We start from the raw sequence: 66,424 nt of genomic DNA, 5'->3' as shown, positions 1-66,424 counted from the left end.
TGCCAGATAATATTTCACATAGTACATAAAAAATGCATTAGGCTTGGGGCAGCTTACTGCAACCCTGAGTAAAAAGCCTGCAGTGTCATTGCAACACAGTGTTAATACATGAAATTGAGACAAAACTGAAAATCAATAACTGTTTCCACTGCTGCAAAAATAATATTAATAGCAATGATAATGATCTGAAGGTGCATTCATTTTTATTCTGATGTTATGCCTTACAATTTTTAACACATGCAAAATTTCATAGTTTTCAGATAAAAATGTGGAACATTACCTCTTTTTGACATTTGATCGTCAGAGAGGTTATGTCTTATCCTTTTCCATTCTTTTCAGTTCTTTTATTTATTTTGTAAGTTTAACCAATCTCTATGCTGGGTCAAACCCATAACATAACCCAGTTCTGTTAAATCAACAAAGGTCCAGATTTGATTTCCCATATTGGGCGAGAAAAGGAAGCTGTAACAAAATTGATAGCACGCTTTTGTTTTTGCTACTGCACATTGCTCCTTGTTGTAGATAACCCTCTTGGGGATCAGATATACGATAGGAAAAGAAGTTCTCATATTTACAAGTTCCCGAAATAGGTCCGTCACCCAGCACTCTTAGTATATCAGTCGCCTCTCTGAAAGCAGGGCCCCCTGCAGAAGTTTCCCACAAGACACAGGCCAAAGTCACCACAAGAGAGCTGGGGAAGGGAGAAGAAGGTCAGGGAATTGGAAGGAGCGGCAGAGATTAGCTTTAAAGAGGAGCGAAAATAAATAATGAAGCCCTCATGCTGTACAGCTGTTGGGAGTTATGGCAAAAAGTTGATCGGGACTGGTTCGAATGGCAGTGGTGGGAAATGTAGAGCAGGAAAAGAGACACAGATGGACGGAAACACTTACAAGCTGGCTTGTAAGTGCAGAGTAAAGACGATAAACGTGAACAGAGTGTCTGTGAAACTGACCCTGAGGTCTCCTTGGTTCAAGTCAGACAACAGGGTCCTGCAAAACCTATGCTTGTCTATCATCTCCCATGTCTTACCTGTTTCAGGGTGTAGTTGTTTACCTGTTTGAAGCTGCATGCTGTACATCTTAACTTGTCAGAGTCATGAGCTCAGCTTTCAGAGCTGGCTTACAGAGACCATCCAAGGCATTTGGTTTTGATGTCAGATAGTAGATGGCATCTATGTCCCACATTTGCTAGACTGTCATAGTGCGAGACGTACAATTTAACTTCCTATGCCGGCACTGCTCCTCCTAGATGGCGTGAGATTTATGGAAAGAACAAATACACCATATTCAAAAATCCATAATTTTGTTATGAAATCTTCTAAGCCACACATTAGGAGTGGTTATTGTGTTATACATATCAAGATTTCATCTTTTTCTCCAAATATTTTTATTAGAAAGCCCAAGTTTACTGCGAATGAATTACATCTGCGCTGAGTGATTTTGGCCGCCTCGTTTGTAAACCTCATCAATCATCTGTCTCCGTTTGCAATCAGAGGAGGAACAAAAAATTTAAACGATTATAATTCTGTAAAGAGGATTTTTTTTTACCCTAAAGATAATGTATAGAGTTTTGTTTATTTTAGCACCGGTCCTTAGATGGTTCAACCAAAAACAAAACTTTTCTAAATCATAAGTAAACAAAAGCAGCTTGGCTCTTTGGTGCAGCCAGGCTGCTTGCAAATCAGTCATGACAGTAAGGTCGTTCGACATGGATTTTGATCAGATAGTAAGCTGTTAATGTTCTCTGTTTAAAAGCTGTTTACAGTGATAACAATCAAAATGGAAGGAGGTAAAGAGTTCATATAAAAGCGTTATGGACCAGTTGCTATTATCAAGGTTTGCCAACAATCCATAGATTTTCTACGGGGTTCAAGCCATGGGAGTTTGCTGGCCAATCATGAATAGGAACACCATAGTCAGTGAACCAGTTTTAGGGACGTTTAGCAGAGTGGACACCTTCTGGAAAATCAAAGTAGAGTGTCCATACAGCTCATCAGCAGAGGGAAGTGCTCTAGAATTTGCTGGTAGACAGCTCTATCGATTGTGGACTTTGGAAAACACAGTGGACCAACACCAGCAGATGACATGGCACCCCAAACCATCACTGACTGTGGAAGCTTCACTCTTCAGACAACATGGATTCTGTGTCTCTCCACTCTTCCTCCAGAACCAGGGACCTCGATTTTTCAAATGAAATGCAGAATTTATTTTTTCCTGAAAATAGGACATTGGATCTTGCGCAGCAGTCCAGTGTCTTTTCTGCTCAGCCCTCTGATGTTGTCTCTGGTTCAGAAGTGGCTTGACAAGTCGGATGCGACATTTGCCGCCCGTGTTTAGTAATCGTCTGACTATGGTTGCGCTTCTGGAATGAATTTGAGAGACAATCCTCTAAAGGTTGCAGTTTTCCCTGTTGCTTGCGGAACCTTTTCAGACCACACTTCTTCCTTCCAGTTTTACTTTTTGTTGAAAGACTTGCATACAGAACTCTGTGAACAAACAGCTTCTTCAGCAATTGCCTTTCATGGCTTACTCTCCTTGTGAAGGGTATTGATGACCGTCTTCTGGACATCTGTCAAGTCAGCAGTCACAGTCATGGGGAAGACTGCATTTTTTTTTTTTTTTTTGCAATATACAAATTTGGTGAGATGTAGTATTAATGCGGTAGTTATACGAGGAGGCCGATTTATGTTGCTCTAACTGGGAATGGATGGCAACTGTCTCCCTGGAGACGTAGACTGAAACTAACGTCCCTCAGTCTCTAATTACCAGGCGGGGAGTACACCTCAGCTGAGACCCTTTGCAGAGGAATAAACAATGGCTTTATTACATGGTGCTGCTTTGTTCTGAAATACTGTAGCTGGCTGAAGACAGATGCATACAAAGAGTTCCTGTGGTGGGGACAGCACGCCGAACAGCACTGTGCATCTGTCAGACTGAAATGACAGGTAGATTGTTGCAACAGAATTGCCATTTTGCTGAAAATAACTTATTCAGTAACAGATGCCAGTATGCAGTGACCGAGCTAGCGACATTACCTCCGCTCAGTAAATCTAACCGAGGTTTCCCCATTCAAACAGTGAGCTGACCTGTTCCCCTTCATTAAAGCACAAGCTCAAAGAGCTGCAGGCCTTCAAATTGTCCTTGACACACACACACACACAAAAACAGTAGGTTATTACTGGCCCGAGTAATGCAGCTCTGCTACAGGCCTGAATGTCTTTTTAATTCGAGTGACTCATGGACTTGGCGCTTTGGAAAAACAGACTTGACTTATAGCTCTCCAAAGTGATAGTTTGGATGTCCTTCTTGATGTACACTCTAGTAGAGGATGAAGTGCTGTGAGACGCTGAGTCCACTTTAGTGTGATCCTACATTTTTATGTTGGTTATCTACGTTGGGAGATGGTCTGTGATGTTTTCAAAAAGAAACAATTAATAGTTTGCCTTAAACCATAAGGTAAAAAATATAGATTCATCATTGTTCAAATTCAGAACCCTGCAAAAGTGTGCACAGCCCTTTGGATTATTTATTTTTTTCTTTAACAGCCCCAGAATTTTGAGAAACATTCCTGATGAAAATGTTGAGAGGACGGAAAAATCATAGCCAGCTTGTAAGTTGAAGATTAAAATGCAAAAAAATGAGAAACGAGCGCAAGCTGAAAAACAGTCTAGTTGTTATACTTTTTGTTCATCATCTGATCGTAACTTTAGGACCATTTGTCGAAAAACCGAAAACAGAAGTGAAAGTGTCAAAAAATAGATTCACGAGTGACTAATCCCAGCAGTATTGCTGACCCCTTCATATATTTGCTTGATGTGTCCTTTAGAACCATCCTGCATCTTAAATTTTGATGCAACATAGTCAATAAGTAAGATGAGTTTATAATTTTTTATAATTTTAATTTTGTTAATGTTTATAATTTTAAACAGAAGGAATGACAGACAAAACTTTCTTAAGGAAAGTTGTGGGCCTTCTATATAAAAATAGAAGGCCAGTGCAACACACCAAAGCAGCCTCACCGCCATAGCAAAACCACACTCCCCATCTAGTTGTCTGTAGTTACCAGCGGCCACACACCGCTGGTAACTAGACACACACTCTGGTAACTAGACTCACACCCCCATTTGACCACCTTCCAGAACTCAAAGCCCCAAAGGGACCTGTTAATGAAACATGGAGCTGAAATCTTAAAATCCCAATGACCCCTCAAAACCTGGAAAGACATCACCTTCAAACATCCCCAAAGACCTGGAGCCCATTCCGAACCCAGAACAGATAGTCCAGTCTTCCTCCAGGCCCCAACCCCGAATTTCAAATTGATAACTCCACCAACTATGTGGTGTTGATGCGTGTTGTTAAATAGTGCATTTAAAATGCAAGATGGGGTAGTGGCAGGCACATCAACCCCTTTGCCAGTCAGTAGGCAAAACCAGTTCATCCCCTGAGCCCTCACCCAAAATCTTAAATGTCTACACGCAACATTTGGGAATGGGCACAGGAACCAGAGGTGAGGATAGTCAAACATCTCACCACCTACATGCTTACATGCTACTAGGTGACCCCGCATGTGGTTGTCTTGAGTGTTTAAGTTGTTCATTAAGATTGGCCTCCTTGAGTCCACAGAGATGGAAAAAGCTCCCTGGACCTCAGTTACATACCGGCATGCCAACATGTCCAAACACACCTGTATCAACCTATTCCTGGATAAAAAATTGATTTTGTTCTTTACCTTCCAGCATCACAGAAAATTTCAGTGAAAAACACACTGACGTTTTTAAAAAAAAGAAGTGAAAAACATTTACATCTGGTCAGACTGCAACAGATGACCAACACATATCCAGTTTAAACTCTGTGGGAAATCTGGAGCCAATCAGCATGTGTTTTCTCCCAAACTGCAAAAAGATAAGCAAAGACAGCACAGCAATTTAGTTTGACAAGTTAGCAATAATTACAGGCAGGATACTATGGTCTGTCCAGCTGTCTCTGAGTGGAAAGAAAACAAGCCCTGGAAGGAAGTATTCTCTTATGCAATGTGGTACCTGGACTCCTCAGCTTTCCCTATATGGTCTTTCCTTTAGAGATGAGGTACAAGCCAAGCACATACAGACGAAAAGCATAGAGCAGAATAGCTGGCGGCTGCTGCTCTTGATCATCTTTCACTTTGTGGAAACTGCTGAATCTCACACAGACGCTTTGTCCAAGCATGAACGGGTGCTTAGATGTCTTTTTTAGCTTACAGTGATAGCACGGCATAATAATAGCCAAGGCATTTTGTGTCATAAACCTCTGTGACCTCAGTGGGTCATGAAAACGTTTGAAGTCAAGCTCTCTATCACCACACAACCTTGCGGTCTGTAAACATTTTGTTACCGCTAGCAACATGTACGTAATATTTAGCTTTGGAAAGGATCCAAACAAGGCTCTACTGTATGGATACCAGCCATGGGATTTGATAAAAGTCTAAAATAAAAAGCACAGTGGAGTAGAGTACAGTACAGTAGAAGACCAATATCTGCCACTTTTCAGGAACATTAACCTTGATAAATTGCTTCTTTAACTTTTGTGCAAAGTTATTTTGTGTAATAGACACATTAAAAAGACACAACACAAAAAACAGAATAAAAACGTGAAAGCCCATAACCAGATTTAATGTTAAGCACTTCCCCCAAAGCCAGTCGCATTTCTCTAATGAGTTTTTGGATGCTTTTCTGCTGAATATTTGAGAGTGAAGCAATTTGGAGGTTGCAAACTTTGAGAGCCCCAAGGCAAATTCTGACCAGCCTTAAATTGCTTGGGAAGTTACTTCCTTTTGAACAGTATCATAAATTCTAATGATGTTGACGAGCTTAATTGGGTTTTTCTTAACTATAGGTTTGTTGTTTAATACAGACCACAAAAATTCACTGCCTTCCTGCTGTACAGCCAGCGGGATTATTGTGAATATGGCACAGTAGGCCTTTACAACTCCAGCAAAGGACTGTGGTTGAGTAACATTTATCCTTTTTTATAATATTAATATGAAAACATAATTACATCCATTAGTCTCCTTCCATATTCACATATACCCATTGCTTAGGATAACACCCTTTTATAATTGTAAGCTTTACTTCTCTTTAAACAAATATTTCATGATCGATTAAGTGTGTAAAACTTAACTTCATACATTTTAATGCTAGGCCTATTTTTGTGGGCCAATATTTCTTTTTGCAGTGTTCCCAACAGCTGTTCTTGGTTTCAGTCTGGAGCTGTGTGTTTTGGTGGAACGTGACGAAGGTCTTGACTTGAGTTTCAAAACGGCTTCCTTCCAGCAGGAGATTCACTTTGTCCTTTAACTTTATCTGGTGCCAGTTCTTATAAACAGACTGGAGATTCTTCAAATGCTTTTTTTTTCAATTTCAGGTCCCAATAACAGAGAAGCTGGGCACATTTGCTGTAGTGCAGACTGAGGTATAAGGTTGTGAAAAGGCTTTGCGCCTTTACAGAGTTCTTCTGCTTCTGTGTTTTGCCACAACTAAGACATCCAGAATACCTTAGTATCAAAGATAACAAGAATAAATTCAATTTAAAAATCTTAATTCATTTAAGAATATATTGAATATCCAAACCATCTAAGTTAAAGCATGAATTAGCTGAAATTACTCCCATTTACTTTTTCTTTTAGAAAGCTGAGTCACATTTAATTGCATTACCCGTAGTATTCACAGATCACTTATGAGGTTATTATGAAAAAATGATATAATCTTATAATGTCGCTTCCTCACCAGAATAATAGCTGGTGTGTTGCTTTGATTCTTCCGTGCATGTTTGAGAAATCCTTGGATGTCTTGTGGAAACCAGAGTATTTGACCAAAAAATAATAGGAATAGAAAGAGGAAGGTGAGTGAAGAAATGCTATTTCACAGCATCGTACATGTGAGTCTTAGGACAGTAAAGAAAAGGATAAAAGTTGTCTGTGTTGTCTTGGGCCAAGACTACTTCCTGCATCTCCTTCGGTGGTGCATCCGCTCCTCAGCCCCCAGAACACTGAGACAATGGAACAGATGGAGGAAGAGTACCGTCCATGCATCTGGTTGGCTGCGTTGAACGGACATTTTTAGCTTGTCTCCTACCGACAAAGAGGCCTTAAAACAACACCCTAGTGAAGCCGTGAAATTTTCCACGTTTCTCTGTCAGATAGTGAGGATTTTATTCTGTATGGTTGGGCCATAAAATAATTTACCGACAGTTTTGTGTCTGCTCTCCCCCAGAGTCCCTCCTCTGTTTGGGTAGCAGGGATCATTTATATAAGGACTTGACATGTTACATAATTTCATACCTTAGGCTCTTTTGTTGGAAAAGCCTTCAAGAAATTTCTCCTCTGACAGGCAACATCCCTGTCTGTAAAAATGATTACCTTATAAGACACAGCATGGTTTCTTTTTATCAAAAAATTGCAACAGTTGCTCATTCTTTATTGGTGTGTTGCAGGCAGAATACATTTAAGAACCACGTTGAGCTGAAGCACCGAGGTTAAATTGCTTCCTGGTGGGAGTATGGGTGAGATAAAAATATGTATACTACAAAAAAAAATGTTGTTTCTAAGAGGTATTAATTGTTTTCAAAATTTCATATAATTTTCATCAGTAAACCCAAGCAATTTAAGGCTTTTGGCACTATATAATGTTATATTTGCAAATGAGGCCCATGTGGATAAAAAATGGATTGACTAATGAACCCTAGGTGTGATTACTCTTGGGTTTTGTAACAGTCCCATGTTATCTGCCTATATAGGTTTCATGCAGGTCAAACCAATTGATATACGGGGCCCAATTAGGATCTGATTGACCCAATACCAAATCGAGACCAATCGCTAAAACCCAAATTGTGTGCCACATTGGTTTTGCCAGTATGGGCTGTTTTTGGTCAACCCAAGTTGGTTCCATACAGGAGCTCTGTTGTGCAAAGGCCCAGATAATGCTACTCCAGCCAACACAAAACTGAAGCGGGTGCAGCCAACACGTGTTAGTTGGGATGCTTTACATGCATTACTGCAATACAATGTTTAACAGATCAGGAGCAACACACAGATGTTGACATTAAATGCCCCAGACAGTAACCCAAAGCAATCAGTTAAGGAGGTCGAGTCCCAGTACCTCCCGTAATCTCTGGGTAAATACTCACATATTTTTTGCAGTTTTTGTGAAAGGAGTCTTGAAGCTTTGAATTAAAAAAAAACCATGTTATTTCAATGATAAAACTTTAAATTCCAAATAAAAGACTGTCAGACTGACAGTGGAAAACAAAGCTTAAATTATCATGTTTTTATAGTAGCAGAAAGAAATGTCTTAGACAAGCACCATTTGTTTGATTTCTGTTTGGTCATTTGTTAAAGAAATTAGAAAATTATGAACACAGAAAATTGAAGCAGTGAACATGTCTCATGTATCTTTATTGCATGAGCTGGTGAATGAGAAGCAAGGTGAAGCACATCATCTTCTGCAGGCCTGTTTTGATTAAGCTAAATTGGATGATTTTGTTTTGCGCTACTTAGTGTTTCATTGTCAAAAAGTAAGAAGGCATAAGTTAGGTAATTTGAGAGTTACTGGTAAGAGGATAATTATACCCTGTGGAATTTTTGCATCGTATAACACTTGCAAACAGGAAATTTGGTCATTATTTTGGAGGAAATTTGTGGAATTCAATTCCTATTTTGACCACCTAACCTTGATTTTAGACTTTTTAGATTTTTTACAAGTTGTGTATACATATTCTGTTTAAAAAGAAGTTTTGATTGATGAGGGACTCAGAATCAATTAAAGGAACAGTAAACCAGATTTTCCCCTTTACAAAACTGCTAAAGGAGTCATGAAAGTCCGATTGTTCTGGATCTGGAGAAAACGTGCAACCGAGTCCCGAAAAGGATTTTGCGTGTACAAGTTCTTGTACAACCAATAACAGAACTCTGTCTATATTCTTGAGACTGCACAGTGGCGCAGTTGGTAGCACTGTTGCCTTGCAGCAAGAAGGTCCTGGGTTCGATTCCCGGCCAGGGTCTTTCTGCATGGAGTTTGCATGTTCTCCCTGTGCATGCGTGGGTTCTCTCCGGGTACTCCGGCTTCCTCCCACAGTCCAAAAACATGACTGTCAGGTAAATTGGTTTCTCTAAATTCTCCCTAGGTGTGAGTGTGTGTGTGTATGGTTGTTTGTCCTGTATGTCTCTGTGTTGCCCTGCGACAGACTGGCGACCTGTCCAGGGTGTACCCCGCCTCTCGCCTGGAACGTAGCTGGAGATAGGCACCAGCAACCCTCCCGACCCCATTAGGGACAAGGGTGAACAGAAAATGGATGGATGGATGGATAGGTTAATGTCATGAAGTACTGTAGTTGGTGAGGATTGAACGCGGCAGGACCCAGGTTATGGAGAATAAAAGATGGTTTAATGAAGAAATACAAACAATAATCCAGGCAGCACAGGTCAGTAGAGGCAAAGAGCTCAGACGCTGGTAGCAACTGGTACAATGAACAAAACATAAGACTAGAGGTCTAACAATGACACGACAGAAATGACAAGGACCTGACAGAGAACAAGACACACAGGTGGCTATAAATACACAGGGAAGGTAATGAAGGTAAACGAGGGACAGCTGGGAACAATCAGGGGCAGAGGAACTAAATTGACACACAGAAAAACTCAAATTGTCACAGTTAAGTTTTTTTTTCTAGAACAGGTTTGACCCACAGAGCTTCCTCTTGTATGTTTGTGGTCTTCATGGACATTAGTTCATGGTGTTATAGTGGAAAAGGGGAGATCTGGGTTGGGAGAGAAGGTCTTCCATTAGGGAAGACCTCTGTGCAAATCTGTTCCTGTTACCACGTATAAAAACATAACACAGTAACAATAGGGGTCAGTTGAGGCGCTCCGCATTATGGCCTCTGAAAAGACTAAAAAGATGAACAGAGAGAGCTAGAGAACTATTTGCCTTCCACTTTCATCTCATCTTTTTCTACTTATTGCATGACCTCAAACATGCGCTAAATAAAAGTTATAACAGTGGAGTACTGGAGCATAAACAACAAGCTGAAACACATTACCTACTACAGGCTTGTTTTGATTAAACATCGACCAGCTACGAGGCCTAAGGTTGGGTCATGTAGGAGTCACTGTACTGGTAAATGGAAGGTTGATCTTTTTTATTTTCTCCCAAGAAACTGTTGACTTGGGGATGAGCTGCATTTCATTTGACTTTCTACTTCTCTCTTTTACAGAAAAGCAGCACAAATAACTAAGTTCACATGCAAAATGGAGAAGTAAACAGATGATTTACAGTTTTACACACATGACTGGAGTTAAAGTTGAGGAACGAAAATTCTTTTTTATTTTTACCATAAAAACATTAAAACAGCCTTCAATAAAATCAACTTACTCACTTGTTTTGGGAATATTTAGAGAACTTCCATCCCTGGTGGTTAGGTTGTTAAACAAAATGACTTAATGATAACTGAGGAACCTAACTCACTGGGGCAGTTTGTGAGTTGTAAGTTTTAAAAGGTTGCTTTTATTCCATGTGATCTATTTTTTTTTTCTTCTGAGGCAAGAATTATTTCTATACGTCTTGATTTCCAAGAAAAATCATTCCATTCTGGGTTTTTTTTCAGCACAGCACAAACCCCCTATTGATACTTTAACCATAAAGCAAACATTGTAAAAAGCTTGCAGATTTGAGACGGACTACATTAGTGTGCACAGCTTATACCCTTGTCTGGGCTTTGTTTTTCCAATTTACACCCCTTGCCAGCGATTCACTACCTAGTGGTGTTTTTAATTTACTGAAATCTGAAATTGCACATGTGAAACCAAGCATGCATGCATTTTGTCTGCTCCAGACTACCACAGCCTTCGCTCTTATGATCTGAGGATTTTGTAAATTAGAACAATCTGTGAGGGCAATGAGCACATGCACATGGCAAGAACTCTACCTCCCAAAAAGGAGTCCAATTAAGCTCAAATACTGCAGATGCTTTGAAAAAATATGTTTTTTTTAAATATATATATAAAAATAATACATTGCTTCGTCATCCACATGAGAGACGCTTTTTTTTTCTTTTACTGACACAATGGCTTTGGCAGGGCTTGCACTCTTACTGTGTTTTTGAAAAGCAGGTGCTTGACTCAAAATGGGCTGTTAAGAGTCGACCTAATGAAAAGACAGGAGCCCATATTGAGAGCAGATGTGAACAAGCCAAAGTAGAGAAAAGTGCACGCACACGGAGAGGGTGACCAGAAAGCTGCAGCATGAATGTGGCTCATTGTGCTTGGCCTGTGCGCGCTTCGCGGAGATGGCTGTGTTCGCGTTGAAGGTGGGTATGACTCACTTCATCCATTAGATCAGTGGCTGAGGTTTGGACAGCAGCCCTTGCCTGATACTGAGACCACCACTCACAAACCTTCCCGGGCAGCCATCTGCTCAGCGTTTCTGCCTTTGACTTCTTACGGAGAGCTAAAATACTGCAAATGTTACACATTTCTCTCCAAGGATCAGTCACCGCGCTGCTTCTGCGAGGCAGCAGTCGCATCGCTGTGGGCCAACTTTCCTTGAGCAAACGGGACATATGCCCTCCTTTTCTGGAAATAACTTTAATCGCCGTAAGGGAGGGGCCTTGGAGGGACTGCTGCATTACAGATGCATGATGCCCTGAAGGGGGACAATGCATTATGTTTCGTGGCGGAGCATTAGACTGCTGTCTGCGTTTGCTTTATTTTGGAAGGCAGTGCGGCTTTTTACGCAGTTTTAAAGCAATATGTGAAAGATTAGCATTGCTTACGTCTTTCTGCTGCAGTGTAAAAAAATGTAAATGGATTCTTTGTTTTAAAAAAAACAACAAATGTGCTAACCCGCTGAAACTGCACTCCAGTCGTTGCAGTTTGTAAAAAAAATAAGAAAAACTTTCTACTGAGATGTGCTTTTATTCTTTCTGCGTATAAAGACAGAAAACGCATCACAAATTATGCATTATCAAGTAAAAGAAGCACAGCCATCCATCTAAATCATTTCTGTTATTTTTTTTTAAAGCCTGGGAAAATCTAGAGCTTCTGTCGATGATCCCTAATTGAGATCTGTGGCCGAGTAAAAAGAAAAAGCATTTGCCATTATAAACAAAGCAGCAGCTTCTCTTAAATTCCCCTGAAGAGTTTTGAATACATCTCAGTGTGAACGGATCCTCTTACCAGTCGCGTTATCTTTTAGCTTTTCTGTTGTGGACGTCTGCACATGACACAGTTAGCAATATTGTACTAATTAACATGTAACATTTTCATTTTATCACTTGGCATATACAATTTTTTTTGTTGACATCTATTTGTGCGTCTGTACAGATGGAATTATATAAAAAAACACCATGTCATGTTACACCTGCAAACATTAATTTTTGTCTTATTGGGATTTTATATGACATATCAAAAGAAACTGTTGCATAATTATGAAGTGGATAAAACATAATGCAAGTTAAGGTTCGAAAAGTGTTTTGTGTAATCATCCCCCCTAAAATAGTACTTTGTAGATCCCCTTTTTATCTTTCTACAAACTCTGTACGTTTACTTTTATTTTTTACCAATTTGATTGAACAAAATAGCTCAATCGCATTTAGATAAGATGGAGAGAATCTTTTGAATATCGTTTTAATTGTCAGTATTGCCACAGAAGTTCAATTAGATTTAGATGCGGTCTTGGACCAGGAAGCTGTTATGTTTTTGGAAAATCAACTAAAAACAATTTTGTAGCTAAAATTTCTCAGCCATTTCAGAGTCCTAATGTTGCATATTTTACATTTTTATTTTGCACAACATTTTGTGAATTATTCATTTAAAGCTAGAACTACAGTACAGACCAAAAGTTTGGACACACCTTTTAATTCAATGAGTTTCCCTTATTTTCATGACTATTGACATTGTAGATTCACACTGAAGGCATCAAAACTATGAATAACACATGTGGAAATATGCACTAAACAAAAAAGTGTAAAACAACTGAAAATAGCCCTTATATTCTAGTTTCTTCAAAGTAGCAACCTTTTGCTGTGATTACTGCTTTGCACACACTCTGCATTTTCTTGATGAGCTTCAAGAGGTAGTCACCTGAAATGGTTTTCACTTCATAGTTGTGCCCTGTCAGGTTAATAAGTGGGATTTATTGCCTTATAAATAGTCATGAAAATAAAAAAACCCATTGAATTAGAAGGTGTGTCCAAACTTTTTGTCTGTACTGTACATCCTATGCTTTCCATTGTCAGGAAATTCACCAAATCGAGTGTTAACACATTTAAAAATGTAGCATATCACTTTATAACTCAACCCCTCTTCACAGCTTTCTGCTTTGTTTTTTAATCACCGGTGTCTCTGCAATGTTCTTAATTCCTGCAGACATCTTGAAGGACCTCTAAATAACTGCTGAAAACAAACCTGGAGATACAGATGCTTGCATTTAAACTAAATCTGCAATCATTATGCTTTCATTAACACCCTGTAGTCCGCATAGGCAGTGCAGAAAGCGTCAGGGGGGGAAGCGGCACTTGTTACTGCAGCTCTGCTGTGTTTACAGGGAAAGCTTGATGGCAGACATCATCGCAGCCATATTCACTTCCTGTGTTAATCCCCTCACCACTGCAGCTCTTTATTTCCGAAGCTAAGGAGAGAGGCGTGGGGAGAATTTTTCATTTCTGCCTTGCTTCACCCCAAACACCATTCATTCACCTAAGACTCTAAGGGAGCCACAGTATCCTGCTAAAACAAACAGCATTGAGCATGCAGAAACAAATGCTTTTGTCTTAGAGTTATATTTAGTCCCAGTCTGCCATCACCCAAACATCAACGCTGACAAGACTTGGTTGGCCTCCGATTTCAGTCAGTCTGCCCAGAAACCTCCACGTTCTGTGAGCACGCTTGAACATTTTCGCAGCATGTTATTTTCTTAAAAGTACAGGCTTTTGTTCCCGCTGTGCTGTGTGACACAGATTACTGTAGCACCGTGGGCCTCTCTCTATCTCGCTCATGCTGCAGGAGACATGTCATCCCAGAACTGCTTTCATTGATGCAGTTCTCATTCCTACAAGCCCTGCAGGCCATGCATGACTCCTCTGAGAGCAGAGAGATCCAAAAGACAGGAAACAGCTTGAGAGAAGCCCAGCAGTCAAGGCTGTGGGAGGGCAGAGGATAGGGTGTGGAAAAAAAAAAACGGGGATTTCCTCAGACGGTACTTTGACTTTTATCAGGAGTGTGGAGTCCTTATCTGTTAGTCTGCTTTATAAATGTGTAAGGCTCTGTACATCTGTACTCTGGTTGATTATATCTCTCCACCAATCTCAAGGACTTTTCAAAGTTCTCAGCATCCTGTCCGCCTGACTCTGTATGGAAATGTATCCACAAACCCCGTTCCCTTTGGATTAGGCATGCCTTATTTTTTAAGTACTATTGGCTGCACAATCGTTAGTGTTTCATTAGCGTAAATTAACCGCGGAGTTAATTATCAGGAGGCTGCGTGGGATCTGCGCTCACTGTTTCTTTAAAGTCGTGCAGAGGGGAGCCCACGATAAAGAAAGGAGGGGGCAGCTGTGCGCCAGTTCGAGGTGTCTGCCTGTCGCAGCGCCTTGGGGTTGACATTAAGAAGAAGAGCGGGTCCATGCTTCATCTGGGAGGATCGTCGCGAAGCGGAAGGCGCTGGAGCACAAGCCGATCGGGGGAGGTGCACGTCGGTGCGAGGATACATGGATGGACAGAGAAATACTGCAATCGGAATTAAGTTGTCAGCCGGTGCGAGAAACATCAGCATATAATGGGGAATACAGCGCCAAAGCCATTAATAGGTGAGGCTTCTTTTTTTTTTTTTCCTCCCCTTGTTTCGGTCATTATTGGCTTATTAATGTGGGGGAAACAGCAGAGGTGTGTATAGGCTACACATGCCTTGTCTTGTGATCGCCGTGCACTGATGCGCTCCGCATCACGGGGGAGATGAGCGTGATTCCCCGGGAAGCGCTCCTTTCCTTCAGCAGCCGCGGTGCTCCAGAAAAAAAAAACAAAAACAAACAAAAAAACAACACATCCATATGATCAGCTTCAGGATTCACATCAGTAGTGCAAACTTGAGAGCGATGATAGCAAAAATGTGAATTTCATGAACAAAGATCTTATTAGAAAAGCCTCTTCATTTATGAAAAAGCACATCTTTTTCACTGCCGCGTTAAAATTTAAATGATAAAGCTATGGTACTTTGTTTTATTTCAGGCAGATATTTAGCATGTTTTTTTTTAAAGTTAGCTATTTATTTCAAATTTCAGCAAGGTTTAATTGCAGTAGTTCGTAAAAGCTCAAAACACCAAGGTAGCCCATTGAGCACAATAGTTAAATATATACATCACTAGAAGAGAAAAGGAACAAACACCAAAATATCGTTTTATTCCAAGTGCTATTACTTTAAGAGCAGTCTCGAGTGATTAGCAGTGCTTTATTCTTGTATGCGCTTGATTGTCAGTCTCGTTTTCTTCGTGATTATGAACTCTAAGCTCTGAGCCACTTTGTCATGTTACCTAGAGCCCATTACTTGATAATCAGTTCCCCTATATCACTTTGATTTAACGGCTGTCACACTCCCACGCTCCCAGCAGGCCCGTCTCAGCAACTGAATAAGGGGGTGCTGCCATCACAGCAACTCACATTAGGTTGTTTTTTTTTTTTTTTTTTTGCCAGGAATGTTTCCTTCTGGAAATCCATGTAAAATCGAGTCAAGCTTTGATTTGTGAAAGCTTGACTTGTGACTTTCACTTGATTTGTGAAAACAAAGAATTGACTCAATAAAATTAGTGCAATGGTAATCATTTTTATTCAAGATTTTTGATGTATTTTTAACAGCAACAAAACACAAATTGGGGGGAAAAAAAACTTAAAAAAAAAAAAAAGTTAAATTGTTGATTGAACTTATTGATTTCTAACTTATAAAGGTAATTTTGCTTTAAATTTTGTCCTTGCATGTTAAAAGTTACAAGAACTAGGAATTGTTTTGATTAAAATGTTACTGAAATAGTAATTACTCAAAATCTTAGAAGGTGGTGTGTAAAAAGTTTCCCTGAAAAGCCCACAGATTTACTCCATTGACAGAAGAGAGCTCAGTGTGATAGCAACATTTGCTTTAGCATTAGCGCTAATGCTAATTAGTTAAGTCACATGATGTTCATAAAGTAACAATAGTTAACTTTTCAAATCATTCAAGTCACATGATGTTCATAAAGTAACAATAGTTAACTTTTCAAATCATTCAAGTCACATGATGTTCATAAAGTAATAATAGTTAACTTTTCAAATCATTCTAGCTAAGGTGGCTTGTTAGCCTTACTTGAAAACCGCAGCTAATATTGCCTTCATCGGCAATGTCTGCCTCAGGGTTAAGCTGAGGTTGCTAGGCAGTTTGACCGTAGCAACACCACAGACCGGGCTAAATGAAGCAGGCTTGCTCTGAGACGAACTTTCTGAACCACAAGTTCTGTGCCAAATTTAAATTTGCATTCAGACATGAAAGAATCCACAACAAACTTGGCAACCTTACAACCTTACATGAGAATTAAGATTGATGGAACCAGCGCCAGTCAAAGTGTTTCTTGCTACCAAAATGAATTGGCTAATATTTATAGTTTTGAACTGATTTTGAACATTACATCTACATACTAATCTATTTAATCAAAATGTAAATAATTATGTTGGCTTTATTTCCATTTAGAACTTCTTTTTATAACGTACATTTCCTGGTAAACATGGCTATTATTTCTTTAGCAGAAATCGTGGTTACATCACAACAAAGTCATCAAAGCTTACCAGTCAGAAATAAATGATTATAATCCAAACTAGATTCATCTAAGATATTTAAGTAAATAAGCAGCTTGTTCAGCTAAAGAAGAATATGAAGAATGCTTAAAATCGTTTTTCTATTTGAAGAAGATGGCCTTGGTATGACAGTCTTGTGCAGTCTTAGGATTTCATTTATGCTTTTCCATTTTTTAGAATCCTGAAGGTTCAGCATTTCCCAAAAATAAATTGGCCACCATTGAGCAGTGGCAGACACAGTCCAGAGGTCAGAGGATGTTTTTAGAGTCAATCCAGAGAAATGATTTCTTCGCCTCAAAATGTGTGGTAGTGTGAGTAGTTACTCATAATTGAGAATGATCTCGGCCCAGTCAGACACCAAATCTGTGAAATTCAAGTACCGTTTACATTTTCTGTCTCAGAAGATATGAAATTCACACTTCCTCTATTGTGTTAAGCAGTGTCACACACACGGTACCATATATTATCTATTCTTAAGTATATTAATCTAGTGTTTGAGTGCATAAAATATAGAAAACACTTTGTTGTTAGCTTGCCTACTAGCTTGGTTAAGGGGGCACAACAGTTGCAAATCCCAAAGATTTTCCAATTTACAGTCTGTCATTTTCAGATGGAAGTTCCAACTTCCTAGACAAATGCATTACAGCATTACAGCAGCATTACAACATCTCCAACTTCCACTTTGTTCTAGTTGCAGATCAGAAATTGGGTAATGTTTGTGCAGGGACCATGCTGATTACTACTAGCAACACAATATGGTACCAGTGAGTGCACTTCTTTATGCAGTCTAAACACTTAAAAATTGTAACACATCTACAAACAGAAGCAGCAAATTACTGCTGGATTGGAAATGTTTGTCTGAGGTACAAAATGGCAGAAGTGCAATTCATTTCTCTAGTTATCCTGGTGTTGTATTCCAGCAGAAACAAATGTGGATTTTTGATTAGAAAATGAATTTCTGCCAAGTTGACTTCTTTTACTTGAAATTTGCTAATTCCTTCTAAGTATTAGTGGGGCAGACCATAGTATCTACTACTTGGAGAGAACCCACACATGCAAACTCTATGCAGAAAAAGGTCAGGGTGGGATTGAACCGGGAACGTTGTTGCTACAAGCTGACAGTCCACTGATGGTACTTTTATATACTGTTGAAAGGAGTTGAATCCGAATGTGAGGAGATTGTTTTTTTGTTTAGCGCTGTTTGATAGTCATTTTACATTTTCTTGATTTTTCTTTATTTCTTTTATTACTAGAAATTTTCCTAGACAGAAAAAAAGGCAATATTTTTTGTTTACGCAATTTCCAATTGTAGTTGAAAACTGAAAGATGCAAAGACACAAAGAGGTTTATTGATAAATTTACATTTTGCAGTCAAAACACCTTAAAGATCTGTGGGTCTTTATTCTTCCTATATATTTGTAACAACAAATTTAGCTTATTTTATGTGAGGCCCCAACTGCAGTCATAATGTGCTTTGAGCCGCGCCTTGCTGCTTGACTTGCCGCGACTTCCATCTGATAAGGGCAAACAAGTGTCTATATCATGTCTCACTGTATGTGATTAAACTTCCCTGTTTGTCCCTCCGTCAGCGAGGCAGTTATGCCTCAGGCGGTCAGGTCAAGCCTCAACATGTTTTCTATGTTGAACTAACCTCCAAAGTATATTTTACTTGCTCAAAACCCAAAATGCTCAAGTGCAGATGGGAAGAGGCACATTGTTTGAGATGTTACAGATGTTTTCGAGCTCTATAGTTTAGAATATAATCAGTGATAATGCCTAATTTAGGAAATGTGCTGTGGAACATTTCACTGAGTTATTGTCTTTGCACCAGAACGCCGTGAATTTGTAACAGGAACGTAATCTCGCCGTGGCCCGCAGGAGTAGAGGAGACGCACCGCCTCCCTTTGAGTGTCGACTCACAGCCAGTCCATACCATAAACACTCATCATTCATGTCTCATTTGAGCTGGCGCTCGATTTGTCTTCTCCTCAGTTCTGATCTGTTTGTTTTGCGATGCTCATCAAGGGATTCTTTTTCGCTAACTAGGATGCTGACTCCTTCTGTGCAGACGAAATCAAAGATTAGGCCTTTTATTTTGGTATTTTGACACTGACTATGCACGGCGTGATTCATTCTCCTCTTTTGAAGATAACTCAAGGAATAAAGAAGGCTATGCAGGGTTTATTTATGCTGTAGGCCAGGGGTGTGTAAGTATGATAAAGACTAATGGCGTATGTTGCAAACTTTAGTTTGATCTAAAGGGGATAAATTAGACAGTTTCCCAGTGTTTTACAGACTAATTTATTTGAGTCAATTAACAATTTTAATGCACAAGACTGTCAATTCCCTATTTTCTAATGCTGCACTTTAAAACAGCTGATTTTAGTTGTCTGCAGACATTGTACTCTCAGCTCATGCAATAACAATTTAAAAGAAACTTGCAGTTCAGACGCCGTGTTAGCCGAATCATTGCAGGGCTCTGTTCTCATCTACCTACGTAACTCTTGATGTTTACCCACACAGATGCTACTTTGCAACCCCGCCCGGTGGCTAGCAGGCAGTACTACACGCTGCCCAACAATGGGTCAGGTGTGGAGAGAAGAACGTCTGCCCCGCCTGTCAACATCAACCTGGAGTCGCTGCGCTTTAACCCGCATGCCAGGGGGAAGAACATCAGGCTGGATGGGCAGCTTCGAAGAGCGACTCGCAAGAACAGCTTCTGCAATGGCATCACGTTCAGCCACCGCCCCGTCCACCTCTATGAAAAGGTTTGCTTCATCTCTCTGTATGGTTATTCTGATAAGGCTGCAGTAACAACAGTTGTAACAATTTCATGTGTTCAGGTCCGTCTTCGCCTAACCGGTGTGCACACTGGCTGGAGTGGAGCACTGCGCTTTGGTTTCACCAGTCTGGATCCAAGTGAGCTAGAGGCCACTGACATCCCCAAGTATGCGTGCCCAGATCTGGTGACGCGGCCCGGTTACTGGGCCAAGGCCTTGCCTGAGAGACTGGCCATAAAGGACAACATGCTATCGTTCTGGGCTGATCGCCACGGGAGGGTTTTCTACAGCATTAATGATGGGGAGCCCATCCTCTTCCACTGTGGGCTCAGCATTGGCTGCCCACTCTGGGCAATCATCGACATCTACGGCATCACTCAGGAGGTCACACTGCTTGGTAAGAATCTCGTGATGCTGGTAGTCAGTGCATTATGAAAAGATCAAGTTGTGTGAGCAAACTCAACTTCTAATATAAAGATCTTTAGCCATGTACAGTGCTTTGTAAAAACTTTTTGTGCCCTTGTTAAAACCATAAACAGCTTTGCCTACAAACCTCACCATATTTTATTTAAACATATTGTGATAAACCAACATGAGTTAGTGAATACATGAGAAGTGTAAGAAAATGGATGCATTTATTTTTATTTTTTTTTAGAAAAAAAGATTTGAAAAGTTTGGTGCGTATTTGTCCTCCATGTTTATACCTAGTTATGCTGCACTTATTGCTCCAATTTCCGTTGTCTATCCATCTCTACAAAACAGCTCAAGCTCAGCCAAATTAGACTAAGTCATCTTAGACGAGGGGATAATGACAAATGATTATGCTTTGATAAAAAAAAAAATGTTTTGAGTTGTCACTTTTAGGAGGTGAGCCTTGTGCCACAGCGTCATGTCTTCTTTCAGCATTACAATGTTTCATTGTTGAGATAATTCATTTAGAGTGAAGCGCAGTGTTAGTTTTGTGTCACAAATACGTTTTGAAAAAGGCCAATAAATAAATAAATGTTGGTCTCAGCCCAAGTGTGTTGATTATAGGGCTGAATCCTTTTCTTATCAACAAATTGTCTTCACCTGAGCAAAGGATCTCAGCAGCTCCTCCAGCTCCTCCAGAGATACCACAGGCCTCCTGGCTGCTTCTCTAGATATTGCTCTCCTTGCCCAGCCATGTCTTCTTAGAATTGCAACTGTTTTGTTCTTTTTTCCATTTTTAGATGATGGCCAGAACAGACGCTCCTTGGGATATTATTTTACAACCTAACCTGTTTTACACTCCTCTAAAAATCCTCAGAGGGTTTCACAGAATATCTGGATTTAAACTGAGATCATACAGAGAAGTTTGGAGGCTTCTGCAGAACGCTGGTTGCAATAGATTTTATTTAGAGTTATCAGAGTAGTAGAAAACCTTGTTTAATTATCTTTAGCTTCCCAATTATTCACTACTTTGTACTTACCTGTTAGAAGATAAACCACATTGAAGTTTGTGGTTGTTTTGTGAGAAAATGTGAAAAACTTCCAGCGATATAAATTCTTTTGCAAGGCTCTGACTATAGTACTCCATATTTTACTATTTGGATTCAAGTCAGTCATCTTGGGACCATGTGTTTTGACAACCCAAAGTCAACAGAAACACATTTTTTATAGGGTCAACATATTCACGGCTAAATTAGACAGATTCTTGGGAGTTTGGCTTTACAGCCCCATGGGTCGGTTTCAAATGGTCTGGGATGGCTCGATGATGAATGATCCGTGTGTCAAAACGGATCTGTGTTTGTCTTAAAAACCAGAGCCTCTTTATTTCAAATTGGCTAACATGACATGGAGAAATGAGCAACAGATGTCATGCGGTCTATTCACCCTCCCAACTACTATTCACAACTTCCATAAACACTCTCTTACTATCACTTTCCTGAGCCGTGTTACTTTTCTGCGTTTTCGTCGGCTTCGCTTCCATCAACGTTTGTCCCCTCGCTGTCCTCGCTCTTACACTTACATGTCGGGCGTGTTTGTCTTCGCCTGACAGAAGCTGTAGCCTTGTTTGGTCAAGGCTGTCCATCCCTGAAGCTTTGGTGAGGGGCCAGGGAGCTCTACTGCTCCAACATCTCTAGAAATAGTGGTAAAGGAATGCACCATAAGTCAGAGGGGGGCTACAAGCAGCAGACTTGTTTATATCTGTTTCTGGAGTACAGAGAAGCTGAAGCTCTTCCTGACAATGCTTGTTTGTCCACGTAAAGTAAATACAACGTGGGACTAAATTCAACATAGATGTGTTTACGTTTTGATTTCTGGATGCTAACATCATATTTTGTCATCAGAAACAACCCTTAGTTGGCTTAGAAACTGTGAAATTCTCAACATGTGCAAAAATGAAACGCATTGTAAATAATTTTATCAATGCGTTCTCATCAGAAATAGCCTCAGTCTTCAAAAAATAATAGTATAGATCCAGCTGTTCAGCAGGGGCTCGAGAAGTTTGGAGTATTTTTAGCGGACAAACAGCAGAAAGGACGGGCAGAACATTGGATCATATGGGTTTGGCTTAAACCAATGTTACCTAATATAGTTCAATCTAAAACTGAAGACCTTTGCTTAACTTCAAAGCTGTAAAGACATGGACATCAATCTATACCGACAGTCCAGACAAGGAAAACCTTAATCAGAGATTCAGAACCTCTTGAGATCTCTGGCTAAGATCCATAACTCAAGTGGGAGAATCTGTTGACAGGACAACTACTAATCATACACTACATAGATTGAGCCTTTTAAAATGAGTGGCAATACGTGTTAAAAGAAACCCAGAAAAAGTTCGTCACAAGTCAAGTGGGCGACACAGCAAACATGTGGAAGAAGGTGGTCATATAAATTGCTATGTGTGGTGGAAAGCTAACGCTGCATATCGCCTAGAACATACCGTACCCCTTGTGAAACATGACAGTGGCAACAACATGCTGTGAGGAACCTGTACTTGAGCAAAGACAGGGAAACTGGTAATAGGTGAAGGGGGACAGATAGAGCTAAATATGTGTAGTCCTAAAAAAACAAAGCCTGTTAGAGGTGCACGTTCTTGCAGTATTATAATCTTATACAGTGAGTAAGTGGTATAATGCAATGGTTTAGATTAAAGCCTAGTCGTGTGTTAAAATGGCCCAATTAAAGTTCAGACCTAAATCAAATTGAAATCTCCAATCCGTTTGTCCAAGCGTGAGCTATTCTTGCTAAAGAAAATCAGCAAAAACTTCAGTCTCTGGACGTGCGAAGCTGGTAGAGACATACTCAACATCTGAAAAAAGGGCTGAAATACAACACAGACAGCAAAAAGCAACATCAATGAGTTATTTTTTTTCAGAAGACGTCATAAATCTTCTGGAAAAATGAAGCCTCTGAAAAGAGCTGTGACTAATAGCAGATTTTTTAGCTCCCTTGTAGTTCATTTTATTGCCAATATTACAGCTTTCCAGTAAGTGTTATAAAATTTGTCTGAATCAGTTTGAACTAATATTCCTGACAGTTAGTAAATTTTTTTCATGTCTTGTCTTGGAAAATAAGAGTAAAGTGCCAACTAGAAGAGAACAGAGAAATGTTTTGGGACAGATTATATCAGGCCACTGAATAGCCATTAACGTTTTCGTGCACATTTTGCTTCACAGACAGCACATTTGCTGAGAGCGTGGGGTCCAGCTGCCTGAGCGCTGCCCGTCTGAGTGCCTATCTTCCCCAGAGCAGCCACGACTCGGCCAATTACAGCAACAATCAGCTGGAGAACAACCAGGCGGCTGCTGCCAAAATGGCCAACCTCCAGCTCAACAACTACTCTCAGCTCATCCACTACTGCTCATCCTCTTCTTCCTCCTCCACGCCGTCCTCGACCGTCTCCTCTGCGTTTCCGAGGGGTGTCCGGGGTCTGCCGTCCCTGCTGGACAATGACTTGCACTTTCACCTGATCCGTGGATCTGATGTGATACTCTCTGCAGACCGTTTGGCCGCCTGCATCCATTTTCTGGACAGCAGCCGGACTCTGGTGTTCAGCGACCGGCCGCTCCACGTGGGAGAGACTTTGTATGTGGAGGTGGGCCACCTGGGACTGCCTTACTTTGGGTCGATGTCATTCGGTTTAACATCCTGCGACCCAGCTTGTCTGCACTCTGGAGACCTGCCGGCTGACCCTGAGGTGCTCCTGGACCGGAAGGAATATTGGGTGTTGCACCGCGGCTTCCCCATGCCTTGCTCTGGAGACGTGCTCAGCTTCAGTCTGCTGCCCAGCGGAGAGGTGCACCACGGGGTGAACGGAGTGGGACGGGGCCGGCTGCTCTGTGTAGACTCCTCTCAGGTCCTGTGGGCCTTTTTCACACTGCATGGAGCTGTGAACAGACTCAGGATACTCGGTAAGTGTGTTTAGAGCGACACATAAAGCACACAAAGCATCTGAGGAGCCAAAGCAATAAAACAACTTGGATAGCAATCACTGGAACTTTCCCCTTTAAAGAAAAATAAAATTTTATTCACTCATGCTTAATGGCACAGAGCTGTGAGCACATAAAGCCTGTGACGATGAGGCACATCAGTTTAGCACCATTTCTCCATCTGTTTTTAAATGCAAACAGTAATGACACAATAAGATGAGATGGGATGTATCTCTTTGAAAGGTGAGGAGATCATACATAAAGTATTTATCCACAGTACTGCACTGTTAGCTTTCTACCTCCTGTTCCAGTAAGTAAATGTAAATAGACAATCAGAGTTGGCAGACTTTTGATCTCTGTGTGTTTGCTTTGTAAATTTCCGACCTTAAAATACAGAAATTAGCAGATTTTTCTTCAAGACCGTAATTCAAAAGCGTTCAAGAATAGCTGGCCGATTTTTAGTCCTCTTTTCTCAACGCCATCTCTTTCCCTTCTGCTTACCTGCAAGCAAGCTATTTCTTAAACCAGACTGTACATATCAGTTTACTTGTCTTTTTAGTGAAGTATTTTTGATGAGTTTTGAAGAGAAATAATCATAAAAACGTTCAGATCTCTTATATCATAAGTCAATCTATGTGTGATCTCTGCTTATTATTTTTTTGAGACATTAAATGACACCCAATTTCCATTTATTTTAGCCATGAACTGAAAGTATGTCTGCTACTGACAAACTACATGAAATTACTATATGCAACTTTTTGATTATAAATACAATTTGTCTGAGTTACATGGCCATATTTTCTAGAGTTGACAATTAAGTTACTTGAAATCCTCTTTTGTCCAAGCAGATGAGATTTTGTACCAAAACAGTCAGGAGCTTCAAAGTTCAAGGTTCAATATAAAGAAGCAAGACATCTTCCTGTCTCAATGGTCATTAATTATTTGTGTTAGAAGCAGATGTGGTGTCACTGCATGTGTCTGTAAACATTCACTTTCATAATATTTATTGATTTGATTTTGAACTGTTTAGCAGCTTTTGCTACATTTGAGCTACTAGCATTAGCATCTCTCAGCAGCAGTCTCTCTGTGTATTTCATAGCGAATGTAAAGCCTTACTTACTTCTTAGATTTCCAACATTTCTGGATCGGTTCTAAAACCGAGAGACGTTGAAAGCTCAACATGGTAAAACAGAGCAACTTATCTGTAATATGTTTAGCCTTCCTGTTATCTGCATTACTTATTTGTAAATCTGACAGTTTTAAAGTACTAAACACTAAAAACTAATTCTAATTCCGGTTAATCACAATTAGATTGAAAGGAATCTTAATATTCCACAAACCAAACATGGGCTTCCTGAAATGATGACAACATTTTTCTTTTCCCAGGCTAAAGGAATTCATCTGGGTAGATTTGTTCTTCATTAGGCTGTTTAACCTTGAGCCGTGACCTTTTTCAGTCCCTGTGGTCCAACTCCCACATAAACTCCCATCAGACCAGACCCCGTTCTCTCTTGTTTTTAATCCAGCAATGTTCTGCTATGAATAGAAGACCGTGAAAAAAAGTCACTCTAATGAATAAGCATGCATTTTTAATCTGTCTGCTTCGGGCATGTCAGAGTACAGCCTGCAGCTTTACATTCGGGCAGCCGATGTTCTGAAATCACTCATTTTAACTTAAATTAAATATATCCTCGAACTGAAACCCAACCTTTTATAGATAGGGAGTCTAATTGTGTGGCGGTTGTTGATTTATAATTGTCTTTGCGGAACAGGAACACTGCAGTCCAGTCCTCCCTGCACATCCCCCACAACTTCTCAGAGCAGCAGCCCAGATGACAGTGACTCAGACCTGGCTTTCAGCGTCAACAGATCCTCCTCTGCCTCAGAATCCTCTCTGGGTAAGATGCCAGATGTTGACAGCATGAATTATACTATACTGTATATATGGAGGCCTGTATGAGGCCCCCAAGGGACGACTTAGACTTGCAGCAGTTCTGACAAACTGCAGGGGAAATTTGTTTTTTCGTAATTTTATCCATTACAGGAAGCGAGGCTTCTACTAAAACATTTCTGGAATGTTAAGATTTTGTCATTGGCAAGGACATTTTGTTAAAAATGTTTAGAGTAGTCTTTTTTTTACATATTGTTCTGAGCAGATATATGAATATTAAACATAAAAAACTCATCCTCCATCAACAACAGAGGATTACTCTTCCATTCATTCAAGCTGTCTTCTCTCCTTCCAGTGACTGCTCCCAGCTCCCCGCTTAGCCCCCCTACATCCCCCTCCCTGTCTGCCTCTGAGCTGCCCCCTGCTGGGAAGAACGGAGAGTGCACCATCTGCTTCGACCAGGAGGTGGACGCGGTCATCTACACCTGCGGACACATGTGCCTGTGCAACGACTGCGGGCAGAAGCTGAAGAGACAAATCAATGCCTGCTGCCCGATATGCAGGAGGCCCATCAAAGATGTAATCAAAACGTATCGGCCGTGATGGAGGCTCCGCTTTGTGAGCAGGTGCTTCGTGCGTCTCTACCACCTGTCGACTCCTCTCAGGCTTCGCTGGACCACAATCCTGACCTTAAACCAGAAACTGACCGCATCAGAACATCACTGTGCCTCTTAGATTTCCCTTACATGTGGCTGAATGCAGTCTGGAGTCAGAGCTAAGATGGACTAATAACCAGACTCGATGTTTTGACTACCTTTACTTCCGCCAAGATATGATGAGACGTGTGCTCCGTTTTATGTTTTCCACATCATCTCACCTGTGTTGTTGAAGCAGAGAGGCTTGCTGTGACTTTCTTGTCCTTATTGTTGACATTCTAGGTATGTAGAAGTCCTTTACAAAAAAAAAAGAGAAAACATAGATATTGAACACATTTTGTTATGTAACTACAAACTTCAATCCATTTAGTTTGGATTTTCTGTGACAAAAATCAACCCGAACTGGTACATTATTGTGACGCGAAGGACAAAAAAAACAACTGAAAAGTGTGGCGTGCCATTGTAGAACCACACTAGATTTTCTGTTACAACTGAACTTTTAGAGCACATCTCTACGGGCTTTGGACATCTAGAGAAGAACATTTCTTATTTTGTAAAATAGCCCAAACATTGGTAAACATCCACTCTCAAACCTGATTTTAGATCTAGACGTCAGCTGAATCACTCTAACAAATTTTAATCTCAACAATTTGCTTTCTAGCACCAGTTGGGTGTTTAGGGTTGTTGCCTGCTGAAAGGTGTACCTCTTCCTCTCACCATTTCTTAGCCCCATCCATCTATCGATGAACTCTAAAGCTGCAACTCTACAGCTTCCCTGTCTCTGCTGAAGAAAAGGATCCACAGCCATGTTTCACTCTGTGAGTGCTGTTTTCTGGATAGAACTAAAAATGTAACAACTCCAACTATGTAGTTGTTGCAGTGTTACATATCCATCCCAAATAGAGTTTTGTATGTGGACCAAAAATTTCAGTTTTGGTCTCATCTGATCAAAGCAGCTTCTTCCACATTTTTCCTCTACATGGCATGTGGTAAAATATATATATAAAAAGACTTCTTACGACTTTCTCTCAGCAATGGTTTTCTTTTTGCTACTCTTCCATAAAGGCAATACTTGCAAAGTGCAGGAGTAATCATTTTCTTGCAAACAGATTAATGTTCTCAAACAAACCTGCGGGGCCTTCGAAGAACAATTAGACTAAGACTGGGGATAAAATTCACATGGTAAATAGTAGAAATGCATGTCACTTTTTTTTTTTTTAATGTTTTCTGTAAAGTTTTTGTAAACCATGCATCCTTCACTTTGTCCTTAATGGTTTTGTGTCAGCCCAGCACACACATTCACACCGAAACACATTTTCAGTGTTTGGTTATAACGTGACAAAATGTGAAAATGTTTAAGACGTATGAATACTTTTGCAAGGCGCTGTATATGTCAACCAAGAGAACCTGTGGACCATTGACTTCGAGTGCCTTAGATTGTTGTTATGATATCGCTAAAAGCAAAAATATATATATATGAAATCCCTAGCCATATTTTCCGAATATGCTCTCCCTTGAGGCACACAGAATGTATGCAACGAGAGTAAAGGCAGGTTAGAGAGAAGGTTGTGACTGGATGTAAGGGAAATGCCATGCTCTAGAAAAATGTAAGTTTGCTTGAGGAAAAAAAAGGAAAAATCTGGTTTTGCACTCTGAGAGACTGACAATATTGTCTAAATACATTTTATCTAGTTTTATTTCATAAAGACTAATTTAAATGATATTTTTGAAAAGCACAATTATAATTTAACACTAACATACCCTTGCTGTTACGCGATGCTCCTGAGTAAATCAACTTAGAGTGTGCACAGTAATTTAAATGATATTAAATGTAGAAGTACACACTAGAAATAGATGTTTGCTGTTTATTAGGGAAAATATCGCCACTAGTTTTTACACTATAATCTATATAGAACATAGTATGTTGTATAGAACTCATGAGAATCATGATAGTATTTTTTTTTGAATAATGAAGCTTTGCTGATTTATACTTTCTTGTAAAATGAGCCATCTTTTTTTCTTTACAGCATTTTAATAAAATATCTATTGGAAAGTGAACAAATCTTAAGAAACACATGTGGCAGTTTGTTTTGTTAATATGTGATGTTTTGGGGGGGTTTTCCCCTGAGGATCATTTAAATTTTTTGACATTTCAGGGAAGAAAATTAAGTTGCAAAGGAGGAAATGATTTTGTTTTCATGTGAAGCATGACACTGAAACGTAAATGTCATTATTTCATGGAGAAACCTTTTCACTGCAATGCTGTTAATTTGAACATCTCTTCATCCTCAGTTTCAATCACAAGGTTTTGGTTTTGGATCAGAAACTTTTCTTATTCATATTTCATAAAGACTACTTAATGATGTTATTAAATGGAGCCACAGCCATTTACGTATGTTACGACAAACCTCAAACACACTGCTTATTTGTATGAAAAGACCCTGTTCTTGTTCTCCAAGTGCCATATTCTAAGTTTTGCTGTGTTATTAGGGTCTTTATTAATAATCATCGAGTTCATCTCTGCGGTTCTGGACCTTTTCAACCACCACAAATCATCATCACTGAATAAAAACATTTAACACGTCTGACACAGTCCTTGTGAATATTTAAATCTACAACTAATCATGAATTAATTAAACAGCCCAGATCCCTTGTCTTAAAAAAATTACAAAGAGCTCTGATGCATTTTTAAAATCGCTCTGACCTTCATTCACCTTGATCCCTGTCAGACTCAAGGTCATATTTGCTTGCACTCTGAAGATTTTGAAACATGTGATGTTCTGTCCAGATATGAAATGATAGCTATCATATTTACACAGAGTGAACTGTGGGAACAGTTAAAGCAGATGAAAGGTTATGCTGAACATGTTGGAAACTACCATGCATTTTAATGAAGGAGCAAATAGAAACACCAGAATTATTCAACTCTGATGCAATAGTATCGCTTTAGTTTGATCAACTCTGACTTCTATTTTATTCCATTATATTAGCATGAAAGAAAACATCTAATTACATTCAAATCAAGGCCTGTTTTAACAGTTGTCTACAAAATAAAATCTGTTGTAATTTTAAGATGGTTTTACAGAACTCATCATACAGAACAAAACTGCTTACTGACACTTTTATGCTTAAAAAATGAACAGAAATATAACGCGCTGGATAGAGGTTGAGGAGCTGATCCTCAGCAGTACAGAAGGTCGCAGGAGGCGTCCCCAGGTATCCTGCTGCCATCAACTTCCTGCAGCATTTATCCAGTATATGTGAGCTTTTTCAACATTCCAAGAAGGCTATAGCAGGTACATATAAGCTATTTAAACCTTGGGTTTCAAATAAGACTTGTTTCATCTTTCAGAAACAAGACACCCTGTATTATTTTCTGATTTTCCTATTTTAGTTGCAGGCATACTTTGTTAAGCGGGAATTTTAACAATTGTAGTGGACTTGTTGTGAATTGTTGCGATTTTGAGGCCAGAAAGCTGCCATATAATGCTTAATTTGCTCAGATTAGGCTCTCACTTGGAAGAGTACGGAATTTTTTAAAATTAATTATTCATATTTGATAACATTTTATATATTGAGGTTATGCCTCATGGTGAAATAACATTTCTTTCCTGCACTGCCGTATTGTGGGGAATAACAAACACCCTTTTTATCACAGGATCACCAAGAAGAACCCCTTAGGTGTCCGAAACTGGACTATATTTGACCCCAACATTAATCTTTCTCAGGTCATCAACAACCGGAGGCACGCTCTAAAACTAATTTCAGTGGCTTTTATTGACAGATAATACTGGGCAGCCCTAACTTTAGAATTAAAATAAGAAAAGGCAGCAATGACCTAAAGGTCTAGTGAAATCTTACTTTTTCTTAGCATATTTTGGAGACATTGTTCCTCTGAAAGCTAAAATTATTCAATTTTTTGAATAATATTTATGAATCTAAAAGTACTGTAGAGAAACACACCTGGACAATACACGACATTTTGAAGTTAAGGTTCCCTGCTGACTAAGCAACAAAGAAGAATCATAACAATTGTTATTTAAAGAGTTCAGTTCAATTTATAGCACATTAAGATTCAAATCAACAGCAAATGTGTTGCGTAATTCCATTCTCAATCTTTTTTTTTTTTTTTAGTTTACTATTAGTACGTATATTGGATTGCATTTTTCAGTTCAACAGATAATTTAATGGGCATAAATAACTGATCTGGAGCTAAAAAAGAAAAAAAAATGTTAATCATCTTTTCTTCTTTCAGGTATTAACTTTGCTGTGTTTTTTATGCTAATGCTGCTCTGGATAAATGCTAAGATTTATTTTTTTATTGCGATTTTAATGCTAATGTTTGATTAATACCATGATGATTGCTGGGTCAGATGGTCATTCTGATGTGGTGTTGAACATGCGAGAGCTGAAGCCCTGATTGCTGACTCAGATCTATGAACATTCATTTTTGTTATTATATTTCACCCAGTGCCTGATTGTCAGATAAAACCAGAAAGGTTGCTTGGTGATGTGGATTCAGCAAAACCTGAATAAGTCCTTCTGATTTCAGGGTCAATTTTATGTCATTACGTCATCCTGCCAAAGTTTTTTATTTATTTGGGTAGAAAGGCCTCTGATGTCTTGTGTCACAGCCTGTTATTTGCCCAAAGTTAAGCTTCCTGGCAATCATACAATTAGTTTGGTATTTTTCCCAGTGTTGGGTCTGATTCAGGATTAGCTGTTGATATTAATTTAATACATTTTTTTAGCTATGCTTTATGCTATCCTGCTGTATAAAGAATATTCTGTTATCGTGAACGTGTTGACATTTTCCTACAGTTCATTTGAATTCTTATACTGAACTACAAGGGAAATCTGTAGGCATCAATCAGCACTACCAAATTTTTTATTTATTTTTTCCAGCCGTCCTGCTGTAAGAGTCTCTGCCGGACGCACGAAGGCGCCATTTCCAAGCACATGACGCAATCTTTAATGAATAAGAGTTTCTGACTTATGCAAATCGTTAGTAGTAAAAACCATAAAGCGCTCATTTGACATGAGCAATATCTTCCTCGCACGGATCAGAAAGCTTCACGTCCATTCGGATCCCTGAATGAATGGCAAATGGAGAGAGAGGTTCGGGACGCACAGTGTGGTTTTTATTGGGAAGCTTAAAATTTCAAACGTGGTCGGCTCTTTTAGTCTTCCTGAGCAAGAAACAACTACAAAGAATTTTAAGAGTGTTTACTAAAAATATCAAGCAGCATAGTGCTCATCCTCATTTCCATTACGCACAGGGGAGCGCTCACATGTCCTACCGGACGCGCTCTCTTCTCAGTATGGGGCAACGCGGGGCAGCAGCGACGGTGACTGACGATGAGGAGCGCCGTGAAACCACAGCCTTCAGCAACTCCAGCACCTTGCAACTCCCACGCTTTACTTCCTCGCTGCGCGTAAAGCGCGTTAGTGTCCAAATGCTCGTGCCATGGCTCGCGGGACATCCGAGGACTTTAATGATGGAGGAGCGCGTCTTCCTGTCCAATAAAGTTGAATAGCCTTTCCCGCAAAGACATTTAGATCTTTTCTCCTTCTTTTTTAAAATTATTATTATTTTTTTTTAATATTTCTTTATACCTTGAACATTGGAGAAGCGCTGCTCATCATGGGCGCTGCATCCTGAGGGGAGATGGATGTGGAGGTGAGGGATGCGAACGCCTCGGACTGCCCGCGGAATGAGAGCGGCTGCGAACTGAACGCTTCCTCCGGCGGAGTGTCCACTGCGCTGGCCAGCGTGCTGATCTTCACCATCGTGGTGGACATCCTGGGAAACGTGCTGGTCATCCTCTCCGTGTACAGGAACAAGAAGCTCAGGAATGCAGGTGAGGAGCAAAGGCGTGATGAGGAATGTTGTGCAGTGGGGTCAATAAATGATACAGCGGAATAAATCTGTAAATTTCCGATGGGACAGAAATATACAATTTCAGTTGATTTATTACTATATTATTTGTACTCAACTTTATTTATAGGGGTGATAAATAAAAAAAAATGTTTTGCCGAGGTTCGACCTGTTCTCCTTGTTTCATTCATAACTAAAGTGATGCTATCCAACATGTTTCCTCTGACCCCGTTGCTTCACAATCCGCCTCCAGTCTCAGTGTCTGCACTTTCTGCAGCCTTGCATGCCAGCATTCATATCAGTCTATAATAACACTCTACTCCCTCTGGCTGCCCTGGCTGCTGTACCCTTGGCTTCTCCGGTCCAGATAAATCACACCCCTCCTTATATCATGACCTGAAGTGTCCCATGAGCAGCCAAGGTGAGAGGCACTGTCACTCTGACTGTAGCTCCCATGGCCTCTCTGAACATGTTTTAAATCAAACTCATATTTTTTCCCCCTCCCCAGTCATTCTACATTTGTGATGCTCTGACTGGACTTGTCCAATTTTTGTTGTTTTTTTTTTTTCTTCCACCCCTTCTTGCGATACAGTTAAAAATATCTCCGATGGAATAGATGATGTCTTGTGCGTTAGGCAGCATAAAGGTCCTCATTTATGTAGAAAAACAACAGCTCTGTTTCTTTCCTTGTTATTTATTTTTTTATTCACAATCTCTTGTTTGATCTTCATGAACACAGATAATAAACACAGGGGAATCTTCTTAGCAATCGGAAGGAAATGGAGCTTCCTAAAATCTGCACTTTTGAACCTAAGTTGTATATTTAGGGATCGTTTAGGAATTAGAAGATTTATGCAAGACCGAAATGTCTTATATTGCTTGTAATGTTTGTTTATTTTTGTTACATTTTGTTGGTAGAAAAAAATAACCTAGAATTAATTTCTTTGCTTTTATCTTCATTATTTTACGAGCTAAAAAAGACAGGTGACATCTGAAAATCTTTGTTTTTTATATATATATATATATATATATATATATATATATATATATATATATATATATATATATATATATATATATATATATATATATATTGCCTGGCCAAAAAAAAAGTCGCCACTAAGCAAATAGGTACAAGCCTCCTATTGGATAAGTACTGCATAGGCGATTATCTTTCAGCTGGCAACAAGTTATTTAACCCCAGCTGATGCAATGAGTAACTCCTCATTTCTTAAACAACCATGGCAAAAGACACATCCTGTGGTCATGGAAAAGACGTCAGTCTGTTTAAGAAGGGTCAAATCATTAGCATGCATCAAGCAGAGAAAACATCTAAGGAGATTGCAGAAACTACTAGAATTGGGTTAAGAACTGTCCAACGCATCATTAAAAACTGGAAGGATGGTGGGGAACCATCGTCTTCCAGGAAGAAATGTGGTCGGAAAAAAATCCTGAATGATCGTGATCGGCGATTACTTAAACGTTTGGTCAAATCAAATCGAAGAAAAACAACAGCAGAACTCAGGAGTATGTTTAATTGTGAACGCAAAAGCATTTCCACACGCACAATGCGAAGGGAACTCAAGGGGTTGGGATTGAACAGCTGTGTAGCCGTAAGAAAACCTCTAATCAGTAAGGCTAACCAGAAAAAAAGGCTTCAGTTTGCTAGGGAGCATAAAGGTTGGACTCTGGAGGAATGGAAGAGGGTCATGTGGTCTGATGAGTCCAGATTTACCCTGTTCCAGAGTGATGGGCGCATCATGCCTAGTGCCTACTGTACAAGCCTGTGGGGGCAGTGCTACAGCTTCAACAACATTGTGTGCCCAAAGAATGAGGTCAGCTGACTACCTGAATATACTGAATGACCAGGTTATTCCATCAATGGATTTTGTCCTCCCAAATGGAACGGGCATATTCCAAGATGACAATGACAGGATTCATTGAGCTCACATTGTGAAAGAGTGGTTCAGGGAGCATGAGACATCTTTTTCACACATGGATTGGCCACCACAGAGTCCAGACCTTAACCCCATTGAGAATCTGTGGGATGTGCTGGAGAAGGCTTTGCGCAGTGGTCAGACTCTCCCATCATCAATACAAGATCTTGGTGAAAGATTAATGCAACACTGGATGGAAATAAATCTTGTGACACTGCAGAAGCTTATTGAAACAATGCCACAGCGAATGGGGGCTGTAATCAAAGCTAAAGGCGGTCCAACAAAATATTAGAGAGTGTGACCATTTTTTGGTGGCAACTTTTTTTTTGGCCAGGCAGTGTATATACATATATATATATAAACCCACCATGAAGTACCCCCCCCCCCCCCCCCCCACACACTTTTTTATGTAAACACTCATTTCCCATCAAGGTTGAACAAGACATTCACACTTTTGCAATGTTTAACCATAATGGGTTGAAAGCAAAGTGTTATTTTTTTTAGTTTGGTGATCTGTTCTGTCATCCCAGGACAGATTTCGATGTTTTTCTAAACTCTGCTGGAGGTATTGTAGAGCTCCCATCCTGAGCCTATAACCTCATTTGCTGATACAATGTTACTGTGAGCTCTGAAGGCCTCATCATATTATTTACATTGTTTAAGTGAATATCCCAATCATTCTACGTCCCAGTGCGCGTCATCTTGGAAAGCTACGACTCCCACTAGGATGTAAACACAGATAAGCATATAAGCAAAGCGTTGCGACATTCGGGCTGATTTTCGGTGACTCTTTTCCTCTAAAGTTAGGAAGTGGCAATAAAATCTGTACAGACCAAATAAACCTCAGACGTCAAGGATTCAGTTTTATTTTTTCTGTCATTTTCTCTTGCTTTGTGGCTGAATCGTCAGACCAGAAGTCATCTGGGGTTGACAATTATATGTGTTGTCGTTTGTCATTCTCCTCTGTAAAACACGTGGTTTATCTACAGCGGGCGAAGCACCAAAAATAAACCAAAAATAGCTGTTAAAGCCGATGCTCTGCTTTTCATGTTTTTTGGTGAAAACCCAATGCAAGAAAAATATGTCAAGTCTCCCTATAGTATAAACACATGTGGTAAAATGTTTAAACCCCACACTACTTTCTTTATCAAAATGTGTCTAAGTAAGATGTGTAACAGAGGCCCAGTTCTTTAACTCTTCAAAATTGTAAAGACAAGAAAACATGCCATTCAAGTAAGGCAAATATATGTTAATCTTTATCAGTTGGAAAATAACTGGAGTAAAATGCATCCTGGTGTGAACCTGTGATTGCTTTCTGAGTTAGTGGCTGTTTTTGATTTGGGTGACGTGACCTGCTCTCCAGGGATTCTGTCCGCCATGAAATTTAGCAAAATATCCCCACAGTGTCGGCACTGGAAAAAAAAAATGGCGGTATATTTGTATATTCCTGACCAAGATTGCAGCCACACAGAACTATGGGAAGCAAATAAATAACACGTAATAAACAAAACAAGCAAAGAAAAACAAAGACAAAGAGCGAGCCAACCACAGTGACCTCTCATGAAGAACAATGACATTCCTTCCTCTCTGCATTTTTTAAAGATTCTCTTAACGGATGGGGAGTATTAAGAGTTCAACAATTTCTTGCAGATCGTTTGAAGACTGCTGTGTGTAGTAGCAAAATTGCTGTTTTTCTGAAATCTGTCAAAGCCCTGGGAACATTTCAAAGCAACAATTTGGAGCAGACAAAATTTAAGTTCCTTAGGTAAAACTGGAAGTTTTGCCAGCAGAGCCTTATGAATAAAAGTAAAAACCATATCAACGCTGTTTTATACAGAGGATTAAAGATGCCCAACCAACTCAGTCGTAGAGAAAGCATAGCTGTGTCAGATATTTACCTTCTGAAATAAAAGGCTGCTTGCATGTACAGCATCTCACTATAATCGATAATGAACAGAAGGGCGATTTCAACAAATGTTTGTTTGCAATAAATGACAAGATTTAATCCTGAAATAAAAATCGGGTTTCATTTTAAATCTCCTAGGCAGATTCGGAGAAGCTCTTCTTCAACCCATGTTCAAGTACTTGTAGGAAAACACACTTTTAATAAATATAATATCAGGCAAGAGAAAAAAGTCCTAGATTGTCAAAGTCTTACAAGCAAGCCTTTGATCGAATAATTAATTTTTCATTTTGATTGAAATGTAGTCTGAAGTACTCTTGCATGTGCTGCACTGAAAGCAGATGTACAGTATATAAAAGATTATACAATACTCAATATGGCTTGAATGCCTTAATATAAGTCATTTAAAAAACCAAAGCCAAAATGGAGCCTTGGGGCCTTCAGCAATCTCTCTGGGTTTTGTTCTTCTGCTCCCGCCTGTTAAATCATTTTCAAATGTCATTGCAGAGCCTTCACAAAAGCTGAAATTCCTACATTTAGCCCAGAGAACATTTGTAAAACCCAGGATTGAATGACTTTGAAAGATTTAAAAAGTGCCACAATGCAATTTTGAGCAAGACCCCAATAAGATAAATTTTACAGCATTAGTGGCAGTGATGGTGCTGCAACTGCTTCTAAAACCAGACCTAAAAAAAGCAAACAAACTTTAAACTGACCTGAGATAAAGTCAGGAAACTATGTATTTTGTATGGATCTGTGTTAGGGCAGAACATGCAGAGCTCCTCACTGCTGACATTGTATGTAGTCAGAAACAGGAGCAGAAAACTCAGGAAGCCCAACGTAACGCTAATGAGAGCATGTAAACGAGATTGCCCGATTAGGTCGGACAGTGTTTTGGAATAATGAGCTTCTAATTGATATTTTAAACACATTACATAACACAGCCATTTAATTCAGCCGAGATCCCTTTGGCGAGAAGCTCGGAAGTCCCCAAAAGAATAATTTAATGTTTCTGCTTTGCGTAAATGGCATAGCTGGCCGGGCTCAGACAATGGGGCAGGAGTGAATGGCCTCACGCTGTTTGACTGTGGACACTGCAGAGATTGCAGACCTCACTGTCCTCCCTGCTCTAATTGGTCCGAGCGTAGGGGTGATCCGTCAGTGTGAAAGAGTGCCAACCTGAAACTCCAGCGGAGCACTTTCGATGTTTTTTATTGTTGTTGAGTCTCTGAAATTGTTACAGCTGTAAACAATCTCTGCTCTGTTCTTATCAAGCTATTTATAGCCGTGTTTGGCTCCCCGTCGTATGAAAGTTTAATTGAACGGAGCTTTCAAACGGATGCAGCTGAATAGCTCCAAACAGCTGTCCACCATGAAAACCCCATCTCTGTGATGGATGGCTGCTTTGTGGGGGCCCATTAGGAGACATGGGGCGGTCTTTCTGTGCCTAAAAGATCAAAATCATGACTGACAATACGTAAAAGCAACACTCAGACTTATTTATTTTTTGTTGTTGTGGCTTGAACACATAATCGCCCCTTTCTTTCTCTCTGTGATACGCTTTTCTAAGGCAGCTGGTTTTTGCTTCTCGGCACACACAACGGCAGCAGCAGCAGCAGGACCGTTCCGCTCGGCTTCACTGTACATGCTGCATCCCTCTGTCTTCCACCACAACAAACACGGACATGTGCACATATGCATTCGGTACAGCCGCTGGTGCATCCCAATAGAAACTGTATCTGTGCACAAGCAAGGATTGGTAGCTCACGTTCCATTGTGTGCTCAGCATCCTTTGAGGATGAGGGGATATATATATATACTGTATATGTATATATATATATATATATATATATATATATATATATATATTGGGCTCTGTACTGTAGGACTGCCAATGGAATGTTAATACTAGAGTTTCCCAATGGGGTTAGCCTTACTAAAAATACACTCACAAAATGCAGGAGAGAGAAGGAGGAAGGGAGCAGATGGAAAGAGGAAATTCAAAGCAAGAGCCAGTTCCTGTATGTGTCTGCGTGTGTGTGCGCGTTTGGTTTGTGCCACCGTGTTGAGAGCGGTGGGTCATGGGGCATGTAAGGTTGGGGGATGAAGTTGAATTTTGTGAAATCATGCATTACATCCCCGCATCTCTTCAGAGTCATGAGCTCCTTACTCCACCCTATTGAAAAAAATAAAATAAAAAAACAAAACAGGAAAAAAAATCCAGAGGGAGGGTTAATTGAGTCAGTAGACCTAGTGAGTCAGACCAGAAGCCAATTTAAATTGACAGCACAGACCCATGGGGAATATCACTCTGTACACTACGTTTAGCATGTCTTCTTCCCGACAACAAGATCATGGCAGGCATTTTGTCTTACGTTGGGATTATCTGACTAAATCTGAATCTCTATCTCCTGGAAGAGCTTGCTCGTTTAAATTGTAGCACATTTTCCGTTATAGATGTGCTCAATAAACCTAATGATGTTCTGAGTCTTTGCTTTTGGGTTCGTTCGCTGGACTCCTCTGATGACAATGATTTTCGTTGGCCGGACTCATCGCAGGCTTCATCACTTCAAGGCAACTCAAGTCAGCTTAATCTTAAACTTGTCCAAATCCCCGGGCCCCCCTAACATAACTCAGTGCAGTCACCAGCGTCTCATCAGCTCTAATGTCCTTGCTGAAAGGTTGTTCTCGCCTATTTATCATAACTTGAGTGAAGAGAATGTAATCTAATCTGAGATTAAGCCACGCACTGCTGACAGAAAGATTCAAGCAATGCCTCCACCCCCACACATCTCCCTGTCCCTGTTTTTTTTCTTCTTTTTTGTGAATTCATCTTTCCTTCAAAGGTGTTTAAATATAGCCGAGTGAATCAAAGCACAGTACGGCGAGTCACGTTTCCAGCGCGAGCGGTCAGAGTGACGGGACCCGGATGGTGGGTGGGACACAGGAACAAAGACCCCTGGGGTGCACGTGTGAACACAGCCGTAGGAATGACGAGAACGAAAAGCTACTTGGCTGGCAGCCTTTCTGTTTGTCTCACTCTTCTGCATCTTCGGTCTTGTTAAGAGTTATCTCCACTGTTCTCTTGTAGTTTCCTTTGTAATATGAATAAGCAAACATGAGAAATAGTTGAATCTGATTTGCTTGACTATTCTAATTATCAAAAACCTTACACTGCAGAAAATGTCTTTCTTTTTTACATGCTGTCCTGATATACATCCACAAACTTAAATCTGTTTTATTTGGGTTTTATGTGACACAAACCCCCCCCAGCTCATTTCTATTAAGTGAATAGAACATATACATAGTTTTGATTTAGAGTAAAATCTGAAAAGTGTGACATCCGTTTTTCTTTGCCCTCCTGGGTCAAAACGAACTCTCAATCTCAATTTACCTGCAAGTCTTTTGGGTTCGTCTCCGTCAGCTTCAAACACTTAAAGACTGAAGTATTGCATAATGATTCAAGGTCAATTGAACTGCATTGAACAGCAATTGTCTAATCAACTGTGCAATCTTAAAACAATTATGGTCTTATCTGACTGGAGTAACTTTGTCCACATATTTGCTGCATTCCTTCACTTGGGGAGGCTGCAAACACAACGTATTGTGGCTTTTAAAAGCAATTTCTCCTTAAGCTAAAGGGTAGATTTGTGGAGTGCATGACTAAGAGTCAGATTCTCCCTCCTGAGCTGTGAATTTCTGAATCTCATCTTGCTTCTCTTGACTACTTATCCTGATATTTGCCCCTCTTGCCCAGGTGGATGCTCTGTGACATGAAAAATAGTGAAAAACAATAGAATGTTTTCAGTTTTAAATTTCCCCACAATTTCACCCCTGACTGTGTTGTGTTCCTCATTAGCTGTCACGGAGCAGCTGTATTAATACGGCATGTATCTGAACTCTATGTGTAATATTAGGGAGAATTTGAGGAGATTTGAAAGTGGTTGCACTGGATTTTACTTTGGGGTATCACAGTACAATGGGCTGAACATAAATATTCACCACACTTTTCTGATTTTTATGTTCCTTTACCTTGAAAATTGTTTAGTGCTTTTTGTTGGTCTGTCAAAACAAAACAAAATCCAAATGAGATGCATAGAAGTTTGCGGATCTAAGCTGCTGACGTGTGAAAAACAGCATAAGGGTAGCAGTACTTTTGCAGAGCCCTTTGCTTTCACAAACACAGAGACGATCGAGAAAGAACTATTGTTTTCATTCACCAAACAAGGAGCGTTCACTGGGGAAATTGACTGAGCGACCCCCTCAGCTCTCAGGAGACTCTAAAAGCAAGAGTCAGTTGATCTGATGGCACATTTCACTTGGCTGACAGTTTTTTGTGCGAGTGCAGGCCGCTGTAAAATCAAATAATTACAGAGCGGCGTCAGAGAAGTTAAAGGCTCCGTGTCAGCTGTCCCTGCCGGGCTGTACGAAATCAGCATTCGGGCCGAGCCACGTCCGACTCGCACTCGGTAATTATAGCTCCAGAAGAGGTCGGCGGGCACGATTCTCTCCTTGTATGCAGGTGTGAGAACAAGTTTGTCGGTCGCCTGTTTTGTACTAAAACAACAGTTTGCCTGAGTGCTGCAGCTCTGGGGCGTGCTGAGCATCATTCCGGCCAACTTGGCTAATTACACCACACAGGGAGGTAATGGTGTGTCCAATGTTTTTCATAATGAATGACAGAAAAAACAAAGTCAGTCATCTGGCCTCTGCACAGCGATCCTCCCAGCAGTGTTTTAGCACTTACCTCACCCTCCAGACGATAAGTGCTGGAGAGCGGTTCAGCCGCAGAGACCTGCAAAGCTGGAGCATGCCCTGTGCAGCAGGCGAGCATGATAGCGTTGGGTCACATGATGTCAGCAAGGAATCAAACCTCTGCACAGTGACAAATGCACACGGCGAGTGCTGCCAGCATCACAAATGCAATCTGACAGATTTGCCCACTGAGCTAAATCAAGGATGAGGAACAACTGCTTTTATTTTTATCTCAGTAGACTTTAGAGATGGCTTTTAGGGGGCTGAAAATTTGTAGTCCCTGACGGATCAAGTTGCCGGGAAAAAAAATAGCACGATAAACATCTGCATTTTTGTTTTTCTATATGATGAAGACGGGGGAAAAAAGTCCTTCTGGGAATGTAGGATTATAACACCGCTCAATTGCTGTTTTTCTTTAATTAATCCAGTTGAGGAAGGTACATTTTAATTAGTCCAGTGGTGCCTGGGGTGCAGGTTGTGTAACAAGCTCTGGATTCTATGGACGGATACTTGACCTGTGTTTTAAATCGACATAAAATCATATGTGTCAATGAGTGCTGCTGTCCCAGCTGTCTGAATGACCCAACCTGCATGTAGTCTCTCCAACTTCACAAGCTCAATTATAACTCTGCATACATTATTTACAGATAGCGTATTTTTATTCATGTAATGCTGGATGGGAAAATTAATTCTGGGTAATGACTATGACAGGCACTATCTAATTAAATCTTCATTCACTTTTCGTATTGTTTCCTGTCCCGTGTGGATTGTGAGACATTGTTCAACTGCAGTAAATCATTTATTTGTGTGGGCAACGTGTTTTATTTCATGGTGAGTTTCACCTTTAATGAACAGCAGCTTTACAGAATGCAGGTTTTATTTCCCAGCATCCATTCACAGCATACCGGACAGTGATTTGCTTTTAAAGCAGACCCGGCTTGTCGTACTGCTTTATGTTTAAGCTATCAATCTTCTCATCTGACACGGTGTTTATAGTTTGATTCCCCTCCCTCCACAGCAGCTGCGGTGTAACAGTATTAAACGTCGTTTTCGATTATTCGTGTCTTGTGACAAGATCCAGTGTCTTACCAGCACCAGTTCTTCTGATGCTGTTTTAGTTGAGTATATCATCCAGCTGCTGTGAAACTAACAGAGCGTTTTAATGTGATGCTTCTTTTAAAAAAGGCTGTGTTTTGATTTTCTCGCAATCGATTTTACTAAAATTCCTGTGAATTTTATGTGGGGAAACAAACATGGCTGGCAGAAAACCATGAGAGATTTGGGGTTTTTCACACGACGAAACATTGACGCAAGTTTTAACAGAAAAACAGAACGAGACGATGTCATGCTGACGTTCTTCCTGTTGGTCTAAGACAGGGTGAAGAAAATAACATCTGCTCACACCACAAACACAATGTTAACAAATAACTGAGAAAGATGAAATTGTCATCTGACCGTAGAGCTGGGTCCGACCCTGGTACAGTACTTGGCTGGATTTTGTCTTAACTAATGAACAGGGACTTCTTTGTGCCAATATGTGACTTCTCACAGACAAAAGTCACATGTGGGAATCCCCTTGGTTCCACCTGAGCGTCCCTATTTAATATCTTCAATATGCTTCCGCTAGATCAGATAAGAACAAATTGTACGATTAGTTGTCGTAACTAAGCGGATGATACACAGGTCTACATTACATTGTTACTAAGCAACTAAAAAACTCACTGAGCAAAGGCTTAAAACAAATCAGTTTTAAGCCTCACATTAAGTTTTTGTGAACCTCTAATATGGAAAAAAGTTCCAGAGAACTGCAAAAATGCTGAAACACTGAGTTTCCTTAAATCAAGGCGAAAAACCCATTTCTTTGGTGCAGCCTTTGATTAATAACATCTGGAACATCATAAAGCGTTATGTGTTTTTCAATCTGTCGTTTCCCCTTACATTACCATGCAAAGTGGCAAAGAATTGAAGACAAATTTTGCTTGTTTGTTGTTTTATCTGCCTTCTGATTATGAAAAGTACTTTGAATTGCCCTGTTGCTGAAAATGTGTTATGCAAATAAAATGTATTTGCCTTCGGAAAGTGGAACACCTTTTCCAAGTCTGAATGGGCTGACATTCAAATACAAATATCATTTTTACATAGTTTGCAAAGTTATGAGTACAGTTATTAGTGTTCAACTCATTTTGATGTACATTGACTTCTGAAAATATATCTGTCTCTTAACGCAGGGCAGATTTTGTCACAGTTCAATCTCTTCTTCTGGGATTTAATGTGATAAGTCAATATAAAATGATGCCTGATTTTGAAGTGGAAGTAAATTTATTTTTTCATTATTTCTTTTTAGATCTGAAGAGCATGACACACAATCATATATCTCATTTTGTATTTCACCTTTATTTAGAAATGTAGATCTTACTGAGACACACACGCTCAGTGTCTTGTTTTACATAGAAAACAATAATTTGTTGTAGAGATTGTAGTGTGATTGATACAACAAATTAAATGAAAAATACAAAGAAAAGCTGAATGTAAAAAACCCTTTTTGTTGTAGGACATAATTGCTTATATTTAGATGATATAGTAAGTTAGAGTCACTGGTAATAAGTACTGATTCATAAACAAAAGTATATTATTGCAGCAGTATGGCTGTGGACAGTGCAGGACAGTTAACCAGAGAGTATAAAATGCAATGGTGGTCAAGAGGTTTTAATCATTACTGTGATAAAGCTCAGTGCTCTATAATAAGACCATAGAGGGCCAACAGCTGCATTTCATTAACAATGTTCCCATAATCAGTGTGAGGTAAAAATGTGACTGGCATGTTGGTTTTCACATTACATGAGAAACATGATTTATTTCTATAAAAGTAAGGATTAGAGGTTTTTTTTAGAAGATGTTGACAAAAAAGCTTGAATTTCACCTATCTAAGTACTTAAATATTTACAAGTCACAAATTCAGTAGCGACACCTTATACAGACACTGCAGCAGGGCAATTGTTGAGGTACAAGAAATGTGAGTAAGATCAACACAAAAGTGTGAGTTGCGCTCCACCTGCGCTTTGGTCAGCTTAGCGTAAGGCCATTGCTACATGGAGCAGAATGGCTTTGAATAGATTTTTGAGCTGGTGCCACATTCAGTGCACAAACCTGGTAACCATGTTATCCATCCACCAGCGCTAGATAACAGGAGCAAAAAATAAACTGAAGAGTTTGGAGAGGAAATTTCAGATGATTTTTACTTCCGAGACCCAACATTTAAAAAATATATATATTTAATTGAGGTCGAATGAATGAGATATCCTAAGACATCCTTCAGTATGCTTGTCTTTTGTTTCCAACTGAAAATTACCATACTTGTAGAGGATTTAAAAATCAGATTTCCACTAAAATGCAGTTTCAGGAGAAACACAAAGAGAGGCTGGATAGTTCTAAGTTAAGAACTGATTGACAAAAACCCAGTCCTGAAAAATATGTAAGTATTTAACCTTTTTTTAATATATATAGTTTCTTGACCTAGAAGAATATGAAGTAGAAAGCAGATAGGGAAAACACCTTTAATATCACATTGGATATACCATTTGACATTTGAAACCTGGTGGTGGGAGTATCAAGCTGTGGGAATGTTTTGCTTTGGGTTGGGCGAATTCAGGTCAGTCCTGCAAAAATAATCTGTTACAGCTTGTGCAGTCTTGGGACTGGACCAGCGTGTGGATGTGTGTGAATGACCCCAAACAACCAGCCAGAAATACAACATAATGGTCAGAGCACTTAATGTGTTAGAATGACCAAGCAAAGTCCAAACTTAAATCCAGCTGACAATCTGTGGCAAGACCTGAAAATGGATTTTCACATACTCTCTCCATTCAATCTGACAGAACTTGAGTTATTTTGCAATGAGAAATTTGGAAAAAAAAATCCATCTCTAAATGTGAAAAGCTGGGAGAGACACCTCGTCCCTCCCTAAGAAATCAAGCTGTAATTCCAGCAAAAGGTAGTTCTGACATTAATGAATATATGGCTTAGGGTTCAGATTTTTATATCTGAAATGTTTTTTTATTTACCTCCCATTCACAATCATGCACTACTTTGTGTTGGGCTATAAGATTAAGTTTGTGATGGCAGCATAGGAATGTAATGATCCTTCAGCTAACACATTGCATTTTTTGTATCATCCACTTTTTGTAAATATCTCTGATGTTAGTATACCTCCAGACTTACTTTTAAGGCATCTATTGATGAAATGCCTTACAGAACTCATTAAGGACATTGAAAAAACAAAACAAAAAGATATTCTCACACATTGCGACATGCCCAGACACATGGATACTCTGACCTTCACTGAAGCTCACAATGTTCCCGGCAGCAGAGTCAGATTGCTGTTTCATAAGGAAAAATTGAGAGGATCACCAAAGTCAGACAGAAGACAAATATCAGTCTTTGTCATTTAAAGGATACTGAATCTTTTAGATGGTACTGAAAGAACAGACCAGTAGATGACTGAAAAGAAAAAAAAGTCAGTATCGACCATGGTGACATAGCAAGATTAAACAAGACATACAAAATAAAAAGAGCTTGTGACAGAGAAGACTTTAATCCATTTACATGGACATGGACAGTAAAAAGAAATTATTTCAGTCTGTTTTAGTTGTTGTTTTGTGATGAAACTCATACAGTCATCCCTCCAGCAAGAAAAAGGTTCACAATTGATAATGAGACATCAAGATGAAAAGACAAAACCATTAACAGACTCTAATAAGACAGTTATGTTCTGCTTTTCTCAAACGGTTTGTTATGCTCTGCTTTCCTAAGTCAGGCGCTGCTTCATATCGGCTCACTGCTCTAAGTTGGTTATCTCTTTATTGTGCTACTGCTGCCAGGGTCTCTTTGTTGGTAGACCATGGCGATGTAAAACAGGCTTCATTGAGTTTCTGAAAAACTTTCTGGTTCCTGGGCTGTTTTTGAATATTCTAACCAATTTTCTTTCATGTGAGGGTAAGAGTTTGGCTCAGGTTTTTGATACTTTGACATAATTGGGTGTTACTTCAGTACGCTTCTAAACACCTCTGACCTTCGCCCCATTGGAAATTCATGAACTATGTTTAAAGACAGGTAACTGTCAAAAGACGGACCAATTAAATGAACTCTACCATTACTGATGAAACGAAAGTTTAACTTTAAGAACTTGTTGATGGCTGCAACTTTTCTTGGGATTCTTAAGGCAGCAGTTAGCATATTAGACTAGACACTGAATTAGAAATTTTTTCAATCATTGATGTTATTTGTTGTGCAATCACATCATTTTGGAAAATAAACGGCTAAAATACATCAGTAAATGCCCCCAAATTATGTTGACAACTGGTACTTTGTAAAACAGCACGACTCACGCTTTGCTTGTTTCCTCCCTTTTGTCTCCAGGCAACATCTTTGTGGTGAGCTTGTCCGTAGCGGACCTGGTGGTGGCGCTGTACCCGTACCCTCTTGTGCTGACAGCAATCTTCCACAATGACTGGACCATGGGAGACCTGCACTGTCAGGCCAGTGGCTTCATCATGGGCCTAAGCGTTATAGGCTCCATATTCAACATCACGGCCATAGCCATCAATCGTTACTGCTACATCTGCCACAGCCTCCACTACGACCGCCTGTATAGCCTGAGGAACACCTGCTGCTACCTGGGCCTCACTTGGTTGCTCACCGCCATCGCCACCGTGCCCAACTTCTTTGTCGGCTCTCTGCAGTATGACCCCCGCGTCTACTCCTGCACCTTCGCTCAGACTGTCAGCTCGTACTACACCATCTCAGTGGTGGTCATCCACTTTCTGATCCCACTCCTGGTGGTGTCCTATTGCTACATGAGGATATGGGTTATGGTGATTCAAGTGAAACACCGGGTGAAACCAGAACAAAGGACGAGACTGAAACCCAGCGATGTGAGGAACTTCCTGACTATGTTTATGGTGTTTGTGTTGTTTGCTGTGTGCTGGGCTCCACTGAACTTTATAGGCCTGGCTGTAGCTATAAACCCTGCAAAAGTGGCGCCCAACATACCTGAGTGGCTCTTTGTCACAAGTTACTTCATGGCATACTTCAACAGCTGCCTCAACGCCGTCATCTATGGACTACTAAACCAAAACTTCCGTAAGGAGTACAAGACGATCCTCCTTGCCCTTTGCGTCCCACGTTTGCTCCTCATGGAAACATCCAGATGTGCCACTGAGGGCCTAAAGAGTAAGCCTTCGCCGGCAATAACGAACAATAATATAGCTGAAATAAATGTATAAATTGATGTTACACTGGACAAGTAATGGTGCCATGTTTCACTCAGTGCCTGTTTTGGATGTTTATCTTTGTTTCTTGTTTTTAAGTGCGAAGTGATTCACATGTCCCCAAAAATCTATCCACCATGGAAACTTGACATAAAGTACTTTGTTTCAAAGCATATCAGTGCCTCTCAAGAATGTATAATTTCATGGTCCATCACTCACTGACTTGATTTAAGTTTTTATTTTATTATAGCTTGTGATGAATAAAAATTCTGAATCTTAGACTCTTCTAAAATTACATAAGACTAATGTTAAAAAGCTTTTGCAACACAGAAATGTTGGTCAAACTAAAATTATATCCAACTGGTGTACAGTATTTGTACTAAACATTTGATCACAGCTACTTTTACGGAAATTAATGCATCTATGCAGTTTGGCATTGAGTTTATCAATACGTTGACATGACTCCCCAAATTATCACTCACAGCGGAAACTTCATACTTGACCTCAGTCAATCATGATTCTGCGCCTCTCGGTTTTTTTCCATAAGACTCTAGAAAACTGATTTCCAAATGAAATACGGTGACAGTCGTTACTCATATCTTGGATACATCTGTGTGTGGCGGCTCTTGAAGCTCTGACCACAATTGTATTGCACACCCAAATTCTTTTCAGTGACCTTTGTTTCACACTCCTCTCAAAGCAGTGGGAATCCATGTAGCTTTTTCCTCTGCAGGTTTTTCTTCCACTCAACTTTCCATTAATTAATTTATTTTCTGTCACATTCCCGCATGTGTGCATCTAGCAAGAGAAAGACTCCCTACCTTTATTTGAAGATTGATTTAGTCAGAAGCACATTACAAGAAAGTTTTTTTTTCTTGCAACACTTTCTTTGGTCCCTCAAATACAGCATTAATAAAAGCCCCAATGTTTGTAATTCCCCTTAAATTCAATCCTTTTAAGCTTTGAAGCTCAGTCAATTACCCAGGACTTAATGGTCTTATTGGGATTAAGTGGCTTAGAGTATTAGAAGAGGGCTAGGTGCCAATTTGGAGAATAAGTCTTCTCTATCAAAGCTGCAGAGAAGATAAAGTTATACGTCATCCTTGGTTTGTGAGAGCATCACAAGCTAATTTTTGTGGAGAATGTAGAGTTGTTAATTCACCACATCAGTATTTCATTCTGAAAAAGAAGACAAGCAAAAACACATAAAATATATGAAACCTCTGCTATGGTTTCAAATAAAGAAAACAAGAAATTCCAACGGGACTTGTGTGCGAATGGGAAGTTGCTTTTTTGTTAAAAAAATCGATTCTTCTAACCACTTCTACCTCTCCAATGCACTGACTTTTAAGACCGACAGGTCTGAAGCCCTTTCTCAAAATTATTCTAAATGATTTAGAAACTGTCAAAAGAGGAAGAGCAGCTGATAAACCAATCTGGCTCTCTTGTTTATTAAATGTCTGCGAGGCATGACATGCATCAGAAGCCAAGGAGATGTAATTTCATGATAATGCAAGTGTGCCTGGGCGCATGTCACCCATACCCAAGATGAGCTCTGACAGGCTCCCAGCATAACTTCCACCCCGCAAAACAAACTAGAAGCATTTCACCTCACAGGGAGGCTCTGAGACGTCTGCGTGACACCTTCCTGAAATGATGCAGTTTGTTGACGTATTAAACAGATTACACATTTCTAATGACGTATTCAGGATGCACAAACTTTCTAAGAGAGTATATTACATTTCACATTCGCTCAGCGATCCATCCTCCGACTTGTTGACACTTTGCTGTGGTTTAAAGCCTCTAAGCTCAGATAGGTTGTTGGATGTCAAAGTCAAGCGAGTCAAGCGTAAAGAGCCAGGTGCTGTCAGGTTTTCCGAGCTGCAAAAGGGGGCACATAACCGTTCACTTCTGCTTCTTACAAAGAAGTGACTGTGACGTGCAAAAGAAATGCGGCACACATGCCAGGGAAATGTCAGCTACTGGTTGGTAGCTAAAGCGGCTCGGGGGGATATGACAGCATCAGCTCCACCACAACAAGCACTTATACACAAATGGGTCATCTTTTCTTCCTCCCATCTTATCTTCCACTGCTATTTCTTTTCATTTCTTATTCTTTTGTTTTTCTATATAGATTTTCGGGTGCTGGGCACCAACCTTTTTTGCTGATAATTTAATAAAAGGATCGTTTGTTCAGTTTACAAGAATGTCCAGCTACTGTTATCCGAGAGTTTAAGGAACCTGCCAACTTTAATCTCCTATTTGGTTTGGATATAGTGCCTCGGAAAATTATTCATATCTTGTAAACAATTTCTTACAATTACTGTTGTAGTCTTTGGGGGTGTCTAGATCTTTGAACTCCATTTGGTCCATTGGTTTTACTGTCTGAATTGCTAAAAAAGTCCTTCCAACAGCATGAGGCTGATGCCACCAGGTTTCACATCCAGATGTCATCTTACTAGAGCAATTTTTGATATTTTTATCCCATACATGTCATGTAACAAACTAAGGATTATTATATTTTTTTAATTAATACAATTCAACATATTGAGCACAGATTCATAATATCTTTGCAAATTAAACCAATCCTGAAGTACTGTAATTAACTTTGCAGCAATCCTTGATACAGAGCATGCATGTGGACACATGTTGAAAGAAAGTCGCCCCTTTAGCAGGAAGAATCCTCCAAGAGAACACAGTTTTTGACAACACATAGCACACACACACACACACACAAAAACACAGAAGCATTGATCCAGGAGTTTAAAAACTATTAACACTAGTCAAAGATGGCAAAAAATTAGTATGATACAATTATTCTCTAATTGTGAGGATGAATGTTTTGTTGAATTTGGTGAACAATAAATTTACTGCTTGAAAAGTTCTTTCAAAATTTGGGAATTTTTTGGATCTGTCTTAAAAACTGTCTCCAATTTCTCCTGGTTGCTCTGAAATACCAGCTTTAATTTATTTTTTTACATAATTTTGCTTTCAGTTTAAATTTAAGACTAGAGCCGAGTCAAAAACTCGTAATGTAATGTAAATTATGTTCTTTTCTCAAATTTATTTGTGAAGATGGTTGATTTTTATGTCATTTTTTGAGCTGCAGTACTGTTCTCTTTATCACTCAATAATTATGTGGAAAACTTGGACCAAGAGAGCTAAGGGTGTGAATCTGTTTTTTTTTTATTCTCCCCCCGAAGACATAAAACTCAGCTCTGTGGATTTCATTCTCCTCCACAGACCCTTTTTGTTTGCACAGGGAGTCTCAAAGAAACTAATTATTTGAGTGAGATAAAGGCTATTTCCACACCAGCAGCAAAACCTCACCCTGAATGCAGTTAACACAAGATAAATGAGCAATGAGGCATTATATAGCCCAACGCTTGCGTGCAATGGTGTGTTTTTTTTGCCAGCTGCATGAAAACCAGACTTAGCTGCTGCTCGTGCACACAGGAATTTTTACTGTTCTTGCACTTCATTGCACTTTACACCAGCAGGGTTTCATTGTGAGTCCACTACTACAAGAGCAAGCCTCCTAATGGATTTTCGCATCAGGTTTAGGAACGCTTGTGTTCTCATGCATATGATGGGTTGCTACAGCTCCCCAAGGGATGGCAGGGGCTTTAAGGTGCAGTAGGTTCAGAGAAGCCGATGAAGGCTGGAATTACAAGACAGGGTAAACATTTGATATCTTCTTCTTTTTTTTTTTTTTTTTTTGACAGAATCATAGACAACAGAGGAGATTAAACATTAATTTGTCTGAATGCAAGAATATTCCCACACTTACACAGCTCCGGTTTGCTGTAGTAGATCCATAAGGATCTCAAAATGATGTATAATTCCAACACAGATACAGCTCCTCGTATGAAATATAATTTAGAAATACTACAATAGCACATTTAGAGCCAGTGTCATAACCTGGATGGTTTACTGTTCATGCTCCAGTATTTTTCCTCTCCGTCTCCTCCTGCTGCTCCTTAGATAGGCGTCATCTGCCGTGGTGCCTGCAGACCTCACCATCATCTCCTCATCAGGTCAGTCTACAACTCTCATCTCTGCTTGCCCACCCTCCGGCACGACGCCCAGGCAGCAATACAGAAACCTAAAGAAACACAACTGCACCTTTGCTTCAGTATGCTCTAGTTCTGTCACCCAGAGTCATCCAGCGCCGCGCTCCTGAATCTGAAACAGGACAATATTTACACCAAGTGCTTAAACTTGTCTTATCTCGGACGTTCTCTAACTCGTCTCTCCTTTCCGCTAGAAACATCCGGAGAACCATCACCTTTCCTCTGTTTTTTATTCAAAAATAAATTCCTTCAACTTTTTTTTAAAGAGTTTCTCTTTTGTTTGCATGAAGGTGAACTCAAAACGTAAATTGTCGATAACTACCTTTTCATGACTTTTATTACTTTTTATTATTTGATTACAAAAATGAAATGACATTTATATACTAATCAAATTCCTGAATGGAGGAATGTCTTAATTTGTGTCCTTGTTACCCCACGTATTTTTTTTTTCATACAGTAGTCTCTCACATTTGAATAATTGTTCTAGGTCTACACTTTAGTCCAGATGTATAAAATCTCTATTTACACTTTTAAATAAAACACAAAAGGTGCAAAGTTTCAAAAGTTACTTGTTTTGGCATTAATTTTCTCCTGAGGGCTATTTCTGTGACATTTCAATAATAATTAAACAACAAAAACAGAATTTCATTATTGTCTTACTGTGAGTATAATACACTCTGATAATTAATAAAGAAATATCATGGGAAAAAACTCAGTTATAATCTGCAGGCATGTGATTTGCTGTAATGTCCCCAGAGGGGAGCAGCAACAGAAGAAGAAGAATCTGCTATTAACTAAAAATGATCTTTCAGTTCATATTTTTGAATGTCTGTTAATTCTGCCTCTGTAAAAACTAATTGAACTCAATTCACACTGAAAATAATTATGAGATATAAACACTTAAAACTGACATTCTAAAATTGCTTCAAAATTATTGGTTAACCTCTGGAATCTTCATATTGAATAGCAGCTGTTTTTATTAGTTTGTGTTCTCTTGTATTTGCATGTTAAATTGTTTCTTTTATATCAACTGTAAACTCAGTATTACAATTGTAAACTAAATGAAATAAAATGATTTTTAAATAGGAAAATGTAAATTGGGCATGTAGAAAAAGTAACTGACGGTTAATAGAAATGCACAAAACATTTTTGGCCCAACCTTTTCTAACTGACCTGCTCTGAAAAAGTTCATCTGATTCTGATTTTTTTAGTGAACACATTTTCCTTTGTTGTGAGTGATGTTTTATTATTTGCATTATCAACAAAAGGAATCGAAAGCAGTCTCTGCTGAGCAGTTTCAGTCTTCATATAGAAACTTTTTATAAAATTGTTGGACTCTTTTAAACAAAAACAAACAAACAAAAAAATCTGGAGCACCAACATTCCCAAAACAAGAACGATGCATTAAAGACAGATGTTACACATGAGTGAAGACTCCAGTACCACTTGAAATACTAAGAAACTAATAGTGTTAAAAGACCAACATATCAAACCTGGTTGTCTGCATTAGGCTCATTACAAAACATCAAACTTTGATTATTTTGGCAAAGAAATGAATAAATAAGTAAATAAAAGGCTGAGGACCAATCAGCATTTTGGGGGATGTGTTACGTATGCTTGCCTGACTGAACAATCAACATCCCTCCAAGGACCACACAGTTTCCTCTTTACTAGCTGTTCACACCTTTTTTCTTCCTATTAACTTAATTTCTAAACACCTTTGACAGTAAAGACACTCAGAATGGCTTCATCTAAAACCAAATGAGACCAGAGATCCGACTCGGCAAGGTGATGGTACAATTTTCCTACTCATTTTTGACTGACTCTTTAACTGTCTGGGTAACATCACAAGACCTGTCAAACTCCAACTAAACTCTGGAGCCAAAGCAGCAGCTCCCTACAAATAAACTCATCATACGTCCATCTCTGTTCTGATTGGGCTCCGATCTGCATCCAGACCCAACCATTCCTCCTGCGCACATGCTTTCTCTGACAAACAGAGTTACCGCCACAGTGCAGGACCAAAGTACTGACTTTCATGAATGAGTGCTTTCAAGAATCGTTTCAGTCTGACAGTGGTTCTCCCAGCAGTAGATCATAAAGCTATGAATAATGCAAGCTATTCTTAAAGCATTGTAAGCTCTGCTATAGCCTTTCATGGAAACTCTATTAACAGCAGCAGACCCTGGTTGCCACACTTGAAATATCTTCAGAAGGTCACAGTCTTGTGTGGCTAAACAACAGGTGCGGAGTGCACAGTGTCCCACGTTTGGCATGCACAACTTGTGACGAAGCAAACAGCATAACCTGGGGAGTCCAGAGAGCCGTGGAAAAACTTCCAGGAAGCCGAGAGGAGAATAACTAGAAGGATAAATACGAAGGACATGTTTGCATGGGCCTTGTAAAAATACCGTCTAATTTATTCCATGCAAAGGGTTTCTTTTTATCAAGCTATTCCATTAAAATTCCTCCCTTTATGACTGGGTAAGAATGTGCCTCTCTATCTGGCTACATCTGTTGTAAGTTATGGTTTATTTCCAAAGTTCACTGCAATAATCCGTCTGATTTATTTCCATGTACGTTTTTGCCTTCAGACAAAATACATAATCAAAGTCTATCCCATGATGAGTTCTGTGTTTGGAATGGTTGCAGATGACCTGTTTATGAGAAGGGGTCATTATTTATTTTACAATTATTCCCAGCTCTTTTGATTGGCGGAACTTCTTTCATGAGAGTCTTTCGCATGTCAAAGTAGTTGGAGTTATACCAGAGAGAGAATTCCCCAACAGTATTAAGCTGGGATTTAATTTAAATAATTACTTAAGCAACAAGGAGGCAAAAGTACAATTTTTTGAAAAAGTAATAAAAAAAAATCCTCAGAAATAAGAAGTAATATCATAGAATTTTCCCTTTGTGTTTGCTTGCACATGAAGCATGGAGATGACATTTAAAACCTACTTGGAAACAACCTGGAATGACATCTGACATATATGTAATTATGGATATACTTTTAGAAGAAGTCTTTATGAATGTTTGTCACTGTTGGCATGAAGTGTCATTCTGTAAATAATGATGCTTTTAATGCAAAATTTCTTTCAAATTTGCATTAGAAGTCAATTAAAAGCGCAAACTTTGCATTATTTAGTAAATAATGACACTTTAATGCAAAGATGGCACTATTAATTGACGTCTTTGCATTAAAAGTGTCATTATTTACCAAATACCACTTCACGACAACAGTCATAAACGCTCATAAAGACTTCTTTATGTTCATAACAGGTGTTATGTCATATTTATGACTCAGCGATCCATCCTCCATATGACAATTGTGCATAAAAAACATCCTTCCCTATGTGGCGCTGCAAAAACAATGAGGATACATAATAGGTTCTAGCTAAATTTAAAGGGAAATTAAACAACACTGTGCTTTTAGTAACATTAAAAACCAGAATTGGTGGCTTTATTTGACTATTGAAACAAAGAGAGCCAAACTGATTTCATGTGAGTCAGAGAAATCAACAGAGTAGTAAATGCCTAATCCACCCATGAAAGGCTGTGTTAAAGCTGAAATGAAACAGAAACAAAGCAAATTATAGGCCTCTAAAGCTGAAAGAGAAAACAAAAGGAGATTTTATTTGAAAAAATAAATAAATAACAAGCTGTAAAACACAAAGCTCTGTGTTGCACAGCTGCAGGTCAGGGACTACATTTCCAACTTCTCATTTCCGTTACTTTTTGCGAACTGCATGTCGACATTTAGTCACCCCGCACTGCATCTCTTGCAGGTCGAGATCGACTCTGCCACTCACGATGAATGGAGGTGAACGGGGCGTGATGCGTTTAGGTTACAAACCCCAGATAAACACAGAAAGCGATGTTAAGAGTTGAAAGCTGTGTCTCCTGGTTACAAGCGTGCATCATCGCTGAGAACAAAATGGGCAGAAAATTATTTTTCAGATTGTTCCTGTTCCAGCAACTGGCTGAAGAATGATATGATTCACCGTGACAGCCCTTCCTGTCTCCAGAGCCTGTGATGTTCTGGGCGTTTTTTGACATTACTGCACACAAGTGAAATTGCTTCACAAAGCAAAATGATTATTTTGAACACACCCCAATGAATTGTTCCTGCTGCGTTTGGTTGGCCCCTTTAAAGAGTCTTTTCAAATTAAGTGCGTTTTGGGCAACCTGCTGAGCGTCGGAGTACGGAGCGTGAAGCCAACTGGAGCAGAAAGGGTCACTCCGAGAGGCTCCTCTCGGGAGACATCAGCCCCGAAACGTAGCTGGTGCACCGACATGAAGCGCATAGCTCGCATGAAACAGATTAAATGACTTCACTTCTGAAACTCAGCAAGAAAGGCCGCATTATTCATGTACGGCAAGAGCACTGGCATGTTCTCTGATGAGGATGATCTAATGCTTTTCTTTTATCACTCAGTTAAGTTTGGGTCACATTTTCAGAATATTTCTTATATATATTTGTTTCCATTGCTTCTATATGTAATTTTGTTAAGCAACTACTGCTGCTCATCAATCTGTTAAAAGTTATGAAGTTATTTCCAAATAAGTCTGACTTTTGTTCGCCAATTAGGCCAGAAACCTAAACTCCTCCAAGGTCACACACCAGCCAACTTCACTGGTGCTTGTCCGACTGGATACCAAATCTGTACCAGTGCATTGATAAGACTGAAGTATGTAACTTTTATGAAAAATTAAATAAAATAAAAAAACACCTGGGACCTGACACAATGTGAAAATGTTCAAGGGATGTAAAAACTTCTGCAAATACTGCATATCTCTGGCTGAACAGATCCTTAGTTACAAAGATAAAATGTGACCTTCTTTGACTTTAAAAAGGAGAAAAAACATATATCAAGTTATGGCATGTTTGGAAAGCCAGTCAGGAACCCCCACCCACAAAAACAAACTATCTAGTCTAAAAATAACAGCATCCCAGCTTGCTTTTTAAATTTGCATAGGAACTAACCACAAGACCCCTGAAACAAACTCCTTTGGACAGCAAGGAAAAAAAGTGGAGACATTTTTCCTATATTGCCCAGAGTCATGTCTGAGGAAAAAATAAACACACTTCACCAGCATAAACATATTATCCTAAAAGACAGAGTTGTGGAAGGAGGATGATTTGGGCTTATTTTTAGCCCAGAAACCTTGGCTCTTGGGATTTGCGTGTCATTTGTGTTTTCCTGCATGCAAGGACAACAAACATGTTCAATTGCAAAACTAAAGTGGAGCTAACTATGTAAGTCGTCATACTATATTGAGTTAAATTCTATTACATTTCTAAGAAGCTGGAGTCTGTGTAGTTCTCCATTAAAAAATGGAAAACATATCTCATTTTTTCCATTGTAAGATAAAAAATTGTCTTACAATTTTTTGCAAGATATTAATAAATTCTACTTTCAAATGAATTACATTAAGTTCAATTCAATTCATTTATATAGCACCAATTTACAACACGCCATCTCGAGAGACATTGCAAAAAAACTCATTTTAATTTAATCACACATAAACTCCATTGGATCCTATCAAACAATGCAATAAAAACTCCAGCTTTTTTCTGACCAGAGAAGCTTCATCCACAAATTTGTTCTCTTACTTTTAAATAGTTTCATGTGACTTCAGACATAACTCCAATATATGTTCATACTTCTGTGTATATTTAGAATTTTCTAGAGATTTTACAAAATACTACATTCATAACAAATTAAAAGTAATGATAACCAGGACTGGGCTGTATTTTTGTATACATTTTGCCCATTTGGTGAAAGATAAAAGTCTGCAAGCCAATTCAAGCCCAGCTTTTTATTTCAAGGTGATTAACGTTATTAATGTCTTCCATTGTAAGAAGAATGAAAAGCCTTATTCTCCAGATTCTAGATATAAAGTATACCGGAAGTTTCCTGGGGTGAATTTTAAAAGAAAATGTCAAAACATATTAGCTGCACTCTTCTTATTCTAGGAACTGTGCTATACCGTAGGCCAGTGTCATAAATTTGCGCTCATACAGATTTTATGTCTACATGAAAAGAGTCTGATCTCGCGAGATTTGTTGATGACAAATCTAAGCGACGTCACGGTCTCGTGACTTATGCCGGAAGAAGGGGATTCATAACAACACGAACGAGAGTAAAACACCAAGGAGCGGCTTAAATTCTCCCCCGTTTCCACCTTTTTCTCTCTTCTTGTCGACGCAGAGATGGACAGCACCGTCCGAGCATCGTCAGACTCGTCTGCCGGACCTCCACCGTATTTTAGAGGGTGAGGAAGCAGCCTTTAGTGAACAGGCAGGCAGCATGGGGGATGTGCGTAGCAGAGCTCCCTGTTAGATGTGTCGTAAATCCTGCAGCGCAGCATTATCCAAGGCCGAAGGACAAAACCACATCAGTAGCAGCGGTGCTAAATCTAACAGTAGCTCGGCTGTGTTCGCTTCTGTTGGATAATGTGAACTTTTGCTCCTGCAGAAATGAAGGCTCCTTGGTCTCTGCCCTGAAGACTCTGCTGTTCTTCACGATCCTCATGGTGACGCTGCCCATTGGATTGTATTTCGCAACCAAGGCTTACATCTTTGAGGGTAAAATTCATTAGTTTTGTCGCCACTTTTTCTGTGTTCAGTTTGTATATTATTCAGCAATTTGGATGAAAACAACAAGACTTCTGCAGACTGTCTTTTTGCATATTGTTTGATGCCTTTTTGGGCGCAGGCCCTTTCCATAAATCCACAGTATCACTGTGTTACTTTAATGCATATAAAAGTAACTGCTATGATGAAGCAGTGGCGTAATCTAGATGAAATAAGACACAATAGACAGTGAGTACTGCCAATAAATAGGCTGAATCTTGAGATATTTATATTTAAGTATACTTGACATTTTTAGAAATGTTGTGTGAACCATTTTTGATGCTCTTATATCTTGTATTAATACAAAGGTAGCTTCAGTTTATACCAGCTGTTTTCATACACCGAATAAAAAGCCATAATTTTTTCTCACGGTCTGATATTCCATCAGATTAAACCTTTCCTGTTTTAGGTCAGTTATTATCGTCAAAATGATCTCTATTTGCTAAGTGTCAGCACAATTGCAGTGCAATTTTTTTGTTGCTTCCTCAACATTCTGAACTTTGCATACAGTAAGATGATGACAATACTTTTAAATAAACCAGGAAAGCCCAGATAATGGAGTCATTGCACTGTAAGCTTTGTATTTATCCACTTAAAAAGATTTGAGTTTAAAAGAAATGCATCTCTGGATAGATTTTAGAATGGAATAAGAATATGCTTTATTGTCCCACAGTAGGAACATTCAGCAACTATTAGCAGCAAGTCAAGAACAAGAGACTGTCCAATGGGGGTAACACCTTACACATACTTCATCATTATGTGGCGACATGGAAAAAAATCAAGCCAACATTGACAAGATAACTGCAGACCACCACAAGTCTGGTTTATCCTCGAATACAATCGTTTTAAATGCCTGAATATGTCACATTAATGTTTTTAAACAACTACACGTGGATACAAACACACTGGCCATTCAGGGTGTGATGGATTCTCCATCCGTTATCTAAACACGCTTATCCTCGCGGGGTCGCCAGGGGTTCTGCTGCCTATCTCCAGCAGTCATGTGGTCATTTGTGGAAAATGTGTGTGATTTGGTCACACACAATAATTCCCTTTTTCTATAGTGAATGTAAATATCCGGTTTCAACTGTTACGCACATTAATATATTAATTTATTAAGCATTATGCTGTTATAGAATAACAGTTAGTGACACCTAAAACAACAATGTGGTAAATAAAATGAATGAGAGCAAGCAAGAAAAACTAAAAATATCTAAGCTTATTATTCATCTTAATGGGAGTCTGTGTAACATCCCAAGAAGGGACTTCTGCACAAAGAAAAGAAAGCGCACCCTGAGTCTGCATCACTTTTTTTGTAGCAAAAATATTATTTTCAGGGCATAAGTTTGGTTTTATTTTCCACACATAAGGGCTTTAAACAGGGCTATGCTAATTTAAAATTAAATTTGACTGTGGAAATGACATGTACAGTGGAATCCCATTTTTCTCACTTCTTTTCGACATCTGCTAATGAAGATCAATTGACTTTTCTCTGAATAAGACCTCAAAAAACATTTAGAAGTTCCAGATTTAAGGCTAAAGTCAGAATAACTTGGGGATGGGGGGGGATTTTGACACCGATCCAACCACCAGGGCAGAGCTGCAGGACATTAAGAGTGTTCAAACATGTTGCTGAGCGTCATTTTTGGACAGACTTTTCTACTTTTCTACTAGATGCAAACTACATCTCGTTGCTTGTACTTGTGACAGTGCAATGACAATAAAGTTGAATTCTATTCTATTCTATTCTACTTTGCAAGAAACAATAAAAATTCTTATTGAGCAAACAAGAATATACAGATGTTTTCTTTTATTTACCCACTTCATTCTGTTGTTTCGCACTAATCTCCATGCTAAAGTTTGCTGTTCAGGAATTTTGAAGAAAAAATCTGTGACATTTTCAAACTTTTGGCCATAACCTTTTAACATTTTATGCATATATGCGTTCTTTGTAATGAACTAAGATAACTAAAACCTTTTTAGCATTAATCCACTGTCTTCTCCTCTCAGGTTCGATGAAGATGACGAGCTCCGACAGCTACTTCTACGCGGCCATCGTCGCCGTGCTCGCCGTGCATGTGGTCTTGGCTCTGTTTGTTTATGTCGCCTGGAACGAAGGGACGCCTAAAAGCAAGGGCAAACATGATTAAGGCATACCCTTATCAGCTTCTGAGGCCGCTGGAGATGGTCAGACTGCAGGCAGGGATCCACAGTCCTGTCTCCCGCAGGCATCAACACTCATTGCTGCACCGTCTACCAACCAGACAAGTCGTCAGGGGGATCTGGCTTGGCTCAGGCTTTGACCCCAGGGTTATAAGCAGGAAGTAGTGTATTTTCCTTGACACAGGGGTGCAGAGACCGGAGGGTGCAATTTTGTTGCCAGGCCCCAGCAGGCATAATTTTGTTCCCCTTCACACAAAATGATTCCTTTTGTTGACTGAGAACAGTTTTTGAAACAATTTGTCCTCAGATGCTTTTTGACTTTGGGCTCTGAGTCCCTTCACACGAAGAGTTTATGTCAAAATTCATCTGCACGGCATGTTGGTTTTTTTATTTTATTTTTTAATTTGAGTTTGATCGATCTTTAATCAAGAAAACAACTGATTACTCTGTCCTGAATTTTCAGTCCTTGTCCGAATACCTCAAGGTTTTCCTTATGTATTTTGGAACAAAGTTATCCTGGTGTCTCATTGGTACTTTGTTAAAATGACCTCATCTATCCGTTTTCTTCCATCGCTGATTTGAAAATGTTTGTCCACTGTAGTGAGGTGATGTTGTAAAACATGCATTAGAAATCATTGCTTTTTACTTAAATGAGTCCTGAAGATGTTACAATACTAGTAGGGTTTGTTGAATTGCTCAAATAAAATGTGAAACTTTTATTGTTTGCATGTTGACTTATTCTGTGTCATTAAATTTCAGTAACATTTGAGAGTTTGCTTTGAAATGATTATTTGGTATGTTTTTTTTATTCTCATGGGAATCCGCAACGCTCAGTTGAAGGGACAGTTGTAAATTTTAAAGGGAGTTTTGAGCAAAGCATTGCGAGTAATTCATATCTTACCTACCTCTTCAGGCATCTTCTTTGGGCTACAGGTGTAATTTGTCCTTTTCCAGGTCATAAATTATTTGCTGCTCCCTAAACCTAACTGCAGCTCAGTTACCAGCCTCTTTAGCTAATACCAGGCTGAAAGTACCACTAATACTTTCAGATCTTTCTATCTCTACATTCTTTTTGGCTTTGATTCAACAAGCTGTCAGAAACCTTCCTCTAAGATTTTGCTTTACTAGTGTATTGATGTCTCACATAGTTGTTGCAGATTTATCCATGAGACGTCCATGATAGATTTCTTATTCGTATATCTTCTTTTAGCCTTTTGAACCTTTACACCTGTAGTCAGGTTTATATTGCTGATGGAAACAGGAAGAGTGATTTTGATCAAAGTCACTACCTACAGAAAAAAAAGACAGATTAAATAGTAAGATAAGATTCACATAAACTGCTATAATATTTTGCTATTCACACCGTTTTGTTTTATTTTGACTCCTGGAATGTCCTGTTTTCAAATCATGTTTCTCGCAGGAAGATTTCTGGAAGCGCACCCTGTCCAATATGTAATATAACCAACCAAACAACATAATTTTTAACTATTAATATAATTATATTCCTCTACACCAACCGCCGCTTCCTGTAAAAAAATTATTATTCACTTGTGTTAAAATAACAACCTAATCCACATATTAAAATAACTTACAGCATCAACAAATATATATATAAATATATTAAATTAAAACCACCGTATTGCTTTGAGTGTTGGAGTTGTTTTAAGAGAGAATAAGTAAACTCTGGTCTTAGCCCTTGTAAAATTAGGAGTTAGCTTCAGCTAATTTTATTTATTACAGGTCAGATATTAACTATGGGTTAGTTCAAGAACTATCCCTTTAAAAAGATGATTCTATGTGTGAAGTAATTTTTTTTTTTAATGAATTAGAGCCTTGTAAAAACCAGTTTGTGGTTAAACAAAAAAACCAACACAAACTATGTCTGTGGATTCACAAAAACCCTCCTATCTTTTAAAGGATCTGCTGATTAAAAAAATGTGGTGAACTTATTTTTTTAGGTCTGCGCGTGATGAACAGGCTGTACCACCTCAAGAGGCATAGACTTTCCCCCAGCATCTGTTGTTTGAGCCAGACTGAAGAAGCATCCGCACAAATATCAGTCCTGTGTTTGTGAGTTTTGACTTTCTGACAGTCTTTCTAACAGTGTTTATCTCACAAGCATATTTAACTGTCACAACATTAATAAACCCACCAGGCAGTAATCTAGTTCTGCATAAAACCAACTCGTATTCACGCCCAAAACGGATTAGGTCAAAAGAAAAATGCGGAGGAAAAAAAATTCCAATCATTCGGAATCAAAAAGCACATTTAACTTTCACACAAATTTATCCCAGTTTTTCTGTGGCCTCAGAAACACTTCAGTGGAATGAATCAGTTGAGCCGTGATAACAACACAATCTTTCAAGAGACCATGAGATGCTTTATTAAGTTGAGTAGAGCGTTGGAGTTGTCACATGGTGGCAGCAAATGTTCAGCCTGTTCCCGTATCCCCATAAGGAGGCAGAGAGGAGCGCAGACAAATCTGATGCCATAATGACATTTTCTGCATCAGAAACTGTGACAACAGCTGACTTCAGTTCATCTCCCCGTCTCTCTTCGTCTCTGGAGCCCCTCTACTCTCCTCTTGCGCCGTTTTTCTGCTGGTAATGAACCCGGAGATGTGCGTGCTGCATTGGTTTCAAACAGAGGGTGGCGTTAGTGATGACAGGCCCGTGAGCAGACAGACTGATTCGGCTATCGGACATCAGAAGTCGTCCTCTTTTTCCTTTTGGCTGATATTTTATGATTTTGGCCCTGCAGCACCGGCGGGTTGGTGTAAGGGCAGGCTTTGCTTCAGGGCCTGTGTCATCATCACATGTTTACAGGGCAGCTCAGCATGATGGAAAAGAAGTCAGAGAGTGAGGGTAATTGTGTCAGGGATTTTAAAACACACTCATGAACGACCTACAGTTCTTCCTCTTAAATCTTAAAGCCTGCTGCCAATTCAGTGCACTGGCTGGCTGCTTTTGGAGACACGTGTAATTTATCATTTGAATGCTGTGGAAACGTCCCCGTTTTTATTCATAAAACCCAAGGTGATGTCAATTCAACCTTCTGGTCATGTGACATTATGTGAGTTTGTGAGATCATCTAAAGCAGCGTTTCCCAATTCCGGTCCTCAGGCCTCCCTGCTCTGCATGTTTTAGATGTGCCTCTATTCCAGAGCAGCTGATTCAAATGATTGCATGACCATCAAGTGCTGCAGAAACCTGTTGATCACCCATATATTCAATCCAGGTGTGTAGCAGAAGGGAAACACCTAAAACATGCAGGGCAGGGAGGCCTGAGGACCGGAATTGGGAAACGCCGATCTAAAGCACATCTTTTTTGATGAAATATTGCAACCAAACATTTACCGTCTATAAAACATATAATCTTGGAAAAATAAAACAATTTCTTGAACAAGATGTCAAATACCACTCCGAAGAAAATTATTCTTCAGATCCAAAAAGTATGTGAATTAACTTGGTTACATACTGCATAATGAAATATGACAAGTTCATGCAATGCAAACTCTACAAAAACTGCCTGCATCTAGTTTAGCTATATGTTCATGTGTACAATATATCAGTTTCACAAAGGATCATTTGGATGTAATATAAACTCTTACATTTCACCTGCATTGCTTTTAATAGTTTGCAGTAAATGCCACACTTCATTTAGAGTAACCAAGGTATAAAGCTCCCAAAGAGGCGATGACAGAAAAAGGTTAGAGTATTAAGAAGTACCACATTTAACACAACTGATATCATCATTGTAATATTTGACAATCATAGAATAAATAAATATTGTGACTTAGAGTAAACATGGTTTCAAAGTCATTTTTCATTGGGCATACAGGTAAAATCTGTAAAAGTGATGGCCAGGTAAACTGGAAGCTAATTTCTTTGACAATGATTATCAACCATGTTTTATGTTTTGCATAAAAAAAAAATCACATCTCCTGGTTCTGGTTCTTCAGCCCAATATTCATAAAAAAATCAATAACATTTTTATTCTAAAACAAACAACCAAGATGAATAAATAACAAGTAAAGAGAAAGTTGTATGCCCAGCAGATGGTGCAGTCGATGCACAAATGGCAAGCAGTGGGAGAGGTTAGAAATAAAAGTAAAGACAGAGGGCAGCAGAGTACTGCGTCACGCTGCAGGAGCTCAGCCCAACTGACCACAGAAACATAACCTCACTTGAATGCAGCTTGTTCAGTTCATCTAGGTGAATAATTATTGTTCAAGAAGGATATGATCAAATTAAACTGTCTGTATCTCAGGCTTCTTGATTGGGATGTTCTCCACAGAATATAACATTTAACTGGAGCCGTCTGAACAATTAGGGAGGACAAGTAAACACTTGATCTTCTGTGAAACAGAGCCTAACATAATCACTGACAAAACAATAGTATTCTTAACGCATCCTAACACTCACCCTGACATGTTGAAAATGCCTGACTTGAATACTGATGGGGAAAATAAGATTAGTTTCATAAAATAAGTTATTTTGTTTGAAGGTGGTCACTATTTAGAGGTGATGGATCTTGGCATTAGGTTTTTGTTTAGTACTGAGATTCATGCTTTAATCTGTCTAAAGGGATTCATAAAATTAAAATAACAAAATCAGATTTGTGCACTAAATGGTTTACCTGGCGAAATCCATTCTAAAATCTTTCACAAAGCTGAGAGGTGGTCACAGAACATATTGTAAAAGATCACATACCCCATAGATCATGACTTTAATTTTGCAAGAAAATCCTCATACCATGTCATCAGTAAGGAACGGTGGAAGCTGCATTATGGTGATTACTCCTGGTCTTGGCAGTCAGACAAGGAATACTGAAAGGCAACGCAAAGCTAACTCTATCTAAGATGAAGGATCCAAACTATGTCTAGTGAAGTCCAAACCTCGCAGCATACTCTGAGATCAAATCAAAACATTTGCAGACAGAGCATTCTCTGTGAAAACCTTCAATTGCTCTTCAGTTTAAAGAATTTTGAAAGGCAGAAGTGTCATACTGGTATAAAGAGGAAGTGTACTGATATAACCCAGAATCCCAGAATAAATGCTACTGTACTTGACAGAGCCCTGAATTACAGTTCATCTATTATTAATTGGTTGACACAAAACTGATCATCTGATTCTCTTATTAATTCTTTATCGCAGAATTAATTTACATTAATTCTGCGATAAAAATGCCATATTGCAAAAAGTGCATACATGCAAAAATTTGCAGTGATGCACAGTGATTTAAAGTTTTGGGGTAAATAATTTTGTTTCTATGGGCTGCATAAAATCATGGCTTATAGCTGCACATCTGTTATCATTTTAAAAACATATACTCTTTTTTTTATAAAAATAAGGACGAATCATTTTTCATCTTCATTTCAAACGTAGATATTGTCGAATATATTATTTTCTTTGCTGATTTATGGTGTTTTCTATTGCAAATAACACTTCTGAGTATTCAAATGTTATATTTTACTGACGTGCCCCCTCCCAGCTGTGAAGCACGTTGAGTCTGGCACCTCAACAAACATAAGTGAAGCCCTTAAACCTTGCCAAAATTTGAAATGTATGTGAAAACACTGGGAAAACCATGATTTATGAGAGGCATGATTCTTGGTTTTAATATTTCTGAAAAGGACGATAACCTGATTTGTTTTCCCGCTGACAGAGCCAAAACCGAAAGGAATTCATGATCAGTCTAAAGAAACGAGAGTGGTTCATCGTCCTGAACATGCAGTTTGAAGGTTTTCATAGAAGTGTGCCTGTTCGGTCCTCTGTCTACAGAACAGCATTAGTCTTTAAACATGATGTGTTATCTTCGTGCTTAACCATGTCAGTTTGGAAACAGTGATATATAGATGACTCACACCACACTTGACAATAGGTTAAATAAAACACTGTAGGCCGAAGCAACAATATCTGTTTTTCTATTCTGGAGTTGATCCCGATTCATTTACACTACCTTTCGAAGTAATATTACTCATTAAACATTTTAATATTTAAATTTATTGATTTTTTTATGACAGACCAGCAAAACCTGCAACAAAAATATAAGGTAGAAGGAAAGACCCATAGTTTAGTATGCTTTGCAATGAAAAATCTGAAGTGATAGAGACAAATCTATTCTTTGCGAAATAGCTCAGGCTTAGATTGAATTGAGAGTGTTCAGTAACAGAAAATTTCAAGAATTACCTCAGATTCCTTATTAAGTTTAGACCTAGGTCATTTCAACACATAGTTTGAGCAT

At 39.2% G+C, this 66,424-nt stretch overlaps 3 protein-coding genes across 3 annotated transcripts; all 3 read left to right on the top strand.

The window, feature by feature from the left end:
* Positions 1 to 14,174: 14,174 nt before the first annotated feature.
* neurl1b (neuralized E3 ubiquitin protein ligase 1B) lies at positions 14,175 to 29,151 on the top strand. Its single transcript, XM_005795383.2, has 6 exons — positions 14,175 to 14,834; positions 19,366 to 19,610; positions 19,686 to 20,019; positions 23,267 to 24,001; positions 25,792 to 25,917; positions 26,266 to 29,151. Exons 1-6 carry the CDS (start codon positions 14,804 to 14,806, stop codon positions 26,511 to 26,513), a joined length of 1,719 nt encoding a protein of 572 aa, XP_005795440.1. The 5' UTR covers positions 14,175 to 14,803; the 3' UTR covers positions 26,514 to 29,151.
* A 2,485-nt stretch (positions 29,152 to 31,636) lies between these two features.
* Positions 31,637 to 47,509, top strand: LOC102231996 (melatonin receptor type 1C). Its single transcript, XM_005795382.2, has 2 exons — positions 31,637 to 32,427; positions 46,455 to 47,509. The coding sequence occupies exons 1-2, from the start codon at positions 32,235 to 32,237 to the stop codon at positions 47,318 to 47,320; spliced, it is 1,059 nt and encodes a 352-aa protein (XP_005795439.1). The 5' UTR covers positions 31,637 to 32,234; the 3' UTR covers positions 47,321 to 47,509.
* Positions 47,510 to 57,470: 9,961 nt separating this feature from the next.
* Positions 57,471 to 60,897, top strand: vma21 (VMA21, vacuolar ATPase assembly factor). Its single transcript, XM_005795381.3, has 3 exons — positions 57,471 to 57,654; positions 57,858 to 57,967; positions 60,026 to 60,897. Exons 1-3 carry the CDS (start codon positions 57,593 to 57,595, stop codon positions 60,163 to 60,165), a joined length of 312 nt encoding a protein of 103 aa, XP_005795438.1. The 5' UTR covers positions 57,471 to 57,592; the 3' UTR covers positions 60,166 to 60,897.
* The last annotated feature ends 5,527 nt before the right edge of the window (positions 60,898 to 66,424 follow it).

This window comes from Xiphophorus maculatus, chromosome 23 (assembly GCF_002775205.1).
Source record: "Xiphophorus maculatus strain JP 163 A chromosome 23, X_maculatus-5.0-male, whole genome shotgun sequence".
NCBI classification, from domain to species: domain Eukaryota; kingdom Metazoa; phylum Chordata; class Actinopteri; order Cyprinodontiformes; family Poeciliidae; genus Xiphophorus; species Xiphophorus maculatus.
The sequence above is the reverse complement of the archived record's forward strand: the minus strand, read 5'-3'. Positions and strand labels throughout refer to the sequence as shown.

Bases quoted from the DNA above. Each gene is read 5' to 3' on its own strand.
- neurl1b (XM_005795383.2), top strand. From the start codon at position 14,804: ATGGGGAATACAGCGCCAAAGCCATTAATAG. The intron at 19,611-19,685 runs GTTTGCTTCATC...TCATGTGTTCAG, and splicing joins CCGTCCACCTCTATGAAAAG to GTCCGTCTTCGCCTAACCGG. The intron at 20,020-23,266 runs GTAAGAATCTCG...TTTGCTTCACAG, and splicing joins TCAGGAGGTCACACTGCTTG to ACAGCACATTTGCTGAGAGC.
- vma21 (XM_005795381.3), top strand. From the start codon at position 57,593: ATGGACAGCACCGTCCGAGCATCGTCAGACTCGTCTGCCGGACCTCCA. The intron at 57,655-57,857 runs GTGAGGAAGCAG...TTGCTCCTGCAG, and splicing joins CCTCCACCGTATTTTAGAGG to AAATGAAGGCTCCTTGGTCT. The intron at 57,968-60,025 runs GTAAAATTCATT...TTCTCCTCTCAG, and splicing joins CAAGGCTTACATCTTTGAGG to GTTCGATGAAGATGACGAGC.
- LOC102231996 (XM_005795382.2), top strand. From the start codon at position 32,235: ATGGATGTGGAGGTGAGGGATGCGAACGCCTCGGACTGCCCGCGGAAT. The intron at 32,428-46,454 runs GTGAGGAGCAAA...TTTTGTCTCCAG, and splicing joins CAAGAAGCTCAGGAATGCAG to GCAACATCTTTGTGGTGAGC.